Consider the following 72,089-nt stretch of genomic DNA (forward strand, 5'->3'; position numbering starts at 1 on the left):
CATGCCAGTTCAGTATTTGTCCAAGGTAAGGCTCATCATGCTTTTGAGCATACTCTCTCATCTGATGCAGATAAATGATTAAAGTAAGGGTTTATCTATGCAACCAAGAGCCTTTTATCTGCAATCTAATTTTGTGAAAATAATTGGCATTATTTGCCATGTAATTTTTGTCTTAACCTTTAGTTTGCAGAACCTTTTATCTGCAATCTAATTTTGAGAAAATCAATCGCTTTTATTTATAATTTTAAGAGTCATTTATCAAAATTTAGCCCATATAATCAATGGGATCGTGATGTTCAGTGATGAAAGCAGTAGAATACGAAGCGAGAACCCACCAAGGTTCGATTCCACTTTTTGGGGTTGGGGTTAGGGGATTTTGAGGGAAGAGTGTGTAATAATCAGTAATATCACATGTTTCGGTCATACCATGTTGTGAAATAGCATCTTAGTTCCTCGCAGGTAATACTAGATTCTTTTTTTCTACCTTTAATTTCTTTTTGTGGTTTGATTGTTTGATTTTGTAACGACAGTTTGATAAAAAAGCATCTCTTCTAGATTCTGCATTGAACAAGTGGTGGCAGCCCTCTGAAGCAGAGACTGCAGAGTATTTCAGCCTCGGAGCTCTCTGGAGGATTCAAGCACTGATAGTGAAAGTGGACATGGTACTGAAAGATATTTAAGCTTCAAAAGTGAATCCTACAATTCCAGTGAAAGAGTAGGAGCATGGGATGCTGTCTCCGAAGATTCAGGGGCCTATCCTAATCATTTATGGAATCTACAAGATCGACTTGGGCACCTGTGTTTCCAGTATTTTGAGCGAGCGTTGCCTTATGGAAGAGTCCCTCTAATGGAAAAGGTAGATGCTCTGTTACCTGAGGCGAAAATCCTTCAATGAATTCTATGATTCCTTTGTTTATCTATTATAAAGCCTTCTGAAAACATTTCAGTGAATTTTCAAGGCAAGACAAGTGTGAAGAAAGATATTGAATTTATTGCTGAAGATCTTAGAAGTTAATGTTCGAGTAGATCTCTTAGTTGGATTCTTCTTCGGTTCCTTTCGGCATAAAATTCTTTTTATTCTCATTTAGTTGTACTTTGCTCCTGCAAGTCAATCAATTAACACGTGGATTTCCAGAATTGGTTTCTTTAAGAAGCGTTGATCTTTCTCCAACAAGTTGGATGTCAGTGGCATGGTAAATTTTCTGCATCTTATTGTGAAATCATTTAACGGTTACTTGTATCGCAGATTGCATCACATATGTTGAAAGCTTTGTTGGGTGTGGAGCCTAATTATCTTCTATATTCAAAGGTAACGCCACATAGGACCCCAGTTCGAAATGGGGGCGGCAACGCCACCCGTAAAATATTCGCTGCAGGGGGGGCGGCTGCGACCTTTGGGAGCCCCCCCCTGGCGGGGGGTTTTGGGGGCAGCACCCCCGAAGCTAAAAACAATTGTAAAATTGCCTTGTAAAAGTATAGTAATTTCTAGTCAATCTGGGTCGTTCATTAGGCGGATGATCTGACGGTAGAACTTATGTTTAGTTTAGGGTTTTTTGCCCTAGAAGACAACTCCTCTCTTTGTATGAGGGTATTGTATTTGAGGCTGTGTGATAGATGTGTATTCGGTGAGCGAGAAACAGAGAGGTGACACTGTGAGAGAAAACAGAGGATATTACAGCGGATTTGTTGTAGGTTGTGTCTCTTCATTTTGCTGGATAATAGAAAGGAAGGACTGGTTGTTCGGGGTGGACGTAGCCCAAACTGGGTGAACCACGTATATCTGTGTCTTTCTTGTTTTGTGCGTTTTCTGTGTTTATATTTCTACAATATTTTATGTGTTCCATTGCTCTGTAATATATAATTTTCTAACAAGCTTTGAATTTTCAACATTAGTGCTATGGTGAAATATAGCCCTCTAAGAAATTGGGATTTATGTTCTGGATTCTAGGTATCCTATTTATCATCTTCAAACTTTAGTTGAGGTTCACATCTCGAGTCTTTTTTTAGCAAAATTATTATTATAAAGTTGTACCTGCAAATTGTTTTGTTCCTTTTGTTCCTTTTGTGTTTTGGGTAAATCGATTGTCATTTAACCAAATTAGTAACCAAATTATCCATAAACCATTTCATATATACAAGCAAACAACAACAAGTAATCATGGCACCAGCTCAAACTTGATGATCACGAAAAAATCCCAGGATCATGTTCAGCAAGGAAACCTTCTTGATGGTCCCACCAATGGCAAGGTCATGGAGCCATCTTTAGAGACAGCACCAGCTCAGACTTGAAGATCAGAAGAAAAAAAAAGGCTTCAGCAAGGAAACCTTTCTGATGGTCCCACCAATGGCAAGTTCCTGGAGTCTGTGGACCATCTTTAGAGAGGGGGTCTACCAACATGTTCCTTTCTTTATATAGATGGAAAAAGAGACTCCTAGAGCCATGGGTAGACCATCTTTAGAGAGGGGATCTGCCAACATTTTCCTTTCTCTATATACATGAAAAAAGAGTCTTCATTAATAGCAGCTTTGAAATTCAATAGTATTTCATAAAAAGGCCTGAAGAGAAAATTTTCCATAGTACAAATCCAAGGACTGGTTTTTAGGAGGTTGACATTGTTGGGTTATTATCAGATTCCTAAGAGGTGTCTGTGAGAAAAAAAAAAACCTTTGAAATGACTGACAACATGGATATCGATGATGATTCTTTGAGGGGGATTATGTATGTGTTGCCCTGATGCAGTAGCGCAGCATATGCTCTCATTTGTCAAGAATGCTAGAGATGTGGCCATGTGTTGCTGTGTTAGTAAAAAATGGAGAAAGGCAATGAGAAACATTCGCAACCTTTATTTTTCGAGAAGTGTTTGTGACGAGAGATTGATTGTGTCAGATGTTTTTGTAAGCCGCATTGTCTTTTCAACATCTTCTTTGGAAGGGCTATTGGTTGTCACACATGCAATTCATTGAATCACTTGGAACTTCCACTAGATAATCTTGTAGTAAAAGGTCTTGTACCTAATTTTCCCACTAAGGTTGATTACATTTATTCCTTGCCTCGTCTTGAAAACCTCAGGTTACGGGGTGTTCATCTATCACAAGCACCAAATTGGAGCCCTTTCGCGAGCCTTCACACAATGGAAGTTGTTGGTATTTGTACACGTGATTTTTTTTAATCCAGTATCATTCATGCAGGTTCAATGCTAAAGTGTTTGGCTTTGCTAGGCTGTGATGGTGTCAAAGTTGTGATCATTGATTTACAGCTTCTAGTGCAGTGCAGATTGGATTTTTATGGTATAGGTGATTGCTTTGTCAACATAACTGCTCCCAAACTTCAATCCTTTGAAGTACAAAGAGTTGCTTGGATTTGTATAAAGGGAATTCACTCCTTAATGTGACTTTCAATAGCAAACAATGCAGGTTTATAGATTATGTTTTTAGATGCTCTTACATATTTTCTTTTGGTTCTTTTGTTTCATTTCGTTTTCTTTTAAATGCGTGTTTTTATTTTGATTTCTCACTTATTTTGCTTTTGTAATATTTCAAATTGTTTTATTTTCCAGGCAAAGTAAATGAGATGGACTTTTTTTATTTTTTCAATAGCCATTCAAGATTAACCAATTTTGAAGTACATGGTACCACGTTTTTTGGGCTATCACAAAGAAACAACTTGGCACAAGTAAGCTTCTTCATCTCTAAATTATAACATATTGTTTGGAATGTTGGTTGTTATCTTTGCATTTTATATTTTGATTAGTGTTTTTGTTGGAAAAATAGAAAGCTTAATGAAATATTTATATTAATTTTTTCTTCTAAAATAATTGTATTTTTTTATCTTGTAGTTGGACTCCTTGTTCAAGATACCTTGTCTGGAAAAGAATTTGATTACAGTGAGGTCTCCTTTGAATGTTGAACATAGAATGATGACATTAATGTCCTTGGTAAAATACAACCCAAACCTAAAAGAATTGATTTTACAAATTTCCGAAATGAAGAACTACCAAGAAACTACAGACATTCTTTGAGCGGGATATGAGGTTCAAGCTTAGCAATCAGGTTGTCAAAATTGAATAATTCAATTTAAGGTTTCGATGCTTGGTTCTTTTGGCTTACCTCTTATGGGAGGTTATGGAAGCAACACAATCCTATGGTTTAAAGAGTTATGATTTTTGTACATGGGGCATCAAAGATTAAGGTGCCTACCCTATTTTTGGGAATCAATTCAGGGTTTCAATGCTTGATGTTTTTGGCTTACCGCTTATGGGAGGTTCTAGAAGAAACACAATCCTATGGTTTAAAAAGTTATGATTTTTGTACATGGGGCATCAGAGATTAAGGTGCCTATCCTATTTTTGGGAAATACAGTTGATGTGCTCTATTACGTGAATATAAAATTGGAAATTATTTAAGAATCAGACTTTAGTTGCATCTTATTTACTTTTATTGTTGAAGTAGATTTAATGTGCTCTTATAATTATCAGTTTGATTGTCACATTTGAGTTTGAGATGGATATGGTAATATACAAAAGTTATACATTTTGGCACTTCTAAGGTGTCATTTTGCCTTCTCTTTGATATAGAGCTTCGGGATATTAGGAAATGATGTTTAGGTTTCATTTTTAGTTTCTATCTTCAATAGAGTTTTAAAGAGAGCACCTCTGTAAACAGTTTGACCACCATTGGATGGATTTCTGTTAGAGGCAAAACCACTACTATTTGGAAAATATTGGATACCATCATATTTGGAGGAGACACTATTTTTGCCTGTAATCACAGCCTGTGTATCACAGATGCCATCCTTATTGCATATGATCTCTCCACTACTTTTATTGATTCCTAATCATAAACCTAGTAATGGCAGGTTTTGGAATTATTAGTTGTTTTATTGGAAAAAAATTGTTGTTGGAAAGTGTGCTTGAACCTTTGTAACTCTCATCTTATTATCCAAAGCTTTGTCATTACCTTCTCCCATAACCATTAGACTCCAATCACCCTTGAGCCCTCTTTTATTGAAGAATTTTCTAGATGATTTATCTACAAGATCCTTTGAGAGCCATTTAGCTTAAAGTCGTAGTCATCTAACCTCTAAGCTTTGCCAAGGAAACCTCCCCTGTGAGGATAACATACAATCACAAAATAGAAAGAGAGACATCATTGAGACGACAATGGTGGTTAATCTATTTATTGTTACAAGAGATAAGTTGTCTAATAAGTTTTTGCACTAGGCTCATTACTTTTCTAAGCACCCCCATATTATCCTCCCTAAGTTCATTATAAATGAATTATTATATCTTCAATACCAATATTTACTTTTATGTTCACTATATCCTTTTTCACCTTTTGAATCTCAAATGTTTCATCCAAGGTAGTTTCATGAATATGACAATGAAAAATGATAAAATTGTGATGTTGAATTGTACTTATGCAATTTATATTGATTCAAACCCTACTTGTTTTCCATTTTCATTTTAGATGACTCTAATACTTAAATTGTTAAGATAATTCATTTATAACCAAATTTAATTTTAATTGTTGTTTTGAAATTATTATAACTAGTAATAAACCGAACTAAAAACTTAAAATACCTAGTAGGATTACTTTCAAAAATATATAAAAATAAGTTGCAAACCACATCATATTGTGCATTCATGAACTTAACAAATATAAAATTCTTGGTAGTTAAATTTGGACAAAAAAATATCTACATGTTTGGTGAAGTCATGAAGTTGACTTAATAAATCCTAAGAGCCTCATGTTAGCCTATGAGGTTGGTTATAATTTACAATGATAAAAAAATAGCCAAACATTGTTCATGCTCTATTGTAGATTAATGTGGAAGGTTTGGGAAGATTATGGATTAGTTAGCTCTTATCTAGGGATAAGAGATTAGATGAGAGATGTTAGGGATCATGAGAGATATTTTGGGAGTTAGTTTAGGTCTCTAGAACCTACTTGGGTTCTAATCCATTTGTATAAATTGAGGTGAGCCTATGAGGCATGAAAGCATGTATTGTGTGAGTGAGTGTGAGGAATGAAGAGGCCAATCATTGGGCCAATAGTTCTCCTATAATTATTTTGTTTAATAATTAATTATTTTTGAGTTTATATGCCTACCTACCATGTTTGGTTTTCAATTTGATGCGTGTGTTTGAAATATGGTTGTTTGTACCTCCATCGTGATCGCTTTAAAGGTGATAACAGATAGTTCCCCAATGTACGAGTGTTAGGAGCACACCGTATGACCAAAATACATTGTATATTCACATTCATCAAAACCAAAGGGGGAGTCAAATGGAGAAAGAATGAGAGAGCACTACAGCATAGGGAAGAAATATAACCGAAGGAAGCAAAACCTATTGGTCAGAGAAAAGTCTCATTTATTGTTTGTACATGACCTTAATGAGGTGGGGGAGGTATAGCCATACCCACTGAGATAACTCAGTACAAATAATAATAGTGCATCCAACAATTTGGGTGTGAGAAAAATAGTACATGATACATTATGTGCATGCATCAATGGGCTAGAAAGTAATACGATGATATAAAAGAGTCCCATATACATACATGCTTGAAATACGAAGGCCATGCCAAATATAATGATTGTTATTGAATGAAGTACATGGGACCAAATGTCCCCAAGTTGATGTCAGGGCGAGATCTCAACTAAAGAATACCTATTGAACTAGAAAGGGCTTTGAAGATATGAATGGGCCAACTAAAGAAGGGGCTCATGCAGTGGGTTCTGTGATCACCATACAACCTTTGATATTTGATGACGTCTAAAAATATAAAAATAGAGATAATATTTTATTTATTTATGGAAGTAAATTAATTAATTTGTATGATATATATATTTGATAACCAATTATTTTATTTATTTTAAAAATATCATCTTCGAGAAAAAAATCATATAATATCATTATATATTTTAAATTTATTTGTATGTCCACAATTATGTTTTATTTTTCATTTTTCTTTCCATAACAACTCTCTAAATCATGGAGAATATTTTTACTACATTAAGTTAAAACACCTCGACACATTGAAGTTATATTTTGCATTCAAATAAATAAAAATGCTATGATTACACAAAAAAATATGGACTGCGAAGACACATTTTTGTCCTAGATTTAACGATAAAAGTTAAATGTTACATTATACTATATTATTGCGGCTAGAATTAATCATAGTTATTTGCAATATTAGAGCCAACTGATTTAAATAATATCATCGTATTATTTTTCACCTATAATAATATTTTTTGGAACCACATCAATAAATGCATAAAGAATTTGGTGATCTAATTTAACTATATTTATAATTTATAAACGTAATCCTGGAATAAGCCAAAAATATCATGGTAAATGACACATTTTATATCTTTGACATGTTGCAACGATAATAGCCCCATGCTCTAGAAGTCAATTGGATGGTGCATATTATGGTGGTGGGAGTAAGGTTTGTATCAAACAACAATAAAACTTATTCATTCTCCCTTTAATGAAACAAGAAATAACTTATTTGCATAGAAGTTGTTCGATCACATGCCATTTACACTTTAATTGATAGCTTCCAAACCACTTGCAAAAAAAATTGTAACAAATTGGAGACTTGCTATGAAACCATTATCATTTATAGTACCATGTTAATATAATATGATGACATAGGAAAGTAGATATTATTGTATACCAAAGTTGTGTTGAACTTTTATATTTATTAAAAATAAAATTGAAATAATTAAAAAATTTATTGGTTCCATTAGTAAAAAAATAATAATTTATTGATCAACTTGATATAGAAAAATTGAATAATAAATTAGATATACATTTATTTGATATAAAATAAAATTAATTAATAAATTTTAAAAACAACTAAAACTACTTATAAACTGAAATGCCCAAAACAGATCTGTGCAAACATTGACATAGTGTTTGACTTTGACTTAAACTTATTGTTTTTCACTAGTAATAAATTAAATGTTAATATAAATAAGTTAATTTTTTTTAATAAAACTTATGGTAATAGATACGCAAAAGGAGGGTATAAAATCTAGACGAACCGGAAGTTATTTTATTTTTATATATAAAGAGGGAACAATCACTTTAATACACCAATGCATGTAAAGGTATAAATTAATTTTAATATGCAAAAATAGATTATAGATGCTTTTTTGGAATATAAAAGGTATTATTTATTTTTTTGTTTTAAATTGAAAAGTGGTTAATGTTATTTAAAAATAAACATTTAATCATTAAATTAATGGTTAATTTCAGTTTCGAAGTTTGTTTATATTTTCGCCCACTAAAAACTAATAATATTAAACTTAAATTGAAATTTAAAAAATTTAGATATATATTTATATATAATATTTTAATTTTAGCTTTAATTTTATATATATATATATATATATATATATATATATATATATATATATATATATATTATTTTAATAATAATTTAATAAATTACTAATATAATTTTAATTATCATAATATAAATAATAATAGTATATAAATCAATTATATTTAATTTAAGAAAATATTATTTTATGTAGAAATTTCACCGTAGATTAAACTGATTATGCAATGTACTAAAGCAAAATACTTAATCTATTTCTACAATCAGACTTGCGGAAGCTTAATCGATTTTGAGCAAGATCAAATAGAACACATATAACAGAGAAGAAGATTCAATCACACATAACACAGAAGAAATAACCCAGGGAAAGCCTCAACGTAAAACCCCAATCTCTATACTATCATACAAGTGGAAATATGTTCAGATTACAAAAAAAGTCAGCTCACAAGCTATCTTGCTGCAATCCAACTACTACTCATAGACAGTTAAAGGTTTCTTAGGAACCTTCTCCTCTGCCCTCCAAGCCTCTTATTTTCTTGCGCAATTTTCCTTGGGGTCCAGTGGTGCTACCTGTGTGAATTGGCCTCTTCACACACTCACTAACCTCTGATCTAACTGCGCAATCCTGAAGGAGATAATTCCTTCTACATGGATGAGTTTCCTATATAGGAAAAACCCTCCAACTAATAGTACATTGTCCCTTCCTCTAATCTCAACTGGGTCTCTCACTGAACTGACATGCATGTGTTATTTATGAGAGAATATTCAGTTATCTGGAGAGCAGCAGTTACATGCATGCAAGCATTAAGTAACTGAACTCATAATTAATTCCACAAACTGTTGGAACTAATCTAACTGGACTTAACTCAGTTAGCTGATCTAACTAATTACAACTCAAATTACAACTCATCCTTATATCTTTAACTGAGGGATAAATTCCTCAATCAATGGAGAAACTGTTGCATGTCCCCACGTAGACTTCATGTTTGATTTTCTACAGCTAATTAACTCAAGATGAATTAATTAATTATTTTACAAAGAGCTGCTAAGATCAAATTCGAATTTTACTTCTCTATTTTAGTTCAAGGACTAACTAAAATAGGAATCCATCCTGAAATTCTATTTATAGCAATGTTATTTTTAACATTTCTATTTTTTGCTATTTCCAAAAGAGTTGGAGTATATCCTGAAATGCTATTTATAGCAATGTTATTTTTAGCATTTCTTGTTTCTATTTTCAACACTCTTTCTCAACAAGAAAGGCATTCAACTCGAACCTGATCATGAACCTTTGGAATGTTTTGCATGCAACGCTTTTCTCCAGTGTTGTTACTCCAGCAACTCTAGAAACAAAAAATATCCAACCTAAATGAGAATGATGCCTCTGTCATCAAAGTCTCTGACTGTTATTGCCTCTGTCGACTGAAAACTCTGCACCTATGTGCCCTTCAGTATCCGACTGCTCTAGCCTCTATCGCTTTGATCTCTGACAACATCAATCACACTAATTCCTCCTGCTGCATCCGTGTTGTTGCTGGTCCTATCTCCTAGCACTGCATCTGCACTACACCTCCTCTCATCATGTTGCATCGTGCTGCCCACTGCTACACTGCAACTCAGTTACTGAGAAGTAAGTAAGCGATCTCCCAACTGACCTCCATGTTGGGCTAGAAACACCTTCTGATGCTGAAGCTTCCTCTGCTGCTGACAAATGCTCCCTCTCTTACCTCTGCGCTGCTGCAACAACTCGCTGCATCTCGCACCATTGCACACCTCTATGTGCCATTTTGCACTGGTGCAACACTCCTGTGCCTCTTGCATTACTGCAACCTGCTAGCTCTACACTGTCTTGGGACTCCTACACTATATCTCTCTCTGCCACTCCATCCGCATTCGTCTCTACCCAATCAGATAGTCCTGCTACTCCTCGTTGGGGCTCTCGTAAAAAGGTCTAATCAAAGAGGTTGGGTACCTCAATGATCCTGCCCCTATTCCAGCCTTTTTGGGACTGCCACTCCACATCACCCCACCTCCAACCTGAAGGTATGGATACATGCGATCCCTTTGCCCACTTGGCTTGAAATTTCCCCCTACTAGAGGTCTCTGCATGAGTAGATGCCTCCACTCGATCTCCTCTCAGCTTTTTTAGTTGTGACTACTCCATAACCTCCTAACGTTTCTTCACCAATTGTGGCACCTCCATAATTGTTTGAGACTTCTTCTGTAGTTACATGTTGAGAGGTAATTTACTCTCCCTCTCAACCACCAAGTCTCCAACAGTTGCCTTGCTCCTCAAGGCTTTGCATGCATCTTGAACCTCAAGAGCATACAATTTCTTGACTCGTGAACCGATCTGCTTCACCTGTCTAATGTTGATGTGTCGAAGGAAAACCTTTCCCTTACTGAAGACTACATCATAGACTTTGTCTTCTAGCATTGCGATCGACACCAAATTTCTCTTCAGTCCTGGTACATACTTAACATCGGTCAAGGTAATGCAAGCTCCATGCCCCCTCTGAAAAACAACCGTGTCTACACTTGAGACACTATACTTTTCATCATTACCCATCGCTATGAGTATCTGGAGATCTTTCTCCTCCAAGGTACTGAACAAAATCTTGTCATCGGTCATGTGGAAAGAAGCTCCATTGTCAAGAAACCAACCACATCCTACCATGGATGAAACCATGCATGCGAAGAGGGTGAAATCCAACTCGAACTGTGAGGTCAATGCCTCACCTTTAGATCCTTCCTTGGATCCCATCTTGGATTTCTTTAGTGGAAAATTTGTAGCAAAATGGCCCACTTCATGACAATGAAAGCTTCGCACTTTCAATTTGTCAAAATTCTTCCCACCATGGGAAGAACTGGATTTGGGATGGGATGCCCTCCCTTTTCCTTTCCTCACCTTACTCACTAAGGCTAGATTTTCCTCATCATCTTTCTTTGATGAGGATCCATCTCTGGTGCTTCTTCTTATCTCCTCCTACATCAGATCCGACCAAAGTCATTCCCAATTTGGTAGTTTTTCTCTTCCATTAACCGAGCCTTGGTAGCTATGCTAGCTCTTAGGAAGACCGAGGAGTGCAAGACTCACCATGTCATCATCAGCAGTCGTGATCCCTACGCTTCCAAGCTCATCCCTGCAGGCGGTGAGCTTTTTCAACTACGTAGAGATCGTGTCGCCCTTTTCACACTTGATTTTCCGAAGCTTTTCTTTCAGTGCCAACTTCCTCTTATCGCTACTATTTTGATATAGATCTTTCAATGTTTTCCACATCAAAAATGGTGTCTCCTTCCCATGGAGACTTGAGACTAATTGGTCTCGAACTCCCTCCAGAAGGATTCTCCTTGCTCTAGCCACACATTTCTTCCATTCCGCCAATTCAATAGCATCAGTCGACTTGGGGACTTTTTGATCAATGAAGTCCTTTAGATCGTTATCCTATAATACTACTTCCATGTGATCCTTCCAGGCTATATAATTCGAACTGCCATCAAGAGCATATTCGAGTCTTAAACCGTTGAATGCCATTGGTGAAATTGAGATGTGATAAGAACTCAATTTCTATATTCAAGAACCTCAAACTTCGAGCTTCTCCCTTCTTGTATATTGTTCTTCGCCTTGATCACCTTTGCTTTGATAACATGTAGAAATTTCACCATAGATTAAACTGATTATGAAATGTACTAAAGCAAAATACTTAATCTAATTCTACAATAAAAAATGTGGAAGCTTAATCGATTTTGAGCAAGACCAAATAAAACACATATAATAGAGAAGAAGATTCAATCACACATAACACAGAAGAAATAACCCAGGGAAAGCCTCAGCGTAAAACCCCAATCTCTATGTTATCATACAAGTGGAAATATGTCGGGGAAAATTTTAAGAACCCCCCCTAAATTTACATGTATAATAAATGGGCGAATCTCCATGGTATATAGGAAAAATGGAAGGCGATTTTATCAATAATATGATATGTATATGTAATTTTTTGGCGAATCTCTCACCAGGCATGGCGAATATTTTACTCAATTATAAAATCTTGTGTTTATTGAATACACAAATGAAATCACTGCATTTATTTAAAATATCTTTTGAAATCAAAATTACCGAAATTACATATCGATAACCTAGTAGGTGTAGGATAAAATTCACCCATGCCATTCACAGAAAGCATGAGAAAAAACCTAATACTATATATAAAACCAAGAAAAATTCAAATTCATCACTTCTAGGGAACTCGTAACCACCCTGCCAATACACAAGTATGTTCCTATTTGCAATTAGAAAAATTACCCAAATTACAATCTGTTTACTCCAGCATATGTTGGAAAGTTATAGAAGGATGACTAGTGTAATCAATCCATTCCTTTTAGCTCTGATTTGTTTCAGTTTAAAACAGAAGTATACAAATATACTTGTCCAATGTCTATGCTTTAACCATTCACCTTAAAATGTTTTTACAATATAATTTCCTAAGTCTATTTAATATCTTCATTATCATAAAAACCAACCTATATCCATCTTAACTCCACATCTACCACTCTTACAAGGATGAAATCTATTTATCCCTCTGAGCACTTGGTAGACCCAGAATTAAGATGGATCTAAGATGATAGAATTTCCCCTTTAAATAGTCTATGCTCACATGAATACCATGGTATTACCATGGGTCAATACCATGGGTTATCATAAACCTGGAGCTTAAAAATTACTAATAATAATTTATAAAAATTAATCAAATGAATAGTTGATTTTTATTTTATTTTTTAGTTTAACCAAGCTAAAATGTTTAACATACATTAAATTACAACATCCATTTTTACTCTTGATCGGATCAAATATTTTTTCACTCTATGCTAGTTTTCATATCACGATATTTTATACCTCTCGGGGGTTAGTAGATCCAAAGTAAAGATGGATCTATGTTGGTTTAATTCCCCCATTTAAATAGGATACATTCCAGGTGAATACCATGGGTCAATACCATGTGCCATTTTGGTGAATACCATGGGTCAATACCATGTGCCATTTTTATTTTTATTAATACTAATATTAGGGTTAATAATGTTTTTTTGCATGGTATTAATAACAATCTAGTCCATGGTATTTGTCCCATAGTATTTTGCCCATAGGTTTCACCTAAATATAACACATTTTTTGAGTGTTACGTAAATATAAGGTGACTTATGGAGTAAATATAAATGTTTTATTTGTTTACCATACCTCTCGTTTATTTATATTTTTATTAATTTACCATACCTCTTTTACAAATATGGTATTTGGCCCATAGGATTCACTTAAATAAAACCTCTTTCTTGAGCCTTCATAAATAGAACGAGGGTTATGGACTAAATATAAAAGGAGGTTTTATTTATTTACCATGCGTCTAGTTTATTTATATTTTTATTTATTTACCATACCTTTTGAGTAAGTATAAAAAAACGTTTAATTTATTTACCATACCTCCACTTTACTTATATTTTTATTTGTTTAGACCCTTGCATGTATATAAGGTGACTTATGGAGTAAATATAAAAAATGTTTTATTTATTTACCATACTTCTCATTTATTTATATTTTTATTAATTTACCATACCTCTTTTATAAATATGGTATTTGGGCCTTTGGCCCATAGGATTCACTTAAATAAAACCTATTCTAGAAAATGGGCGAATGGATTCACTTAAATAAAACATATTCTTGAAAATGGGCGAATGGAAGGTTGTAACTCCTAATTTCAAGGGCTAAATCTACCTTTTTTACCCTCTCCCTTAAAAGAAGGTGGGCTATTTGAGGTGATTTGTAAAAATGTACTATGATACAAAATAATCGCCCACTAAAAATTTAAAACTCCTTAATTTCGTCAAAGGGCCAACATTCGCCCCCAAAATCACCCCTAAAATATGTTCAGATTACAAAAAGAATCAACTCACAAGCTATCCTGCTCTCTCTGCAATCCAACTGCTGCTCATAGACAGTCAAAGACTTCTCAAAAACCTTCTCCTTTACCCTCCAAGCCTCCTATTTCCTTCCGCAGTTTTCCTTGGTGTCCAATGCTGCCACCTGTGTGAATTGGCCTCTTCACACGCTCACTAACCTCTGATCTAACTGCGCAATCCTAAAGGAGATAGTTCCTTCTGCATGGCTGAGTTTCCTATATAGGAAAAATCCTCCAACGGATAGTACATTGTCCCTTCCTCTGATCTCAGTTGAGTCTCTGACTGAATTGACATGCATGAGTTACTTATGAGAGAATATTCAGTTATCTGGAGAGCACCAGTTACATGCATGCAAGCATTGACTAACTGAACTCACAATTAATTCCACAAATTGTTGGACTTAACTCAGTTAACTGATCTAACTAATTACAACTCATCCTTATCTCTTTAACTAAGGGATAAATTCCTCAATCAATGGAGAAATTGTTGCATGTCCCCACATAGACTTCATGTTTGATTTTCTACAACTAACTAACTCAAGATGAATTAATTAATTATTTCACAAACAGTTGCTAATATAAAATTCAAATTTTACTTCTCTATTTTAGTTCAGGGACTAACTAAAATAGGAATCCATCCTGAAATGCTATTTATAGCAATGTTATTTTTAGAATTTCTATTTTTTGCTAATTCAAACAAAGTTAGAGTATATCCTGAAATGTTATTTTTAGCATTTCTTGTTGTAATTTTAACATTTATTGTAGTATTAAAATATCTTGCTTTCTCATATAAATATTTTTTTATTGAATCAAAAATTTAAAATATCTATTTAAAATAATGCAACTTAACATATTAATTTGGTAAAATAAAAGTCATAATCATTTCAAAGAGATTTTTTCTTTCTGAGAGATCACATCAAATAATTTTTTGGAGCCAATGTTTCGAACCCTCTACTGTGGTTGATAATAAAGGCAAAAGTGGAGTACCTGATCTAACATTAACAATATATATATATATATAGGTGTAAATACTTCAGAGAAAACAAATTCATCCATGAGAAAGTCAAAAAAATAAAAAATTATTTACTTTTTTTTTATATATATTTAAAGTCAAAGTAAAAAGAAATCAAATGCTCAAAACAATCCTCATGTATTGAAGAGAAAAATAAAATAAAATGTTTCGAACCCTCTACTATGGTTGATAATAAAGGCAAAAGTGGAGTACCTGATCTAACATTAGCAATATATATATATATATATATATATATATATATATATATATATATATATATATATAGGTGTAAATACTTCAGAGAAAACAAATTCATCCATGAGAAAGTCAAAAAAATCAAAAATTATTTACTTTTTTTTTTTATATATATTTAAAGTCAAAGTAAAAAGAAATCAAATGCTCAAAACAATCCTCATGTATTGAAGAAAAAAATAAAATAAAATAAATAAAAATATAAAATATAAAAAATAAAAATAAAAATATATGGAGAAAATAAAGGAAGTCAAAAGCAAGATCAATACAGATTACTAAAAACAGGATCAATGAAAAAAAATTAATAATATAAATAAATACAAATAAATTATAACAATACAAATAAATGAATAAATAATCAAATTAAATATAAAGGAGACTAAAGAAATAGGCAATTTCGAAAACAAAAAAAAACTAGGAATGGAGAGCAGGGATCCAGTTGCTGCTAATTTTCCAACCTTCATACCTATTCAAATTGTTATCCATCTTCTCAATACATATGTGGTGTTTATTATTTATTCATTTATTTGTATTATTATAATTTGTTTTTATTTATTTATTTATTTATATTATTTTTCTTTATTTTTTTCATTGATCCCATTTTTAGTAATTTGTATTGATCCTACTTTTGACTTCCTTTATTTTCTCCATATAATTTTTTTTTTTCAACACATAAAGATTGTTTTGAAGTAGAGGGTTCGAAACATTGGCTCCAAGAAATTATTCGATGTGATCTCTCCAAAAGAAAAAATCTCTTCTAAACATTATGAATCATAGAAGTCTAAACTCAGAAAAAATCATAATCGTTTTAATAAAAAATATAAAAATGTTCTCACAATTAGAAAAAGTGGACACGAAAAAAGATATAATAAGTGGCATGTTTTGAGTTCTAAATTAGGAAAAACGCAGACTAAAAAAATTAATAATAGAAAAGTGCACACAAAAACAAGCTCTAAGAAGTGGAAGTGGAAGTCTTCAATTCTAAATTAGGCCAAAACTAACAAAACAAAATTATCTTAGTAAAAAATATAAAAACGTTTTATTGTTATAAAAGTGAACACTTAGAAGTTATACTAAGCAATAAGTCTTGAATTCTAAATTAGACAAACAATAAACAAATATAATTGTGAAGAGAGATTTATAAATTTTGCACACAAAGGAAGTGTAAAAAGATTCTGAGAAAAGGAGTAAGATAACTCTATTGGTAGCAAGGGTGTGATAGCTACAAGGAGCCAAGGAAGGTGCATGAGAGGTTATAACACACGAGGGTTCAGGTGAGTGCGCTCCTTGAAAACCTGTGATAGCACGCAGTTAAGAAGGGAACACACAAGCAAAGATACATCACAACATGGAAGGAAAGTTAGCAAGCAATCCAAAGTGATGGTTAAACTAACAACACATTACAGAAAGATTCATACGTACATACACAGATAGTTATACATTCATGCGTAAGAAAACCAATACATGTTTCATTTAGAGTAAACTAGATAGGATAGAATACAATACAACATATGCATGAAACATGTTGGCTCTTGTTATATTAAGAAGTGTAAGTTCTAGTCATATAATACATCCATGTCCAACCACTAATTTTGATAGCGGAATGTTACAGCCACAGCCGCTTACTCCTCCAAAGACATGTACTAGCTCTATGAAGTGCAGAAGCCAAGGCTCACTACAATACTGTCCAAGCTATCTCCAAGATAGTCTTATTAGAATCTTGGCTGACCAAAAACCTCTATAATGAGTTATGAGGGACTATTTATAGCAAAGGGTGTGGTGACCCTTAACATTCCCCTTTGTGACAGTTCAACTACCCTCATGACTCTTCATCTACTCTATGATTGTAACATCCTACTATCGACACTTGACTTACACTTGACAAGACATTACATTACAATGCACATGTACCCATGTGAGAGAAATGGCTTGAGCAAGCCATGCTAGACATCACTATGACTTAGACAACCATGGAAGTCAAACTCCTCAACATCCTCGCTGTGATCAACAGTAACATATTGATTCCGAGATTGATAGTCTGCGACCATGTCCATGTGCTCCAAGGTGACATCTTTCTAGAACCTGAATCTTGCCTCCATAGCATCCTAGTACACTACTCGAGCTCCTCTGTCCAACTCGCCTGTAAGCATGTGCATCATTGTCTTCAATCCAGTCAGACCAGCAACATACTTCTGCATGATGTCTACACTTATGGGCAAGTCTGGACTGGTAGAAATGTGCATCAACTCGTCGAGGAATGAGTCAAGCTCTAGTCAGACCTATGCCTTTGTCTTTTCTTGGGTGAGAGTCCCAACTGATGGGATCGCATGTGCAACACTAGAACATCCATACTCTTGAACACACGTGCATGGGAAGCCTGTATACTAGTGATGAGTTGCGGGAGCTCTTCATAGTTCCGGATCAAACTCCAGATACATGCCTTTAGCTTGACTGCATTGGCCTTTATCATCTTAGGCAAGTGAAGTGGGGCTCCCTTGTATCTCATCGTACATGTTTACATGTAATCAATAGCAGCATGCAAGTTTGTCAAGATACGTGCTCTTCTAGCACATCATTGTTGCCATCCATTGAGATGGATGACTTCCTTATGCACAGTGCTAAACTTGGAGTACAATGCTCGTATAACTGTGTCAAGGGACAATACTTCATCTAGTATTGCCTTCTTCAGTTCAGCTCACGTGGACATTCTCACCAATTCTCCTCCTTGCTTGGACATTTGAAGTTCTTTAGCCATTCGCTCATTTTCAGCTATCAGAAAGTGGACACTTGAGCTAGTGGCTTCAGCGTACACTCTAGTTCCATCGGCCAAGGCCGTTGGATGTTTGCACACGTTAAACATTATCACTCGTTCCTAAACTTGCTCATGAGATCTATGATCCTCTAGAGTTGACACTCTGTGAGACTACACAACCCTATGTTGAGACTCATCGAATGATACGTTGTGCATCTCTCTTTCCCAATGATCTCCAAGGATCTCAGTGCCTCCTTGGTCACTTGAGACTTGCTCATCATCTGAATGCGGTGAAGCGGGTAAGTCGACCTCTTAGTGGTGAGGAATGAGGTCGATGTCTTGTTCTAATTCCCATTGCTCCATATCTGTATCTAATTGTTGAAGTGCTTCTTCTATCTCATGGGTGAAGTCCTGCTCCTACGATGGTTCATCATGTCTGCCTAATGCCAGTTGTTTTGATGAATCCACTACCTGTATGGGTGTTGTTTCATATGTTTGCACATGTTGCGCCCCTTGTTGTACTTGTTGTTCCTGAGCTTCTCACTCCTCTTTACAAAGCTCTTGTTCCTTCCAGAGTTGATCCTTCAACTCATGCAACTCCTTCTTTGCTTCTTCCATTCTTCTATTATCCCTCTACCTTTGCGTGATTCACTTGTCGCGTTGTTGCCTCTTCGCCTCTATAGCCATAGCTTCTTTCTCCACAAGTGGATCTGCTCGGAACTTGCAGCTTTGCTCTTCCTCCATGTGATCGACAATCTTCCTCTTGCCCTTGTCGTGCACTGGTATGCTTGTCTCTGATGCTAGTGCTGCTGGTGCTAGTGCTCTCTAAGATGTTGCCTCATGTTACTTCGCTAACTGCTCCACAGTGAAGCCAACCTGTTCACTGGGTCTGGAGAAACTGTAGCAATATCTCCATGTTCCTCCTTGACCCAATGAAATGCCCTGTGGATCCAGTTGAATTGTACTCTCGTGCAGTGATCTTTCACAATACAATGTGCATCATACGGATTATAGCTTCAGAGGTCGAATGGATACTTCTTCATTAGTTCTCCTTTGACATTTGCTTGCTTGATACTCCAAATCTCGTATAACCCAATCCGCAACGGAAGAGCGGGCCAAGGTGCCTTCTTCTTCCAGTGCAATTTGGCTATCAATCCCATCGAGATGTGATATGTTATTTCCTACATGATGACTATGTCCAAGGAAAACTTCAATAGAACATGCGGAGGCTTCTCCATGCTGAACATTCGTATGAAGATGTTGAACGGTGACACAAACCAATCAGCAATGTCTATCAGTGCCTCCATTGCTTCCTTCGACATGCAGGGCGCATCCTGTTCGAATATCATCTTGTAAAATGGGGTAACAAAATGATCAGACAGCCGTGTGATTACCCCTCTGACACTGCAATCGGACAACAACTTACAATATGTGTTCGTAGTAGTCTCCATCAGTGACCATGCCTACTCCAAGCCCGAGAACTCTTGTTGGGCACAGATTGCATCTAACATGTAGGAGGACATGTAAAAAAAAATTGCATACCTCTGGGTGACTATCGATCTTTTGATACATGTTCCTTCAGCTAATGAGCCAACATGTTGGACCAGTTACATGGTTTACCCTCTCTGGCCAGTTGGTCCAGCGCGATCACCCAAGTCTGCAGGAAGGTTTTCGTGCTTTCTTGGCCACATAGTCGACATGCAAATATGACCAAGTATTGATACACCTTCCGCAGTATCTTCGTCTTATAGATCTGGTTGGGTGTCATCCTGTATCTAGTCGGCTCGTTTACCCAGTTTTTCATAATGTCCCTGGAATTGGAATTGCTGCTGGGTAAGCTGAAAGGAGTCTCCATGATAGTCATAGGTTTCAACATCTGATACATCTCATCATAATCATGTGCCCAGAAGGTGGCAAGCTTCGTCTCACTGGCACTGCTTAGAGTCATCATCTCAGGATCAGTATGTGAGACTACCCAGTGTATCATGTTCGCGCATGGGAATGTGGGGTATCCGCATGCAATCCGATACAAGCCAAACTTGTGAATGTTCACATACACCCAACCATATTTGAGGTCTTATGCAAAAGTGCCTGCAAATGCTTCATTGACCTCTTTCCATTTCAGCTTGATGTCCTTCTCTAGAACAACTTTGTATCTTCATATATTGGTAGACATGTGACTACTACTCTAGTTGCACTTTCGTCTGTGTCCTTTGATCATGCTCTCTTGGAGGCCATTGATCATGTGCTACTAAGAGGTATATGAACACCTAAAATGTCTAGAGACAAAGCAACATGCATGGTAAGAAATCTGTCAGCGAAAACCAAATCAAATTCAAGGAATGGCTTAACACATACCTGGGGAATGACATGCAAAGATTGTGAAATTTCTTCTAGGAGGCTAGGTAAATAACTGCCATAACTACACAAAAGAAATTCTGAGCTTTTCTGGGAGGCAAGACTGGCTGTTGGATTTGTGCAATATGAAATCCAGGCTGACTGCTGCGATTGTGCAATGCATAATTCCAGCTAGCAATGACTGCAGGCTCAGGGACTACATTGCAAAAATTTTTGGGCCATAAGTCATTATCCTTCATAAATGCGCAAAAAATTCCTGGAGAACAGTGTCTATGCAAAAATGCGCAATTCTGGAGAGGAAGACAGAGCTTTCCTTCTCCAGATTACGCGATGTTGTCTGGTGAGGTAGAGTCCGGGCCAAGGCTGCCCAAACCTGCCGATGGGCAACTTAAAGAAAATCTAAAAGTGAATGCATGGAAAAACTAAGTGAAAGTAGAAGTGATTGGTCGTGCATGCAAACATTGAGTGAAATATTTAGTAAAAAGATCAACATGTGTGTGGGTGAAGCAAGTCGCCGAATCAGCGACCGTTCATGCAAAACAGTCTCATGCATGTGACAACAGTGAGATAGCAACAAAACATGAAATATTGCTAGTACAAGATAGTATGCTTGTAAACGACAGAAAGTGTTCAAAGAAATCAAGCAAACAACACTCACCCAAGCCAAAACACAAAAAGCGACAAAAATGTTGAGAAAGACAAGTTGAGACCACTTACCCGTGAATAGATGAGCAAGATGTGTCGAAGAGTCTTGGATGTGTTGTGGGATGTTAGAGCTCTAAGATCGATGTGAAAGAATGATATTTGATGCGGTGAATAAATAATTTTGATCTCATGACACGCCTGCCACAAATCTAGGAAAAAGAGACACTTTGAGGAAAGTTTCTAAAACGAACTTTGCATGTAACCTCTAGCTACTAAAAATAGCTCCCTAAATCAAGGGATGCTTTTTGCATGTTGCCTTTTGCTATTCTCGGAAAAATCAAGCCATGCATGCAAGTCAAGTTTCCTTGGTCCGGGGTGGAACTGGTCAACCCAACTGCTCATGCATGAGGCTGCTCAATTGCTGGGAGAAATGCAAATTTTAGAGTGGGAGTTGGGTTGGCTGCCGAGGAGATTTGCACAATTTCTAGGCAAAGCAGTTGACTGCTACCCAGGATTGCATAATTCCTGGGCTGAGTAGGCCTGCTAGGAAGGATTGCACAGTTTTCTGGGTGAAGCCTGACTGGAAGGATTGCGTAATTCTAGAGCCGAGTAGGCTGCCAGACAAAATTGCGCAATTTCTGGAGGGAAGGTTGGTTGCCCTCCAGAATTTTAGAATTTCTTGGGGGAGCTACTCAGTCTGCAGTTGGACCAAGTCTAGATGAAAAGCTGTGACGGGAATGCATCAAGCTTTAATCGACATGCTATCTTTGTACCAGAAAAACATTAAAGCTTGTGTACTTTATGAATCAAGACAAGGTCCTGTGAAACGTTTGAAGGGAGGCTCCAAAACAAAGTTAAGGCAAAATTCTCGAGGGTGGTTGTAGCCACTACAACACTTGGTGACACACTAGCAGAACTCCAACTCTCTGAATGGACCTTGTTCGTGAAAAGCAAGTCTAACACGTTCGGAAGTATTGTTCAGTTCTCAGTTCATCTTGGTTTCACACTAGCTTGATTGTAAGATGTAGCATCTATCAAGCTCTTGGTCGATTGACACACATTCCAAGCTAAGGCAACATAGCTGTTTCGATTGGGGTTAAGGGGTATATTAGTGCACAAGCAATATAGTCGTCGGAGTCCTAGTTTCATCTTTGGTGTTGCTCCGCTACCAGTAGTCCTGGACAGTACCCCGGTGGAGTCACATAGGAACATAAGCATGGCTCCGCTATCAGCGAGACTAGTCAGTACCCGGACAGAGTTACTTGCATCACCACTCTATGCAAGAATCCTTTCTCTTATTTGCCTTATTCATTTTTTATTTTGATTTTTTTCACTTTTCATTTTTCATATTTTCAATTGTGCATAGCACTTATTCATTTCAGAGGCAGGAGAGGGATCCTGAATTATTAAGAGCAGAAGATATTGTTCCAACAGAGAATTAGTTTATTATATCTTTGACGTGCATGTTAAGTTTTTCCCCCTCACCTTACTCTACTTGACTGAGTTGACAAAGGTTAACCCAAAAACAACCGACTAGAGTAGGTGACACTAATTAGCGCGCAAGTGTTGTGTTTTCACCAAGGTTCACTTCGAATAGTATGTATTTTCCATCAACGTATCATGGACTAAGAGTAACAAGTTCTTCATACAGAGGCAGGATGACAGATAACCAAGTATTGATAGTTGTACAAGGCCTCTTGCACTTTACCCAGCTTGTTTCAAGAGTCATACATGGTTTCATGTGAAACTAACCTACGAACGAGACAAGCAAACAATAAACAACAAAGAAAAGAAGAAGTAGAAGTGAAAGCGAAAACAAAGCAAGTAAGAAAACAAGCAAGGAGATAAACCAACAAACAAAGCAAGTAAGAAAACAAGCATGAAAGAAAACCAGCTGAAAGCAAACACTACTCGTACTCCTAAACTAACGGTGCATGGGCCTGATCACTTGAAGTGATATTTCCAATGTTTCCACTGGCGCATTGGTTGAGCCATGTTGGTGAAGGCTTGGTTCGCGAGCAACCCAGTTGTGTGAACCAACAAGAAAGAAATATATAACAATGAAGACAAACACACTTCATGTTTCAAAGTGCCCACAGGACATAAGTGAGTGCAAGCGCATGAGAAGCAATCTGTGGACTTATCATGGTGCTATGTGACACTACGTGCAACTTTGAGGCATATTCACACTCTTGACTGTGTCATGCAAGCAAACGAAATAAACAAAGACAACTAGCATCGTGAACGTGTTCTTACAATGTAGGATTCCTCCAATGCATGAGGGATAGGATCGTGTGATCTGTGTGTGAGATTGATCTTCAATGCATACAAATGAGTGATGAGGAGTCGTGGGTGGTTGAACAGTTTCCTGATCGGAAGTAAGACTAACCTCAAGAGAGCGAGGGCCTGACATAACCATTAGCTTGTGTTGAAGTGCCTCAAAAGTCTTGGGTGTTTCAACTTCATCGTCAGATAGATCATCATAGACTGGTGGCTTCGAAAAATCAACTGCGATAGGATCATGATCGTGATCGAATATAGGGGTAAATGGATCATGACAACCATTATCAGGATAATCAACAATTTCATTGGCATGCTCATGATCTAATGAATCAAACAGAGGGGTAGATGAAAAGCAGACAAAATCATCCTCTGTGTTTCCGAAAAAGACAGATGAAAGATCAAGTGGATTTTCGATGAATAACTTATCCTCTCCATTGTCGAATGATGGAATAACATCCAATGTGTCTTGTGACTGATCAACAATGGGTACATCCATGGATGAAGATACACATGTGAAATCATGGATGGCAGGTTCACCAAAGATGTCAGGAAATAATGGAGGGGGCTCAGACAGAAGGGAGTCATCCTTCACCGAGTGTTGATGCTCAAGCTCCCACTCACATTCTTCATGAACGACAACGCATGTTGGTTATGCAACACCAACTACGTTAGTGGCTTGTTCCTCGTTCACAACAAGTGTAGAGTCCGGAATGGAAGAAGACAAGACAATATCATCTAGAGGAACAGCTGAGTGCGAAGACAGAGGTTTTGGAACAAAATGCATGTGACAACTCGATGGAATCACAACCAAATCTTCGCAAAAATTAAGCGAAGTGATGTTGGGAGGATGTGACAACTGAACAAGTGTGTGAGCATGATCCTCAACATCACTTTGCAGTGGTGGAGCTGTTTGATGAGGGGATGGAAAACAGTCACTTGTGAAAGTGACCATCTCTGTCTGGGATTGCCCAACTCCATCACTAAAGAATGTTGAATGAGGCTTGATTTCAAACTTATTCTTGGGATGAGCAGATTTCTTAACATAATACTCGAACGAGTCACAAAGATAGAAAAATTTCAGCTGGCTCTTTGGAGCTTGAAACTCCAAGTCACGGAAGCATTGCCAAAAATCCATAGTTAATTCATGAGGAGCCTTCCGTTGTTGTAATGGTTTTTGGTCAAGATGGTCTAGATCAAAATGATAGAAAGTTTCTTCAATAAGATCACATAAATTCTCAAGTGAGTGCACGTTGTCAGCCGATAGGCTGCACAACCATCGAAGTGGAGATTCGTGAAGTGTGTATGCAAGCAGCAAGCTGGCCTATTCGTCAGAACACCCATCTTCCTCATGAAGCATGGAAAGAAAGTCATTTAAGAACTCGAGCCAGGCCACTTCACCTTCACCATCATACGTGTAAGTGGACAAGAGATCAAAGAACTCTCTCGTAATGGTGACATCTTCATGATTCAAAAAACAACATGGAGGGAGAAGAGTGAAAGAATCCATGATAGAAAGGCAAAGGTTCAAAACAAGATGAGAGGACACATCTTATCATCTCGCCCTCCTTCTAGCACTAGAAATGTTGACAGTGCTAGACCTTCCAACATGTCAAGGGATCTCCCTGGTAAGAAGTCCCAATTTGACCTCAGACTGTTTGGTGTAGGAGTCCCAGCAGTGGGTCGTATTGTAATGCCTTGACCATGATTTCACATAGAGGTAAGTAAGATAACTCTGTTGGTAGCAAGGGTGTGACAATTATAGCGAGCCAAGGAAGGTGCATGAGAGGTTCTAACACACGAGGTTGAGGTTAGTGCACCCCTTGGAAACCTGTGATAGCATGCAATTAAGAAGGGAACACACAAGCAAAGATACATCACAACATGGAAGGATAGTTAGCAAGCAATCCAAAGTGATGGTTAAACCAACAACACATTTTAGAATGATTCGTACATACATACATACATACATAGATAGATATACATGCATGTGTAAGAAAACCAATACATATATCACTTAGAGTAAACCAGATAGCATAGAATGCAATACAACATATGCATGAAATGTGTTGGCTCTTGTTATATTAAGAAGTGTAAGTTCCGGTCATACAATACATCCATGTCCAACCACTAGTTCCGATAGCAGAACGTTACAGCCACAACCGCATGCTCCTCCAAAGAGATGTACTAGCTCTACACAGTGGAGAAGCCAAGGCTCATTACAATATTGTCCAAGCTCTCTCCAAGATAGTCTTATCGGAAGCTTGTCTAACCAAAAGCCTCTACAATGAGTTATGAGAGACTATTTATAGCAAAGGGTCGGGTGACCCTTAACATTCCCCTTTGTGACAATTCAACTACCCTCATGACTCTTCATATACTTTATCACTGTTACATCCCACTATCGACACTTGACTTACATTTCCCAAGACATTACATTATAATTCACATGTACCCATGTGAGAGAAATGGCTTGAGCAAGCCATGCTAGACATCACTATGACTTAGAAAACCATGGAAGTCCAACTCCTCAACATCCTCGCGCTGATCAACAGTAACATACTGATGCCAATATCAGTAGTCCACGATGCTATCCGTGTGCTCCAAGGTGACATCTTTCTAGAACCTGACTCTTGCCTCCATAGCATCCGGGTACATTGATTAGGCTCCTCTGTCCAACTCGTCTGTAAGCATGCGCATCATTGTCTTCAATGCAGCCGGACCAGCAACATACTTGTGCATGATGTCTGCATTGATGGGAAAGTCTGGGCTGGTAGCAATGCGCATCAACTCGTTGAAGTACGAGTCAAGCTCTATTTAGACCTGTGCCTTTATGTTAGGTCCCTATACTACTAGTGTAACCCCTTATTGTTATTAGTACAACCCCCTTATTATATTGTTGTGCCCATGTAGTCCCTATATTGTTATTATTGTGCCCCATAGAAGCCCACTATTGTTATTAGTATGCCCTTATATTATTATTGTTATGTCGGCTCTAATTATATTATGACCCCTTAGACTCCTACATATAGAAAGGAGGCCTTGTCATTTGTATCATCCAATAATTTTTCATTTGTGTAATGTAAAGGAGGTTTCCCTCTCGAAGAGGCTTATTTCTAAGGTGTTCATCTATCTTTCATATCTTTTTTTGAGTTGGTTTCATAACATTTGGTATCATAGCTTTGGATTCTATGGTTTCGCTGATCCAAACAGGTCATCGTGGCCTTTTCACTATAACTGTTTTTTTTGTAATGTTTCAAAAGCTAAAGAAAACCCATTTGAGGTGAAATCGCGCTGAACCTTGGGTCCAAATTTCAGATCTTGTCTCGCTATAGTTTTGGAGATATGATCTGAGGAATTTAGGGTTTTCCAAGTTCCAAAATTTCATCTAAAACAAGTCATCGTTGAATTTGTGCTATAAATTTGTTGATACGAAGTTTCAGAAGCTAAAAAATAAACCCATTTGAGAAGACATCGATTTGAATCTCGGGCCTAAATTTCACATCTTGTCTCACTATATTTCTGGATATATGATCTAAGGAAGTTAGGCTTTTGGAAGACGCCCGAATTACATCCTAAACAGGTGACCTAGGGAAAATTGTCATAACTATCTCTCTGAGCATCAGATTGAAATTTCGTAAGAAGTTATAGAAATAGGACGGACTGTAGTTTTTTGTGTATATTTTTCATATCCGAAGGTCAAAATAGTGACACATGGAACTCATACAAGTTCACTCTTTCGAAAAAGTATATAATCAGGTCATCTTGGGAGATTGTGTATAACTCTTTCTTGGAGAATTCAATTTCGATTAGACTGGTGGCATTGGAAGGAGGACGCAGAGGGCTACTGCAGGGCATGAATTTAGAACTAGAAGATTAGATATTACAAAGTTACAATCGTTTCAAGATCGAGCTCCCAAAATCAAGAAAAATCGAGATGAGGAAGTTCGATGGCAAGGATCCAGTAAATTGGATACTACAGATGGAGAACTATTTTGATCAACATGGTGTACCACTGTTACAAAAGGTATGTATTGCATCTCATTATTTAGATCCAAATCAATTTTTATGGTATAAAGGGCTTTTTTATCGTAAACCACTTGTCATGTGGTCAATTTTCATGGAGGAAATGACAGCACATTATTAGGATACAAAGAGAAACAACTTCTTTAGCCTATTGATAAATCTCAAACAAAAGGTTTCAATGGAAAAGCACATTGAGGACTTTCAAAAATTGAATGTAAGGGTAAACTATATTCCAGAGAAGCAAAGGATTGATGTCTTCATAGGGACTTTAAAGGATAACATTCAACATGAGGTTCTTCTTTGGAACCTGATTCATTGGAGAAGGCATTCAGGTAACTTGGCGAGAAAAATTGAAAGAGAAATTATGGAAACAAGGAATTCTACCCCTCACAACTATAAAGATGGAAGTGTTGTTTCTCCTAGCCTTCCACAACCTACAAGGGTGACACCACAACAATTGGAAGAAAAAAGAGCAAAAGGACTTTGTTACAATTGTGATAACAAATACATTAAAGGTCATAAGTGTGCTGAGAAGAAATTATTTTACATTGATTGTGAAGAGGAGGAAGAAAAGGATCGAGAAACATCAAAAAAAGAGGATATACACTAGAAACCAACCCCAGAGAAAGAAGAAATGAATCCGACCATACCTTGTAAAGCATTGGAAATATTTACCACTCCTCAAACTATCAAGATAGAAGGACATATCAAGAAGAAAAAGGTTCAAGAAGTGAAAGATCACATTGAGAAAGAAGAAATGAATCCGACCATATCTTGTAATGCATTGTCCAAAATTACCACTCCTCAAACTATCAATATAGAAGGACATACCAAGAAGAAAAATTTTCAAGAAGTGAAAGATCCCATCCGTCATCAAGAAATGAATCCGACCATATCTTGTAATGCATTGGAAAAATTATCACTCCTCAAACTCTCAAGATAGAAGGACATATCAAGAAGAAAAAGATTCAAGCAGTGAAAGATCACATCAAGCATCAACAACGAGTTCTCCAACTTTTAAAGGATAACGCTACTTTGGTGCAGAATCAAATGAAACAACAGCAAATCAAGATTGCAATGGAAGAAGTTTTGATGTAGGCGATTGGGTATTTACCGCTACATCTTAAGCAAGTTATTTATGAGAAGGAAATGTTGGCAATATTACATGCACTTAAGAAATGGTGACCTTGCCTAATGGGAAGACACTTCAAGGTAAAAATGGATCATGATAGTCTTAAATACTTTTTAGAACAAAAATTATCTTTAGAGGAATAAAAAAAATGGGTCACAAATATGTTGGGTTATGACTTGGAAATCATCTACAAAAAAGGGAAGAAAAATGTTATTGCATATGCACTCTCAAGAATGGATGAGGACATGGAAGCATTATTTTGTGTTATTTCTATTATCCAACCAGATTGGATAAACGAAGCAAGGGATGAATGGAAGAAGGACGAAGAAGTGTGGCCACTCATTCAAAAGTTGCAAAAGATCCCAATTCAAACAATATTGTCAGAACTTGACGAGTAACGAAAAATCATATTGGAACTTGGAGCAGTCACAGGAACAAGAACCCGACAGCTACAAAATCAATCAATTTCAGAGTATCTCATAAAGTGGAAGAACTTATCCACTGAATATTCCACATGGGAGGACAAGAATTTTATACAGAAGCATCAAGAACTACTCAAGCATTGAGGACAACACTTTTAGAAGGAGAGGGGCATGTTAGGTCCCTATAATACTAGTGTAACCCCTTATTGTTATTAGTACAACCCCCTTATTATATTGTTCTGCCCATGCAGTCCCCGTATTATTATTATTATGTCCCATAGAAGCCCACTATTATTATTATTGTGCCCTTACACTATTATTGTTTTGTTGGCTCTGATTATATTATGACCCCTTAGACTCCTACATATAGAAAGGAGGCCTTGTCATTTGTATCATCCAATAATTGTTCATTTGTGTAATGTAAAGGAGGTTGCCCCCTCGAAGAGGCTTATTTCTAAGGCGTTCATCTATCTTTTCTATCTTTTTGTGAGTTCGTTTCATAACACTTTATCTTTGCCTGGGTGAGAGTCCCAACAGATGGGATTGCATGTGCGCGTACCACAACATCCATACTCTTAAACACACATGCATGGGAAACCTGTATACTAGTTATGAGCGGTGAGAGCTCTTCATAGTTCCAGATTTGACTCCGAATCTGTGCCTTCAGCTTGACCGCATTGGCCTTCATCATCTTAGCCAAGTGAAGCGAGGCTCCCTTGTATCTCATCATCCATGTTTGCACATAATCAACAACAGCATGCAAGTTTTTCAAGATATGTGCTCTTCTAACACATCATTGTTGCCATTCGTTGAGATGGAAGACTGCCTTATGCAAGATGCCAAACTTGGATTACAACGCTCACATAATTGTGTCAAGGGACAATACTTCATCTAGTATTTCCTTCTTCAGTTCAGTTCAGGCGGATGCTATCATCAACTCTCCTCCTTGCTTGGTCATCTGAAGTTCTTTACCCATTCACTCATTTTTAGCTATCAGAAAGTGAACACTTGAGCTAGTGGCTTCAGCATACACTCTAGTTGCATCGGCCAATGTTGTTGGATGTTTGTGCACATCAGACATGATCACTTGTTCCTCAACTTGCACAGGAGATGTATGATCCTCTGAAGTTGACACTCTGTGAGACTGCACAACTCTATCTTGAGACTCATCGAATTAGATGTTGTGCATCTCTCTTTCCGGCTAATATCCAAGGAGCTCAGTGCCTCCTTGGTCACTTGAGACTTGCTCATCATCTGGATGCGGTGAAGCGGGTAAGTCGACCTCTTGGTGGTGAGGCATGAGGTCGATGTCCTATTCCAATTCTCGTTGCTCCATATCTGTATCCAACTGTTGAAGTGCTTGTTCTATCTCATGGGTGAAGTCCTGCTCCTGCGATGGTTCACCATGTCTGCCTGATGCCAGTTGTTCTGATGAATCCACTACCTGTACAAGTGTTGTTTCATTTGTTTGCACATGTTTCGCCCCTTGTTGTACCTATTGCTGTTGTGCTTCCCTCTCCTGCTTGTGCAACTCTTGCTCTTTTTAGAGTTGCTCCTTCAACTCATGCAACTCCTTCTCTACTTCTTCTATTCTTCTCTTGTCCCTCTGCCTTTGTGCGATTCACTTGTTGTGATGTTGCCTCTTAGCCTCTATAGCCATAGTTGCTTTCTCCACAAGTGGATCTGCTTAGAACTTGCAACTTTTCTCTTCCTCCATGCGATCGACAATCTTCCTCTTGCCCTTTTTGCACATTGGTATGCTTGCCTCTGCTGCTACTACTGCTAGTGTTGATGCTCTCTAGTATGTTGCTTCGCTAACCACTCCACAGCGAAGCCAACTTGTTCATTGGGTCTTGAGAAACTGTAGCAATATGTCCATGGGGCCTCCTTGGCCCAATGAAATGCCCCTGTGGATCCAATTGAATAGCACTCTCGTGCAATGATCTTTGACAATACAATGTGGGTCATACGAATTGTAGCTTCGGAGGTCGAATGGATACTTCTTCATCAGTTCTGATTTGACATCCACTTGCTTGATACTTCAGATCTCGTATAACCCAATCTGCAACAAAAGAGCGGGCTAAGGTGCCTTCTTCTTCTGGTGCAGTCTAGCTGTCGATCTTGTCGAGGTGTCATATGTTACTTCCTGCATGACGAGTATGTCCAAGGCAAACTTTGGTAGCACATGCGGAGGCTTCTCTGCGCTGAACATTCGTATGAAGGTGTTGGACGGTGAGGAAAACCAATTAGCAATGTCTATCAGTGCCTCCATTGCTTCCTTTAACATGCAGGGTGGATACTGTTTGAATATCATCTTGTAAACTAGGGTAAAATAATGATCGGACAGTTGTGTGATTATTCCTCTGAAGTTGCATTCAGACAACAACTCACAATATGTGTTCACAGCAATCTCCATCGGTGACCATGTCCACTCCAAGCCCGGGAACTCCTGTCGAGCACAGATTGCATCTAAGATGTAGGCGAAGACGTAGATCTCTGCTTTCATTCCTCCAGGTGACTGTTGAGCCTTCAGTACCTATTCCTTCAACTGATGAGCCAACATGTCAGGCCAGTTACATGGTTTACCCTCTCTGGTTAGTTGGTCCAGCGCGATCACCCAAGTCTGCGGAAAGCTTTTCCTGCTTTCTTGGCCACATAGTCGACATGAAAATATGACCAAGTATTAATACGCTTTCCGCAGTATCTTCGACTTATAGATTTGGTTGGGTGTCGTCCTGAATCTAGCCGACTCCTTTAGCTAGTTCTTCAGAATGTCCCTAGAATTGGCACTGTTGCTAGGTAATATGAAAGGAGTCTCCATGTTAGTCATGGCTTTGAAATTCGATACATCTCATCATAATCATGTGCCCATAAGGTGGCAAGCTTCATCCCGCTGACTCTTCTTAGAGTCATCGTCTCGGGATCAGTGTACGAGACAATCTAGTGTATCATGTCCGCGCATGGGAACGCGGGGTATCTGCATGCAATCCGGTACAAGGCAGACTTGTGAATGTTCACATACACTTGACCATCTTCGAGGTCTTCTGCAAAAGTGCCTACAAATGCTTCATTGACCTCTTGCCATTTTAGCTTGATGTCCTTGTCTAGAAATAGCTTGGTATCTTCATAGATTGGTAGACACGCGGATACCTGCTCAACTACTACACCAGTTGCACTTTTGTCTGTATCCTTTTATCATGCTCTCTTGGAGGCCGTTAATCATGTCCTGTTAAGAGGTGGATGAGCACTTGAAAGATCTGGATATAAAGCAACATGCATGGTAATAAATTAGTGAGCGAAAACTAAAGTGAATTTGGGGATTGACTTAACACATACTTGGGGAATGACAGGCAAAGATTGCACAATTTCTTATGGGAGGTTGGGTGACTGGATGCCATAACTATGCAAAAGGAAGTATTCAATAAACAGATCAACATGCATGTGGGTGAAGCAAGTCGCCGAATTGGCGACCATTCGTGCAAAATAGTTTCATGCATGTGAAAATAGTGAGATAGCAACGAAAATTGAAACAGTGCTAGTACAAGCTAGTATGCATGTAAATGACAACAAGCATTCAAAGAAATCAAGAAAACAACACTCACACAAGCAAAAACACAAAAAGCGATAGAAATGCTGAAAAAGACAAGTTGAGACCACTTACCCGTGAATAGTTGAGTCAGATGTGTTGAAGAGTCTTGGATGTGTTTTGGGATGTCAGAGCTCCAAGATCGATGTGAAAGAATGAGCTCTGATGTGTCGAATAAATAATTTTGAGCTCATGACGCGCATGCCACAAATCTAGGAAAAAGTGACACTTGGAGGAAAGTTTCTAAAATGAACTTTGCATGTAACCTTCGGCTGCTAAAAATAGCTCCCTGAATCAAGGGATGCATTTTGCATGTTGCCTTTTGCTATTCCAATAAAAAGAAAGCCATGCATGCAAGTCAAGTTTCCTTGGTCCCGAGTGGAGCTGGTCAACCCAACTGCTCATGCATGAGGTTGCTCAACTGCTGGGAGAAAATGTGCATTTCTGGATGGGAGCTGGGCTAGCTTCCTAGGAGATTTGCACAATTTCTAGGCAGAGCATATGACTGTTACCTAGGATTGTGCAATTCCTGGGCTGAGCAGGCATGCTGGGAAGGATTGCGTAGTTTTCTGGGTGAAGCGTGACTAGTAGGATTGTGCAATTCTGGAGCCCAATAGGCTGCCAGACAGAATTGCGCAATTTCTGGAGGGAAGGCTTGTTTCCCTCCAGAATTGCGCAATTTCTTGGGGGAGTTGCTCAGCCTTCAGCTGGACCAAGTCCGGATGAACAACCTATGAGGGGAATACATCAAGCTTTGATCGACAGGTTCTCTTTGTACTAGAAAAACTCTGAAGCTTATGTGTTTGTCGAATCAAGACAAGGTACTGTAAAAGGTTGGTAGGGAGGCTCCAAAACGAAGCTAAGGAAAAATTTTGGAGGGTGGTTGTTGCCGCTACGAAACAATGACAACCCCATTGAGCTCTGGAAGGGCATTGAACGAGTGTGGGATGAAGGAGGGCTAGTAATGGCCATGCGTTTATAGTATTATGAAGGTATTAAGAGTGGCGTTGTAGCAAATCTCAATGGCTGAATGGAGAAGAAATGGAGGGATGATTTTCTAAAAGAATTGTTTGGGGAGAGAGTCACAATGGTCTGGTAAGAATTCAAGAAGATTATAAAAAATAAAATAAAGCTGAAGATCAACAATCCCTTTCAATTAATGAAACGACCTATGTTTCAAGTACAAACCTCTCTCTATTTTCTTCAATGCGGCAATTCATTCATCTTTATCTAATGTTATAATGTAGTTCTTTCAAGTAATTTTAACAATTATTTTGTCGCTTATATTGCATATATATATATATATATATATATATATATATATATATATATATATATATATATATATATATATATATATATATATATATAATTGTATGTTGGGGTTTACATAATGTTGTAATGCATTTTTCTCAAGTAATTTGGAAAATGATTTTGTCGTGCCTTATATTGTGCATATATATATGTGTGTGTGTAGGCAGCCGAGGGGGTCCTCCTTAAGGAGGATTTCATGAGATTCTTCTCCCCAAACAAGAAAGATGACATAGAAAGAGGATTGCAGACTATTAATGCCTTTCCAAGTACACAAACCACATATGTTATAAGAACCTGATATTCTATGTTACAAGGCATTCGAGCCCATTCTTCTATTGGGACGTCATCGCTTCACTAGTGTGGATATGAAAATGAGAGTGAAATGAGGAGGGCACACTTGTAGATCTACGCCATTACGCAGAGCATTGTGAAGGCCGTCGTTTCCTTCTACCAGAAATACATGGACGAGCAGCCGAAGAAGGATATAAAGGATACCCTTATCAGGTATGACAATACTATGTTGGTGGCTGATCCAAGGCACTATGATCCCAAGAAGTTCAGAGGTCGCGGTGCTCATGCTCCTTCCATAAGTCCTACCATTTAAGTCCTATATGTCATGGTATTTTTTTTAGTGTTGTTGAGTCAATTTTTCATATTATGGAATTCAACTTGATTATTTTCATTTAAGGTCATCATAAAGTTTAGGGTTTTGGGATATTTGCATGTTTTCTACAACTTTTGCAAGCATAACAAGTTTTGAACTTATGAGAGCCGAAAGAAATGCTTAGCTTTGTTTAAAAAAAATCTCGATGTCATTTTCATGACCTTAAAAGGGATTTGTGGATCTGGAAGAAAATGGGGAGATAGATGGGTTCCGGGCAGGGGTATGTTGATTATCAATGGAGAAAAATGCAAGGTTAAATTTTGGCCTAATGTTGTAACCATGTATCTAGACTATTTTACTCACAAAAATGCCCTTGAAATTGAAGGGGTAACCAGTCCCATAAGCATTCATGATCTTGTTGTAGGCTTCAGTAGGAACCACAAATTAAGTAAAGTCTTTCGGTAGAAATCACATAAGAAATTTTCTTTTTTTTGGCCAATGCATTTCAAACCAAGACTTTGCTTAATTCATTAGGGATCACATAAACTTGAATACAGAAAGGAACCACAAATGTTAAAACTAATTAATTGATTTGTGTGAAACTTAATTTTATTATTAAAATAATTTTAGTTTCGACATAATTTAATTTTTAAAACAGATATTAAAATAATACTAAAATAAAATTTATATTTGATTATAATTTTTTTTTTATTTGAAGACTTGGAACAAGGCTATGATCATTTCTAGTAGCATGATAATATAACATGTTAAGTTATGAGAAAATAGATATTATTATACACCAAAATTGTATTGAGATTTTTATATTAATGTAAAATAAAATTGAAACAAATAACAAGAAAATAATTATTAATTTCATTAAGAAAAAATAATAATTTAGTGATCCAACAAATTTAATATACATTTATTTAATATAAAATAAAATTTAATAATAAAATTAAAAAATAATTTAAACTTCCTATAAACTAAAATGCCAAAAACAAAATTTAATAATAAAATTAAAAAACAACTTAATCTTCTTATAAACTAAAATGCCATAAACACATGCCTTAACATAGGGTTAGACTTCTTGTTTTCCACTAGAATAAAAATTAATATAAATAGGTTAAATAAATTTAATATTTTTCCATTGAAATGTAAGATAACTATATTAAATAAAATAAATATGAATTTTGTATTTTTCACATAAAAATAAATTTTCAAATAAATGATAAATATATTATTATTTTTTTTAATATGAAGTTTACTTGGTTTAATATATATAAAACATTCTAGTTTTTCATTTTATCAATATATATATATATATATATATATATTTTTACAACATGGTGAATGGGTAATGCCTGGCCTAATCTAAGGGAGACCCTGCCTGACCTAATCTAAGTCCTGGCCTAATCTAAGGGAGACCCTGCCTGGCCTAATCTAAGGGAGACCCTGCCTGGCCTAATCTAAGGGAGACCCTGCCTGGCCTAATCTAAGGGAGACCCAGGATCAAACCTCAAGGCTGCCACTATAACACCAAGAGCATAACCAACATAACTAACCAACCACCTGCAAGGCATGTATACTAAGTCTCTATGATTTTAGCAAGAGCAAAAGCTCTATATATATATTTACAACATGGTGAATGGGTAATGCCTGGCCTAATCTAAGGGAGACCCTGCCTGACCTAATCTAAGTCCTGGCCTAATCTAAGGGAGACCCTGCCTGGCCTAATCTAAGGGAGACCCAGGATCAAACCTCAAGGCTGCCACTATAACACCAAGAGCATAACCAACATAACTAACCAACCACCTGCAAGGCAGGTATACTAAGTCTCTATGATTTTAGCAAGAGCAAAAGCAGGTCAATGTACTCAATGAGAATTGAACTTCGGTCTGCCTAGGCATAACCCAAGTGACTTACCATTAAACCACACATCATTGTACAAAGGTAGTGGGCTTGGCCCGGTTTGGTTACTACTCACACGACGAGCTACGACCTTGCTCGGGATCGAACACAAGACCCCTCCATCATGACGAGGCTGACTTTACCAATACGCCGCTTCCACGACCTGAATATTAAATTGATGAATGGATAATTAAAACAATGATAGAGACATTCCGTTAGTGGTAGTCTTTGATACAGAAAAGCCAGGCATAAAATCTGAACTAGCTAGAAGTTATTTTATATTTTTATATGGAGAAGGGATAATAATCATTCTATGTAAAGGTATAAATTAATTTAAAGGTTTAAAAATAAATTATAGATGATTTTTAAAGTATAAAATTTATTTGATATATTTTTTGAATTAAAAAATGTTAGAATATTTAAAAATAAAAAATCAAATAAAAAGCTAATTTACTATAGTATTAAATGATTTCACTTTTCTCTTATAAATATATTTTTATCTAATAAAAAATTTAAAATATAAAATATAGCTCTTAAAATAATGCAACTAATTTATTGGTAAAATGAAAATGACACTACAGTTTTTTTATTAAAAAAATATAAAAACTTTCCTAACAATAGAAAAGTGTATACAGAAAAGTTATAATAAGTGGTAAGTGTTAGAATTCTAAATTAAGTAAACACTCAACACAATTAAAAAAAAAAATTCTAATAATAGAAAAGTGTACGCGAAAAATCTATAATAAGTTTTGAATTCTAAATTAGGTAAACACAAAAAAATACCCTGGTATTCCACATATAAACTATGTGCACAAAAGAAGGTGTGAATAAAGATTTGTACACTAAAAAGTATGGAAAATATGTGGGCTAAACATCATTGGGATGTTCAATTTATGGTTCTCGAATTACTTTTTCCACGGATTTCTCAGGCTCCAATTTTCATGTAACTATTTTAGTTCTCTGCTTTCAAACTTAGAGTTTGTGACTGAGTACGAGAAAAATTTCCTGAACTTTGGATCTTTATCACTTACAATTACTTTAACTTTGGATCTTTATCACTTACAATTACTTTAGGAAAGCCATGAAGGCTATGGCTTTATTTTATCTATATATCAAAATTGCATATATAACGTCCAATGGAAAGGAATTTTTTATTAATAATATTCACCTAAGAAGAATGTAGACATGGGTCTCTAAAGCCCTCATCCACCATAGGGTTCTTTTGATATCCCTACACTTTATTGGGCTATTTTTCTCTCTTGATTATAGAAAAAGACAATGGACATTGAACATGACAGCTAGAAAGTAAAAATATTAGATTAACGATGATGATAATGAATGGTCATATGTAAAGAGTGAAAGAAAACTTTTCTATTTATAATAAAATGCTAGGGTGGGTCTAGATTTATTCAAATAATAAAATATTATTAAACCAAATTAAGGTCTATCAGGGATGAGTATTTTATTATATTTAGGATAGAAAAGATTGATGAAATGGTAAAAAACTTTTATTTAGTGAACAAACTAAAAAAATATTGATTAATTAAGTTAATTAAGAAAAGTTGTTAAACTAACTAATAAATAAAAATGACTTATTAATTACTTTCAGAAGATATGGTCAAAGCAAGTTAGAAATAATTATTATATAATGATTTGATAATTATTTCACGAAGAAATGCGTAAACATTAAGGAATAATAAATAAGTAATAGTTTATTTAATTATTTCTGGGTAATGCGGTCAAAATGTGTTAGAAATAGTCAATCAATCTGAATATTGATATATCATATCGGACCTAGCTCCCTCGAGCTACTGCGTTGCGCTAGCATTGCGCATGCCCGCAGTTGAGCAGCTGTGCGCCCTCCCAAGCAGCCATGACCAACGACGGGGGCTCGGAGCCCCCCTCCCCCCCTCCTGAAGTCCTCGATTTCCAGAAGATGGTGGCTGCATGCGGCAAACGGCCCCCTTCAGCACAGCAACAGAAATTTGTAAAAAAGAAGGACTGCATTCCCACGGTGGCCCTCCCTGTGGAAGAAACTTGCCACTCAGCACTGAATCTTGCTGATAGGGTAGTTTACTGGCCTCTGGCCCTCGCCCAAATCAGTTGAAGACTGGATCAAGAGAAACTGGTCCCCGTTGATTAAGGAAGGTATCAAATCTTATTTTGTAGGCAAGGGCTTCTTCGTGTTCGTGTTTGAATCTGCCAAGGATTGGAGCCTCATCTTCAGGAATGGGCCCTATTTCATGGGGCCACAAGGCTTATATCTAAACAAGTTGTCTCCAGACTTTGATCTGACCTAGGATGTTCCCACTGCGGTCCAGTACGAGTGTGACTTCCCCACCTTCCCCTGCACTGTTGGAATCAGAAATCTCTCCAGATCATTGGCAACTCCCTTGGTAAATACATCGATTAGGCTGCCAGGAAAGACCAGTACTCCTGTGCCCGAATATGCGTGGAAGTAGATCTGGAAGAAGGACTACCAGAAGCAATAAAACTCATGGTCGTCGGATGGTCTCACATTCAAGAGCTGGACTACGAGCAGATTCCTTTTAAATGTAGACACTGCCATGGCTATGGACACTTTGCGTGATACTGCAAGAAAAAAGTTGAAGAACAGAGTGATAAATCAAAGGGAGAATAGTGGACCTCAGTTCAGAAAAATGGACATGCAAAAGCAGCTGGGAAAGGACCCAACAAGGGGAACAACTCGAAAGAACATGGAAATTAAAAAAGGAACCCCCCCGATGAGAACCCAAATCCCAAAGGAAGCTCTTCACCAGATCCTCTAGAAGCAGATCTGATTACTCCGGCTCAGATTGAAGATCCTCAAGCTAACAAAGATGGAGGTGGAGCTGCCTCGCCTGGTGCCTCTCAAGGTAGCCCCTCCATCCCCTCGTATGCAGATATAACAAAGAAAAAAGTGGCAGAACCCTCTGACTCCTCAGAGGAAGAGATCTATGAGAGGCCCTCGAAGAGAGTAGGCAGGAAGCCTCACAAAGTAGTCAGGGAAGAGGAGGCAAAATGCCTAAAAATGCAAGGCAACCAATCCACAATAGAAATGACAATCGGGAGAAACACTAGAGCAAGACCTTCCAAGGGAGGAATCCCAAATCCCTTTCCAGGTAAATAAAGTGTATAGTCTCGTAGAACTACAGAGGTTTGGGGACCCAACCAAAAATCGAAGCCGTCAAAGATCTGCTGAAAATAGAGCCCTCAGATATCCTCCTGCTCCAAGAGACTAAAATCGAAGGGCAAGCCCTTATGGATATCAGCAAGTCTAAATGGAAGAAGAATGCAGGCAAAGCAGTCAGCTCGAGGGGAACTTTAGGAGGTGTTGCAACTCTCTAGTCTGAAGATCATTTCCACCTGCTTAACTCTCATGAGTCCTAGCATTGGATCTTTACCGAGCTCAAGCATCTAGAAAGTAAGTTAACTATAGCCATATTCAATCTCTATGTTCCTATCATTTATGTCGAAAACCGAGAATGTTGGAACTCTCTCTCCAAATTTTTAGACCTCCACTCCCCCAACAACATCATCTTTGGTGGAGATCTCAACATAGTCATGAAGCCAAAAGAAAAAAGGGGGAAACAACACCAGAGACCAACTGCTGCCTTTGGTGGAAGATTTAATGCAGTAAAGGGACCTTCTATATTTCTCCCCGATAAGAGGCAAATATACTTGGACCAATAACATAACTGGGATTGACCACATATCTGCCCAGTTGGATAGATTCCTGCTACAAAGCTCCTTGTTACTGGAAAATCTTCTTATCTCTACAAAAATTCTTCCCAAACTCACCTCGGACCATCAGCCAATTCTACTCCTCATGGCTCTTGAGGATGATCTTGGACCAATCCCCTTTAAATTTAGTCCTCTTTGGATTGAAAAAGAAGGCTTTCTAGGCATAGTTCAATCTGCATGGGACACCCCTATCAATGGATCCCCAAGCTATGTTTGGGAGCAAAAACTAAAAGCCACCAAAAAAGCCTTAAAAGAGTGGCTAAGAAACCTCCCCAAATCCCTCTCCCATTAGAGAAATGAAGAAGTTCAGCTATTGGAAACTACGCAAATGGGAATGGAAGGTCTTTACATCACCCCTGAAATTCTAAATAAAGAGGTTGCTCACCAAAGAAATACCCACCACTCATTCAGACGGGAAGAAGAGTTCTGGAGACTCAAATCCCGTAGTCTGTGGCTCAAGGCAGGAGATCGAAACACTTCGTTCTTCCATCGCCAGTACAAAGCCCGCCTATCTCGAAACCATATCTCTGAGATCAAGAATGAAGAAGGACAGATCTGCAATAAGATTGACCAAATTAAAACAGCAGCTGAAAATCATTTCAAAAATCTTTATGGGCTTGGGAATGAAGGCAGTTTAGAAGACACCGAAGATCTCCTCTCCAACATCCCCCATCTCATCAATCAAGAGGACAATCAAACTCTCTTGAAACCTCTATCTGAAGAAGAAATCATCAAAGTTATATGGGCAATGGAATCAGACAAGGCACCCGGGCCAGATGGCTTCACAATTCACTTCTACAAAGTCTGCTGGAAGATCATCAAAATAGATCTGCTGAAAATGATACATGGATTTTTCAGCAAAGCTAAGGTTGGGGGAGGCATCAACTCAACCTTCCTAGCATTAATCCCAAAAGAGGTCAATCCAGAAACTTTTGGTAGGTTCAAGCCTATCTCCCTATGTAATGCCTCCTACAAAATCTTAGCCAAAATCCTTGCAAACAGAATCAAACCCCTGCTAGACAAATTAATATCCAGTCCCCAAGGGGGGTTCGTCAAAGGCAAACACATCTTGGATAACGTCATTCAAGTTCCGGAAGCTATTCATTCTAGTAAACAAAGGAAAGAAAATGGGATGTTGATCAAGCTCAACATGGCCAATGCCTTCGACGGGGTCAATCACTCCTTCCTCCTCCAAGTTCTCTAATCCTTCGGCTTCCCTTCTCAATTTATCAATCTCATCAAAGCCTGCATCACAAATCCTTGGATTTCTCCCTTGGTCAATGGTTGCCCAGCATCCTTCTTCCAAGTCTATCGTGGCTTGAGGCAAGGTTGTTCGTTATCCCCATTCCTGAATATTCTTATGGAGGATTCTCTCAACAGGAAGCTTGTTGCAGAAATGAACACTGGTGGACTCCACAGAATTCGAACTTCGAATGTTCTAAAGCCTATAAACCATGCACTCTTTGCAGATGACTCTCTTCTATTAGGTGAAGCCTCTATCAAAATAGCTACCTCCTTTGACACGGTTCTAAAAATTTTCTTCAGATCCTCGGGAGCACTGATAAATGATAGAAAGAGTTCGATCTACGGATGGAATGTGAACCAACATAGTCTTAACAACATAGACCAGATTCTTGTCTTTGAGTGTTTTGCTCATTGGGACAGCATCAAATATCTTGGCTTACCTATCACATCTGGAGTCAACAATAGAACTCTGTGGCATGGCATCATCAACAAGATTAAAGCCAAGATCATCTCCTGGGGAGGTTATTGGCTTACCAAGGAAGGGAAAACTATCTTATTAAAATCAGTTTTATCTGCCCTCCCCATCTACCAAGCCTTATTCCTTCTTGCACCAAAACATATCATGGAACAAATTTCTGGTCTTTTGAGAGATTTTCTTTGGAAAGGAGGCAAAGGAAATCACAGAAAACTCCATTTGGCAAATTGGGATCTTGTTAAGTGCCCAACAGTGGACGGAGGACTCTAGATCAGAGACTCGGCCCTCTCTAATTTCGCACTTGGCTACAAGATCCTTTGGAAATCTACTCTGACCCTTCACATCCTGTCAGCGAAACGCTCAGGACCAAATATGCGCAAGGGATCTCTCTCAGGAATTTATCAGTGGACAATACTCCCATAGGCACTCAAACATGGAATCTTTGCAGAAATAGTATCAGCAGCTTCAGGAATCATCTGTACTGCATACCTCGTAATGGCAAAAAAAAATTATTGTGGGAACACCGCATAATGAATTGTGTTCCTCTCAATTCCCATGACGAGAACTTAGAGCTAAGTGGCTAGCTCCTCAGTGCGGGCTTTCATAAGCTGTTTGACATCTCTGCGTGGGACAGCAGTGGGAATTGGTTTGACTGGGACTTCCCAATCATGCTAGGGAATCTACACAGTCAACTTGAATTGCTCAAACCGCTTCTCATCAACTTTTCCCCTATTCATCGTGACAGCCAAGATAGATGGGGATGGGGTGGCTCCGACTCTTACACCTCAGCAATGGGATATATTTCCCTACAGCTAAAAAAAGACAGACTTTGCTCTCCCACCATTTGGAAACAGGTTTGGAACATCACTAGGCTTCCCAAAGAAAAAAAAAATGGATCCTCATGCACAACAAATAGCTAAAAGGAGATAATTTGTTAAAAGGAAATATAATAGGACCACATAGATGCGTGATGTGCAGAAATGTTGGAGAAACAACCTCTCATTTGTTCATAGATTGTGATTTTGCCAAAGAGATTTGGAATTTAATTCTTCTTGGATTGCAGGTTCACCCTCCCCAGCATAGCTCCGTGGCTGATCTTTACTCCTCTTGGTTCCAAAGCTATCCTCATACTATCCCCATCAATTCACTCTGGTACCACATTTGGCTCTCCATCCCCAAATTTGTGTGTTTGGAAATCTGGCTCGCTCGAAACGACTTGACCTTCAACAACTCTCCTTGGAATCCTACAAAATCAGATACCAAGGCAAAAGCACTTCTCCTTGAATCTGTTCTACTGCAATCTCATAAATTAGACTCCTCTCTCCCCCCCTTGAAAGGAACTGGCTGAATCTCCATAGCTCTGACCCTAAAGGCAATGCCTAGATCCTTCCCCTTCCCAAAATAAAACTACTATCTTCTTTGACGGCACCTCCAAGGGTAACACTGGGGCTATGGGGGCTGGTCGAGTCATCTACTCCCCAGACAAATCTAGAAAATACTACTTCTGTTGGGGGCTTGTTCCTCATACAAACAACCAAGCAGAACTTCTTTGATTCACAAAAGCCTGCCAAATTGTCTGTGATAGAGGCATTAAAGAATGTCCAGTGTTCGGAGATTCAGAAATTCTCATCAAGAAGGTCAACTCGAAGGACCAATTCAACAACGCCATCCTTGAAAAGGTTAAAGATCATTCTGTAGGACTTCACTTCCTTCAAAATGTTCCACATTCTCAGAAGCTTGAATAGTGAAGTTGATGTAATGGCAAACAAAGGATACCTCCTAGCACCGGGAGATCTCAATATTAACGACAATAGCCCTATCTTATCATGCATTCTTTAGTTCAAGTTAAAGAGCAGATCAAGTTGAATGAAGATGTATGGAAATGTTGTGTAACGTTAGTTGTTTAGGCTCTGGCCCAACCAAACCCCTTATAATAAAATATACCCATTTCAGTAAAAAAAAAAAAATGTGTTAGAAATAATTAATAAATAATAATTTAATAATTATTTCAAGGGATAAAGGTTAAATGATTAAGGAATAATAAATAAATATTGGTTTATTTAATCATTTCTATGGATATCCACAAGGTCTTAGATAGACAGTGATCGGGTGCATTGTTAAGACACTCCTAGATGTTAAATCACTGGTTCAATTCCCCCACCCTATTCGCGTGTTATTCTTGGACATGGACATAATGTAGCCTCATGAATGCCAAACATAAAATAAAATAAATCCTTTGGATGGATGAAAATATGTTAATTATTTTCACAAAAATAGGTAAATATGAGAATAACATGAAATTAATTAAATGGGTTCCTCTGTTATTTTCAAGTGGTTAAGCAAAAATAATTTAGGAAAAGTGGTTCTCTAAATTATTTATGACAGTGAAAGTGGGTTTTAATGTGTAAAACCCATACTACATGGCGTATTTCGATCATCCTAGTGGAAAATGGCTAGCTGATCACTTTAAAGGTGATAACAGATAGTTCCCCAGTGTACGAGTGTTAGGAGCACATCATATGACCAAAATACATTGTACATTCACATTCACAAGAAACCAAAGGGGTAGTCAAATGGAGAAAGAATGAGAGAGCCACTGCAGCATAGGGAAGAAATATAACCAGAGGAGGAAAAACCTATTGGCCAGAGAAAGTCTCATTTATTATTTGTACATGACCTCAATGAGGCGGGGGAGGCATACTCATACCCACTGAGATAACTCAGTACAAATAATAATAGCGCGTCCAAAAATGTGTGTGAGAGAAATATAGTACATGATACATTATGTGCATGCATCAATGAGCTAGAAAGTAATGCAATGATACAAACGAGTCCCATATACATACGTGCTTGAAATACGAAGTCCATGGCTAATAGAATGAGTGTTATTAAACGGAGTACATGGGACCAAATGTCCCCAAGTTGATCTCAAGGGGAGATCTCAACTAAAGAAGCCCTACTGAACTAGAAAGGCTCTGAAGATATGAATGGGCCAACTGAAGGAGGGGCTCGTGCAGTGGGCTCTGCGATTGGCATACAACCTTTGATATTTCATGACATCTGAAAATATTTTTTTTTTGTAAGCTTGGGAGTACCTTTATATTAATAATATGTAAAGGATGTTACAAAGTATATGCCCAATGGCCTCAATCTGCCCAAAGGAAACTAGGTTTTTTGGCCACCGATCAGCATCATAAGCCATCCAAAACATAAACAATTTTAGTATGTCCATCCAATATTTATAAGCTACCATATCTATCACCCATCTATATTTACTACTGACAATGTAAATGTTATTTGACCAAATCATAAAAACAAAAGACATAAGAAACTTTAAGAAATATCATGACTTCCTGGTATTCAATCATCAGACGATGCTACCAGGGCACGGTCCTTTGCACTCATCCCTGGAATTTCATTTTTTTGCAGACTTTGTAGCTGTTTTTCCATGCGGCCAAGGCGAACATTCTGATGGTACAATTGGACCTGTACTTACTGTATTTCCCATTGAATTTCCTTGAGACTTGGCTCAACTTGTTGGGTTTGGTGGGGGCCTTCCAAGTTCTGGGTTTCCAATATGGCTCTCATTAGTAAGCTCTTCATTACCCAATATAGTTGGAATGATTGTTTGAATAGAGTCAGCCTTCCGCGGGTGTGTCCAAGGTCCATTACCAAAAGTGTCCATTCTTCTGTTGGAATCGATTATTCTGTCGCCTTGGCATTCAATTCTGCCTACCATTTCGAAATTTCGAACTTCACTTGCATCGGGGATCCAACACTGTAAGCATGAAAGAGATTTTCCATGTTCTCCTCCCCTATTTTCCTGCCTCTTCTATGTTGGGGTTTACTAGATGAAGCCAACGATGCTTTCCCTTTCCTACTATTCTGATTGTTGTCGCGACAACGCCCATGCACCAGGCTCTACCTTCACCATGTTGTCTTAGATTGGGTCTCCCAATGACTGCAGTACCTCCTGCGCCCTCACCTTAGAGAGGACCAACAGTGTAGTAGTTGGAGGAGTTTGAAGTTTAGGTAGACCTGAAATGGTGGTGCACACAGATGGTTGATTCAAATATTTCAGCCAAATGCAAACTTTACTGTCCATATATTTCTTGTGGGTGACAATTTTGGTTCCACATTTCCTATTATGAGGAATGAAAGCACTTAGAACCCCGCCACCCTCGGCCTTTGCCTTTGGGCTGGCAGAAGACTCGACTTTCACCATATCATTGAAATGGCTGAGATACATTACACTGCCCAGACTCTCTAATCGACCCCAGACCCATCCAAGCCTCAAACACCAAGAATTAAATCAAGCATTTATAGAATTAACAGATCGGATGCTAGTTGTTGACCCTGACTCCCCATACATGCCCCTCTAGGCCGGAATATTTCCAAAAAACATCAGACTCTCTAATCGACCCTAGACCCATCCAAGCCTCAAACGCCTAGAGTTAAATGATTCATTAACAGAATTTACAAACAGAGTACTAGTTACAGACCCCGACTCCCCATACATGCCCATCTGGGCCAGTAGATTTCCATAAAAGACTAAAATCGGCATACCATATGTTAACAATGACAGACTTAACCCAATCCCAATTAGCCCATGCAATAACATCACCAAACCCTACCATTATGGCTTCATTCCTTGCAGCAAGACTACCATTTCATGAACTAAGAAGGCCTGAGATACATACATGTAGCCATGCCTTGTCATCGTGTCATTAATGTCGCCTTGGGTGCTCAGGCTGTGTCCCAGGTTTCCAATCCCATGAGAAACCTTTACCACCACTCAATAGCTCCAGAGGTGAAACCACAATAACGTTTGCATGCAAAAATCCAAACTCACCACTTGTAAAACTAATGTTACCATGCCCGAGGTTTGATCTTCCACTTGGTTACGGGACGTCAGGTCCTTTAATGCCTTGAGTGTGTGGAGGCATTGGGTGGGTCGCCTAGTTTCCCTGCCCCACAACCATTCAATTATTACTTCGATCCTTGGGAGGGTCTTCCCTCCCGTCACACCCTAATCGGGGACCCTGATTGTCACTCATGTCTCTTTTTAGAATCTCCAACAAGGTCGCCATCCTTTCATCTTGGGTTTCCCTGTCCCCGGAGACATCTAGATCCTTTCTAGAGTTGTTGCACCCCCAATTAGCCAGAAAATCAACAGCTACATTAACTGAGCATCGTACATGTACAAGAATGATGTATTCTACGTCTAAGATAATGTCTCCTATTTCCTGGATTAACCTCATTGTTCTCCAACTCTTACTTATCTTTTCCTAGTGTGGTCCTTGATGAAGCTTTTTTATGGTGTCTATCACTAGGGTGGAATCTCCTTCAATGACCAGTTTTTGTATTTGTTCCCTTCTTGCGATTAATAATCCATGTTTAATTGCATTGAATTCTGCCTCATTGTTAATCACAATGCCATAGTTTGATGCAAACAGTCAGACTACCTGGCCCTGGTAGTCTCTAAAGATGCCTCTGAATCCCACATCTCGAGGGTTACCTTTGGATACGCCATCAAAGTTCATTTTTATGAACTCCTCTGAGGGGCATATAAATTTCGAAGGTGAATGGATGACATCTAAAAATATAAAAATAAAGATAAGATTTTATTTATTTATTGGTGTAAATTAATTAATTTGTATGAAAAAAATAATATAGATATATATATATATATATATATATATATATATATATATATATATATATATATAACATTAAAAAAAATTATATTTGATAAGCAATTATTTTATTTATTTTTAAAATATCATTTTCATTAAATAATTTGAGAAAAATTCATATAATATCATTATTATTTTAAATTTATTTGTATGTCCAAGTACGTTTTACTTTTCATTTCTCTTTCCATAACAACTCTCTAAATCATGGAGATTTTGTACTCCATTATGTTAACATGTCTCAATACATTGAGGTTATATTTTGCATTCAAATAAATAAAAACACTATGATTACACAAAAATTATGGAATGTGAAGAAACATTTTTGTTATGGATTTGGCAATAAAAGTTAAATGTTACATTATACTATATTATTGTGGCTAATACTAATAATAGTTACTTGTAATATTATAGCCAATTGATTTGAATAATATTATCATATTATTTTTCACCTATAACAATATATTTTAGAACGGACGAAAGAGCTCTGTAAGGCGTTTAGGGTTCCTCTGAAACCCGTGACGGCGCTTCCAGACAGAGAAGCCTCCTGCAAACCCTGACCTATTCCAGGCACTGAGATCACATCGCATCAGCTCTGCGCCAGCCAGGCGCTATGGAAACACCGCAGGGGGGGGCGACAGGGCCCTCCCCAATGCAGCAGGAGAAGGACTCTGACCTCTTCTTCGGATCGATTAGCAGAGAAATACTGAACAATGACGGCTCAACAAGGCAAGAGAACAGCAATCTGGAAAATCCGCAAGGTCAGGACAACGGACCACAGGACAAAGGGAAAAACGACAAAGAGGAGACGCCAAAAGTCACCTCAGCGACCTGCAAACCTGTAGCTGCAAAAAGGCCCAGAATCGAACTACAAGGTCACCTGGTAAATGCTAGAATAGAGTTTATGAAAGAGCATGCAATCATAGGGAAATTCATAGGCTTCTGGCCAACGGAAAAAGCTCTCTATGGTTGGATAGCTGCCAAATGGAAACCGAAGGGAGATGTCCTGCTTCAACTAGGACCGAAGGGCTTCTTTACAGTCATCTTCTACTGCGTGGAAGACAAACTCAGGGTGCTAGGTACAGGCCCACATTTCTTCAATGCTGCAGGGCTGTACATGCGAGACTGGAAACCCAGATTTAACCCAGATAAAGAAGATCTAACCTGGGCACCAGTATGGATCCGACTATATGGACTCCCTGATGAATACTGGGACGAAGATTCACTCAGAAGAATTGGAAATGGTGTGGGAGAATACATCAGGACGGCTGAAGAAACCAAATCCCGCAGATTCATTTCATATGCTCGCATATGTGTCTTCATAAGGTTGAATGAAGCGCTACCAGAGTCGATAACACTCTCCCACTGGGATGAGGAATGGACCCAGCCCTTGGATTATGAGCATGTGCCCTTCCGATGTAGACGATGCCATGCTCTGGGGCACTTATTCAGGGATTGTCCTCTAAATGTCCCAGATCTGTCTCAGAACCCCTCCGCCAAGCCCAATCAAGATGGATTCACCAAAGTAACAAGCAGAAGGCGCTCGCACCGGAAAAATGCCAGCGGGCAAAAGTCTCAGCAGAATAATCACAAAGATCAAGCATCCAAGAACAGTTTTGTGATCCTCAATAACATTCCGGAAGAACGACCCATGGAAAATCCCAGCAAAACCGATCTCCCATCCTCCTCAAGCCGCCCCCCCCCCCCCCTCCAGCCCCCCCCCCAACTCGAAACCCCCTATCATAATACCAACCATTTTATCCAGGAATCAGGAGGATCCGTTGAATACCCCCAAGAAAATGGAGATAGACGGGAAACAGAAGTCCGCCCAGACCTCAGAGCCTGCACAGGAAGACACCAGTGTCATAGAAATAATGGAGGAAGAAGCTGAAAATGTGGACCTTCACGGACTAGACATTAATGAACTAGAGTTGGCATGCAGGAAAAAGGCGTTTGAATCCATCGCTGAAACTGACCTAGAAAAATTGGAAATGGTCATCTCCAAAGTCTACCAACAACATCAGTTAGGGATTCAAGCGGGAAGCACCTGGGATGGTAGACTGCGTCCAAAAGATTTCAAAAAAAGAGGAAGGAAGACATTTCTTCAAAGAACAATAGAGCTTGGAGAAGTCCTGGTGGATTCAGGCCACTATGCGAAGCTTACGAAATACTTCAGCCCCTCTCAACCCAGTTATCAATGAAGCTCATCTCTTGGAATCTTAGAGGCCTCAACGGCCCTGCAAAATACAGAATACTCAAAAACATGATAAAGATGGAGAAACCGCACATATGCTTTTTTCAAGAAACCAAATGCAATAGTGCAACTCTGGGTCGAATACTCTCCAAGGCCTGGCCGGGCTGCCAATCAGTGGCTATGGATGCGACTGGAGCCTCGGGAGGACTCGCCATAGCCTGGAACACTCATGCCATAACTCTCACTGATTTCCATGCAGCCCACCATCTCATTCAAGCGGCCTTTCACATTATAGGCACAAAGGTTCATGGGAACTTATCGAATGTTTACTTCCCACAGGATGGAGGCAGTAAAAAAATACTCCTTGACACCATCGAGGCCCTCAGCATCAACAGACAACATCCTCTCTGGATTGTGGCGGGGGATTTTAATATGATCACCAAACTAGAGGACAAAACAGGGGGTAGAACCAGATTGGAACCTGAAGTGGAACACTTCAAGGATTTCATCCTTAATGCCTCCCTTATTGATATGCCCTTCTGTAATGGAATCTACACTTGGAGCAATCACAGAAAAGGGAAGCATCAGATTGCCTCCAAGCTGGACCGATTTCTGATATCGGACAACGCAGTGCACATCGGGGGCGATTTCAGTGCGGAGATTCTGGCTCACTCAGGATCAGATCATTGGCCCATAGCCCTGCAATGGCAAAGACCAGGGAGCAGCACCAGGAAGCCATTTCGATTTGAAAGATTCTGGTTAACCCACCCGGCATTCAAGGACTTCGTCAAATCTACTTGGGCCTCTTTTGTTCCTCCAGAAGGCACCAAAATGTTCAAACTCCAACAGAAATTAAGGCACCTGAAAAGCCACCTCAAACACTGGAATAAGGAGATCTTTGGGAACATCTTCGAAGCCCAACAGCAACTCAATCAGGAGCTCAAGCTACTCCACCAAACAGTCATCAATTCAGGGCATACAGAGGCTACCCTAGAAAAAGAAAAGCACATCTACAATCAACTTGAAGCAAGAAGAAAGCAAGAAGAAATTTATTGGAGACAGAAATCAAGGGTTAGATGGCTTAAAGAAGGAGAGCGTAACACCAAATTCTTCCACAATACAACAGTGCAACGAAGAATGCACAACAAGATCTCATTCATCCAGAACCAGGAAGGAGGTAAAGAGGAGGAGCATGAGAAAATAGAGGAAACCCTCCTCAATCACTTCAAACAAGTCCACCAAGAACAATCAGGGGATCGGAAGGCAGCTATCGAGAAAATCACAAACAACATTCCCATGATAATAACGGAGGAGCAAAACAATCTGCTCATGAGCCCGATTCTCAGCCAAGAGGTGGATGAAGCAATGGCGCAGCTTAAAGAAGGTAAGGCTCCTGGCCCTGATGGCTTTACCACTGATTTTTTTCATGCTTTCTGGGATATGATTAAGGTAGAGGTTTGGCAAATTGTAGAAGAATCTCGAGCCCTTCGATGGATGCTGCCCTCTCTAAACTCTACCTTCATCACTCTCATTCCCAAAGAAGAGAACTCCACTACCCCTGACAAATTCAGGCCCATAGCTCTATGCAATGTTCTCTATAAAGTCATTACCAAAGTCATAGCCAACAGACTCAAGCCCCTTCTCCCTCAGATTATCTCACCTGAGCAATCAGGCTATGTGGAAGGCAGACAAATAATGGATGGTATAATACTCTCCCATGAGATCATTCACTCGCTCAAGCTCTCCAAAAAAGCGGGCATGTTACTCAAGCTTGACTTATCCAAGGCATTCGACAAACTCAGCTGGGCCTATATTCAGAACATGCTGAGAGCCTTTGGCTTCTGTGCCACTTGGGTAAGATGGATAATGAGCCTCATCTCCTCCTCCCACTTCTCCATTCTTGTCAATGGGCTGCCTTCTAAACCCTTCAAGCCCTCCAGGGGCATCAGGCAAGGGGATCCTCTATCCCCCTTCTTATTTGTAATAATGGAGGAGGGCCTAGGCCGGCACATCAAGCAAGCTAGGCAAGCCAACCAAATTCAGGGAATCTCACTCCACAACTCCCCTGCCTCCTCCCACCAGCAGTTTGTGGACGACACCATGCTGTATGGCCATCCCTCTGCTCAGGAAGCCTCATGCCTGAAATCTCTGCTCAACGACTTCTCAAAAGCTTCAGGAACCCAAATCAATAACACCAAATCCCAAATTTTCTTCTTCCACACCCCTCCCTCTGTCAAACATGCTGTCTCCCGCATTCTGGGTTTTCAATCTGCCTCTCTCCCCTCCACTTACCTGGGAGCGCCTCTCACTGCCTCCGCCATAAAGCAACCAGCTTGGAGACGACTTATTGAGAAAATGGAATTTAAACTGAACCTCTGGACACACCGCTCCCTCAATTTAGCAAGTAGAGCGGTGCTCCTTAAAGCCATCCTTCAAGCCATGCCCCTCTACTTGTTCTCCATCCTAGCCGCTCCAAAATGGGTCCTGAAAAGGTTGAGAAATTTACAGCGCAATTTTCTTTGGGGAAGTTCAGCTACCAACCATAAATGGGCGCTTGTAAAATGGGATACCACTAGCAAGCCCAAGCACAAAGGTGGAATTGGCCTCCGAGACCCAGAGCACAGTAATATCATCATGACCGCCAAAATCTGGTGGCAATGGTTAACAAATAAGGACAAACCATGGGCCAGAATTTGGATTGCCAAATACACCAACAATATGCCGCATGCAGAGCTTGTTAGATTCACGCCCACAAGCACAGGTTCACTCATTTGGAATGCGGCCAAGCAGCATCACCAATTGATTCAGAAACATAGCTTTTGGGAAATAAGGAATGGTCAACATGCCAGATTCTGGTACGATACATGGAACCAACTTCCCAAACTATCCAATGTATTACCAGCGGCCATTATTCCAGGTGGGCAAGAGCAACAGCATGCCAAGGTCCACCAATACTGGAATCCGGAAACGGGAAGAGGCTTCAGGAAATGGCTCTCTAGCAACCAAATAATCACCACCAACAGAACGCAGGAAGCAGCGGCCCTTGACACTGAATTGGCAAAAAGAAGAATTAGGCACAACAACAATGACGATATTCTCAGGTGGGGCTACCTCCCCAAGGGCTCTTACTCCACCTCTGAAGCCTACAATCTTTTAGAAGATCCTCCCGTCAACCCTGATCCTCTCTGGTCTAGAATTTGGAGTTTCAAAATATGGCCCAAAATCACTCACTTCCTTTGGTTGGTGGGACACAAAAAGATTCTTACATGGGACAAATTGCAGAAACGCAACTTCCATGGGCCCTCGGTTTGCCACAACTGCTTTCAGAATGAAGAAACCTTGCAGCATCTTCTAGACTCATGTCCGCTTGCTACTCAACTATGGGAGAAGATAGAATTTAGAAGTCAAAGGCGCTGCAGAGAAATGGGAGGCATAATAAATACCATTAGACAATGGCCAAAAAGCCCTTACAAAAGTGGTCTGCTTAACCACTTATGGAACATAATTCCAGGTTTTCTCCTATGGAATATTTGGAAGGAACGGAATAGGCGCATATTCAAAAACTGTAGCCTGAATAAGGAGGACATATGGAACAGGATGCACGCCAACATCCAAGAAACCATGCTACTGAAGCCCTGGACCCAACAAGATCTCCCAACTGAAGACAATGAGAAAAACATCTTATCAAACTGGGGACTGCAGATGACACAAGAACCAACCACACAGCAAGCAGCAAATAGCAATGGCAAGGAGAAGGAAAGCTGGGAGGCCCCACCTATTCATTCATACAAACTCAACTTTGATGGCGCATCCAAGGGCAATCCAGGACCTGCAGGATTTGGAGGAATCATCAGAGATCACCACGGAACTCTGCAACAGATCTATTTTGGCAACCTTGGTTGGGACACCAACAATTCAGCAGAGCTGGAGGGCATGTGGCAAGGACTTCTCACTGCAAGGAGACACAATCTTCAACCATTGATAGTGGAGGGGGACTCCCAAATTCTCATAAACATGGCCATTCGAATCCAGAATGGATCGCAGGCCAGGAAAATAGCCAATAGTTGGAGACTAGAGGCCAGACTCAACAGCATGGCAGAGGAAATTGGCAACTACAATGCCATCTCTTTTCATCACACTAAAAGAGAAGGTAATAAGGTGGCTGATCTTCTTGCCAACATAGGGGTTGACTCAGATCAGCCCTTCCTTGAGGGATACCTGAACATCATTCCAAATAATCAAAGAAAACAAGAATGTGAGAGTCTCATCCATAGGGACAATGAGACCCCGGATGCGGGTGGCGGGACGGAAGAGATGGGCACGCCACATGCCACGCATGGGCTGCCCCGTGTAAACGATACGGCCACCAGGGGAAGGCCGTCAACCTTAACATGAACCCCCAAGCTGCGTTAATGCAGTTAATGGCAAGGGTGGTAGGTTTATGGATCTGCAGAAGGCACTTAATGCGCGCCTGGTTCGAGGGCATAAGGCAGAGTTTATCAGGCGCGATGGAGGGCGCAAGGAATTATTGTCTGAAGAATTTTGGAAGAAGGGACATTACAGAGAGCCGAGGCGGTGGCAGCTTCTTTCACCTCGACGCCTGGTTTCCCGTGGTCACTGTCACTGCCATTGCCACTCTGGTTGCTGGTCAGGCAGACGGTGGCAATTGGCTCAATTGCAGGGTAAGAACTGGAATTGGTCTACCTTGCTACCAAGGGTTGGGTCTCAGAGAGGAAATTGGGCACCAGAGAGAGATCTGGGAAGCAATTGGCTCTGTCTTCGACTCCAAGCTCACCTGCAAACACACAAGAGAAGATTCAGACTCACCATGGTTAAACTTCGACAACGACAGCCATGCAGGAGAGGTCCAGCAAGAGGTTCCTCCTCGCGAGCCCCAGTAGCGGATGAGCATCACCACTGCTGCTGCTGCTATTGCCATAGGAGAGCCAGAGCTACCCCACTCCCAATCAGTCAGTTCTTGGAGGTTGGGAGCGCTAATGAAGAAAAATCAGAGCTTCCCTCCTTTGGCTCAGTGGTTTTCACATTGCAAAGTTCTGAGAGCAACCCCGGGCTCAGTGCCCACATCTCAGTCATGTTCTCAAAAATTCTGGAAGGAAATGGGGAGAACACCCCTCAGAACTTGCAGGAGAAGCAAGTGGAAGGCAAAGGCAAAGAAATTGAGAAAGGAGAACATGAAGCAGGGGAACAAAAATCAGCTATGGAGCCACCAGCGTCTGAGGCTGGACCGCATGACACCTTTCCTCCAGTGGGACCAGCTCCTTCAGATATTGATGAAGAGACATGGAGAAAGATGTGGGAGGGACGACCAGAGGGTGATGGCTGGGCGTATGTTGTGGAGGACAAAAGCCTTGCTGAAGAAGCTGATGCCTATTTCGCGACCCTTCCTTCATCTTCAACTCATCTCAAGGATTAACGCAGACGCGGGTACTTCTCTCTTGCATTTTCGTTTTGCTTGCTGGCAGCTGATGCTTGCATCTTCGCCATATGTAATTTTGCCTTGTCTCTGGTCTGGTCTTAATTTCAATTGGTCCAAGTCGAGCGCTTCTGTCTTGCTCACCTCTGTCTGGTCGTTGAGTCAGTCCCTTTTGGCAGTTAGCCCCTGCGTGGGCAGTAATGTGTTGGGTCCTCTCTCTGTGGCTCTGCTGGGAGTCCGTTGATCTCCAGAACTGTTTTTGCAATTTTGATCCAGTGCTGCCCCTGCGTGGGAGCTTGTAGTGTCGTGCATGGTCTGAATGGTTTTGATAAGGCTTCCCCTGCGTGGGAGCCTTCAGGATTTTGGTCAAGGCTCCCAGGGTGCTACCAGAGGCCCTGGAAAACTCGTCTTACAGTCTGTAATTTATACTTGTACAGTTAATATATGACTTAGCTAGTCTTTACGGAGAAAAAAAAAAAAAACAATATATTTTAGAACCAAACCAGCAAATACATAAAGAATTTGGTGATCTAATTTAACTATATTTATAATATATAAGCATAATTCATTCATTGTTAAGAATTCGTTGTTACCAATTAGTCGTTAAAAATTAGTTGAATATATTTATTATTATTTTGTTATGTTATATTTTAGTTTATTAATATTTTTAATTAAAATAATATTGAATTTAAATTAGTTAGATTAATATAATAAAAATTGAATATTTGTAAATATATAATTAAAAATAAATTTAATACGATTATTAAAAAGATAAATAATATTCAACAATTATATTTTCTCGGTAAAAGCTAATTCTATTAAAAAAGTAAAAAATATGTACATAGAGGTTACATTTCGAGAGGAGGCCTCAGCCAATCCTCAGCTATAAAATCATGGATTTCTAGACCTACATTAACAACCAGTAGCAAAAAATCTCCGATGTTGCCAAAATCAAATGACATAGTATACCAGTCATTAACTTTTAACTTCCTACCCAGGGCCTTAAGAGCAAAAAAACAAAAGATAAGAGCAGGACGGCCACGCGGCCAGAAATTACTGTGCTGAACCGGCATGATTCGGGGACGGTGGCGCTTCCTCCCTTTCCGGACTGGGTGAAGCTACCCAGGTGACGAAGCCTTCTTCATCCAACACTGGCTCGCCGTTGGGATGAGTGACCAGGTGCAGGACTCCAGAGTGTCTGTGAGAGGGACCACAAGGTGGAGCATTAACCTGAGCTGGGGTTGAAATCGGAATCTGATCCTGAAACAGGGCGCTTTCCTAAACTGGATTCAGAGGCAGAGGTTGTTCAGGAGCTGGAGGATCTTCTTGCTGACGGTCTGCACGATAAACACGTCCGGACAAATCCCCAAGCAGAATACCTTCATCTTGAGAAGGTTCATTATCAGAGGGAACAGAGCTGGAGGGGCTACCTTCCTCTTCTGCAACAGAAACAGTGAAATTGATAGTAATAATAGGCCTGTTGACCTGTTGACCTCACTCTGAAAAGAAAAACTGGAAGTCTGAAACGAGCTATTCGGACGAGCCCTCTCAGAATCTAACGACAGAGAAGATGGCGGAATTGAAGAAATAGGATTGACAATCGGGGGTGCAGGATGAGCTCGACCTCCCCTATTACCATAATTGCTACCCCGCCGAGGAATTCCACGCCTACGCATTTTGCAAGCGGGCACAGCGAACTGATGAAGGTAAATGGAGTGCCAATGAACTAGAATAGAGGGAACTTTGTAAACCTCTCGACGTCTCCCGCTCCAAACACATATGACAATGCTCCAAGACAGGAACGTCTCCCGCTCCAAACACATATAACAATGCTCCAAGACAGGAACATTAATGCCATGACCCGGTTGCATTACCCAGAACCCAAGCGCCGTCATGGTTGCCATGCTTGGGATTAACTCTAACCAGTTTCGAGACAGCTCCAAAGTAAATGCTACCACCTTGAGCCTATAAATCCCATCTACCTCCTGTACTAAACAGTACGCCCTGATGCCAACAATGAAGCCAGCTGTCAGATCAGTGTGGCTTGACATTGTTACCAAGCCATTGTTACCTAGAAAAAGCACCCGGATCCAGGTATATTCAACAATTATATTTAAATATTAAATAATATTTTAATAGAAAATTCAAAAAAATATATTACAATATAAAAAAAATAATAAATTATATATAAAAATCCCCGTTAAAAGAAACATTATATTACAATATATACAATATCTGTAAATCTGATATCCGTACAATCCGTTAAGTCACACTTACCGCAATCCAACAAGCCTTACAAGTCTTACATATGTTGAGCGCGGCACTCAACATGTTCCGCGTGAATACAATTTACTAAAACATTCGAGTTTGTTATTTTATCCATAATTAAAAACAATTATGGAGTCATGGTTTAAACTTTGAAACCAGCGCGTTTCAGTTTGTGTAGTCCTTCCATTGGTAAGTATTAATCTGTTTCGCACATCACATGAGCAATGTAATTTATACCTAATATGCTCACGTTTGGGATTAGCGATCGGTCCTCGATAGTGTTTCTTCTTTAAAGAAAGGCATCTTGGCGTAGTTCTGGATTCTAATGGGTTTCATTATTTCTTTTATGTTCTCTATTTTTATCATCCCCTCCAATGAGGGACCCACAATAGTTTGAAAAAATGTGTTTTGATATATATAATGACTCAACTTAGGATAGTCTTCTGATATGTTTATAGCAGTGCCATATCAACCATATAGGTGGTTATTTCCACAAATATTACCCTATAAGGATCAAAACCTTGAAGACTTTGGTGACTTTTGATGAAATGTTTGACATGAAATAATATCTATTAATAAACCCTTTGACATCTTTATATGGATTACAGCAACCACAATAGTGTTAATGGCATATGGAGTATGGAGGTGTAATTTTTTGTTTACTAATAATAAAATTATTAGATTTTTTAAAAATATATAAATCAGCATAGTTATTAAAGTAATTTATTTATAATTTTTCTTTATATTATTTAATATTGTATATTAAAATATTTTATTTAGAGTGCTTTTTTATTACGTAAAGAAGATGTATTTGAAATGTTTTATATTTAAAAAAAATTAATTGATATAAAATTATTTCATTTGAGATGGATATTAAAATATTCTATTTATAGTATAATATATATTTATATATCTCTTTAATATCAAATTGAAAATATAATTTTTGAGATGGATATTGAAATATTCTATTTATAGTATAATATATATTTATATATCTCTTTAATATCAAATTGAAAATGTAATTTTTTTTCTTACTTTTTTTTCTTATTTTTATATAAAATTATATTACTTAATATTAGCATTTAAATATTTATCTTTAAGTGAGAATGAAATATCTTTATTATTATTATTTAATATAAATATTGATTTTTTATCCTTTAAAAATTACACACTAAACTAAAAATATAAGATTTGTATTTTTTCCATTACACTCACAACTATCTTATTTTTATATAAAAAAAAAAATCATATTGTTTAATATAAATATTGAAATATTTTATTATTTATAAAACTACATATTTCTTTTTTTTATTAAAAAATATATTTTATTTAAAAAAACACATATATTTATAAACTAAAGTAATTATTATACATCTCCCTTATATTAAAATTAAAATACACCTCTCCATACAATACATTAAATAAATATTTTAAAGAATCAAATAAATATTATACTACCTTAATGTAATATACCCCGGTAACCTCGCATGTAAAAGTAGGGAGTTAGAATTTTTTTTATACAATTACCACAAGTAATTAACCAATTCACATCTCCACAAATCATCATTAACCATTAGATATAATATTCATTAGTACATCAAGTAAATTGCCATCAAAGACAGTAAGTTGCATAACCATTGCATAACCGTTAACCACCACTGTAATAACACAAATTGTCTCATGAATCCTTGCATCCATTTCTTGATATCCTTAACCATATTAAATAATCATGTACTAAGACATTATGGTTGTCACATCAAATAAATAACCATCAACATCAAGGACTCATCATTATCAAACTAACACATAAGGCAATCACACCATTCGAACACCAATTTACCCTGGAAACCCCGTAGGGTGAAAACCAGCAAACATTTAATCTTATTATTAAACGCTCGTGAGGGTTTTCACCCCTCACTCAATGGCTTATAAGGGATTCCATCCCTTAACCATTTTTATTAAAATAATTACAATGAATTATCATTAAGCTATCGCATAACTAGCTAAAAGCTAATACAGTTTTCATATAATCTTTTATTTACATACCGCCACATACAACATCCCTTGTGGCATGATTGTTCTAGCAATGTACGATCCTACAACTTGAACTCATCTGCATGGACCAATAATCCTTTTCCTGTCATAACCCCGTAGGGTGAAAACCAGCAAACGTTTAATCTTATTATTAAACGCTCGTGAGGGTTTTCACCCCTCACTCAATGGCTTATAAGGGATTCCATCCCTTAACCATTGTTATTAAAATCATTACAATGAATTATCATTAAGCTATCGCATAACTAGCTAAAAGCTAATACAGTTTTCATATAATCTTTTATTTACATACTGCCACATACAACATCCCTTGTGGCATGATTGTTCTAGCAATGTACGATCCTACAACTTGAACTCATCTGCATGGACCAATAATCCTTTTCCTGTCATAATGTTAGACATCACTTCCCTTAGGCACCAACCGCCATCGTTTCCTGTCAATGTAATTGTCAACAAGCTTTGGCAACAACATTAGATACAGTATTAATCATTCATTAAGCAACCTCTAAAAGTGATCATTTAACATCTACTCATCTGCATGAGCAAGCATAACATACTAATTAACTAGTACATATATTCAAGTAAATTCTTGTTCTACTTTTCACAATGCTTATTCACACTAATGCATATTTCTCTCGAAGAGATCTAACCATTAGTTTTTTTTTACAAGTCCATGTTATCATTATCAACATTGACATCATGATTTCATTTATAAATAATCATATTATTTACCATTTTCCCTTGGCTCAAGCACATATTCGTAGAGGACAAAACATTAAGGGATACCCTTGAAGGGACTAACTACAACATCAGTTATAATCTACTTACATGAAAATTTACATAAACTTTTACCAAAAGAGCTAGTCATTTAGCCATTACTTTTGTTGCCTGCAAACATGTAAAGCAAACTAACACAACCTGCATGCATATGTATACCCTTTCTAATGAAAGCTAGCACAAATCTCATGTGCTTACACATCTGGTTCAACAAGAAACTAAGATAATAGTTTAGCATAAGGTATTCACATATCATTTTCCTAAAGGAACATGACTCAATAGCTCTGTCCATACAAGAACATACCTCTATAACACGATGGCTAATCCTTAGTGCATCCCTTAACTTATCATAATCATCCTTCTTTGATGTGTGTAACACATATCCCCTTTCTTGGTATTCTACCATATAGTTTAGGATCCACATGCATTGTGACTAACTAGATAACACTCAATGCACCTAAGCGAGCTGCAACCACGGTATAACATATTTCTATATAAACTTGAGCATTTGATAATATGAATCAAATAGGCTCACTTCATATATTAATTACCTAGCATTGAACTCAACTCTCGCTGGAAAAATAATGCAAAATAGTAAAACGTGTCTACATGGAAGAATTTGCGTTTTCCACTAGTCAACTACGCACATACATATTTTTCCTAGCAGAAAAAGAGAGCAAGAGCAAGATACTTATCTTTTTCAGTTGTACCATCGACTGAAAAACAAACGCAGTATTCCTTTGGTCGGAGAGAAGCAACTGGGAGCCCGGTTACCACATCTTGACGTTCTGACTTCGTTGGAGCAGCAAACTGCCTGGCTATCAATCTCTCGTCGGTGACTTTAACAATGATTCGTGTCAATATACGACTCTCTACCGCGGCACTAACGAGCAATCATGGGTTCTTGAGTTTTTACATCTACAATGTCTCCACGGTTTCCACACAACACAATGTTCAACAAACAGGTTTCCGTGGCAAATCTTCCTGCAACAACATTTCTTCTTCATGTAGCTGCCTTGACATGTCAACTAAATACCTTAGCGATGCGCATTGGCATGGCTTAGAACCTTCCAACAGGCGTGTAGAGAGGCAGCGATACAGTCATAAGAGTTTCTGCCAAACTTGATGCTATTCAAATACCATACTTCATATCGGTAAGCTTCCATCGATCCAAGACTGGCCTGCCAAATAAAATCCGGTGTTTAACAAAATCAAGATTCCATCCCTCAAATCCGCAAGCTTATTTGAATAAAAACTGGGCATGCAATTCTATATTGGAATGCCATTACTTCACAGCCAAATCAGTCAGCGTAGAATACGTGACCATCACTCTGCTACCCCACGCGTAATAATTCCCCAGGCCACGTTAACTCCTCGTTTCCTTCATTTTCGTTCAGTTCCACAACAGCCAAGAATCAGTTAATAACTGATTCTTAAATTGAAATTACTTTTACGTGGGGTTAATCACAATAGGGATATTACATACTCCCCCCCTAAACAGGACACCGTCCTCGGTGTTCATCTTTCATTGGAACTTTAGACTTTACTTATGGTATTACCATCTAAACCACACAAAATGTGATCCTTTCTCTTTGAAATCAACGATTCCATTCCAAGAAAAGACGACAAACAAAATAGTAATGATATAGTCATAAGAAATATCATTGGTTGTAAGAATATATAGTTGTAAAAATATGCAACTTCTAATCGCCACCACTTGGCCCTTATTCATTCATAATAAACAATTCTCTATGTCAACTTACCATTACTTACCATCTATTCTTGGAAATCATGAATACTTCCATGTAAGCCTTTAATAATGGTTGGACAATTCTTCAACCCTCCATGGTAAGCAATTCCTGTAATATATGACTACAAATTCAATCGCATTAGTCACTATATTTTGAGTCAATGAAATACTTTTGACTATCAATCAATTGTGCAGTGCTAAATGATTTCTAAATCATAGTACTTTTACAAGTACTTAAAGAGCACTAACACTAATCAACAAATGATAAATCACTGCTCGTGCACACTGAATGAAATCTTACTTAAAGACATCTGCAAAGTACTTCTAAAAGTACCAAAAGAGCACCTAGCTCTCTAATCATCAAAACAGTCAATCACTGCATCAAGCAAAAATTGTCTTAGCTCCCACTAAGATGTTCACAAAATTAATAATACAATAAAGGAATTAAAATTTCCAATTACTCCTTATTGAGCACTAAGCTCATTTCTTGTTAAATGTGCATAACATATTTTACACAACTATATGTAAAATTCATTTTTAACATAACATATAGCTGATTAGTTAATTCATTTAGCCATGAGACCACAATGGACTAAAGAATTCCCAACCCATGGGAACTGGTTTCCACAACCAAATCGAGTCATTTTCACATCCAGACAGTTTCTTTGATAGAGACCTTACCAGGTCTAACATGGAATTCCACTGGCCAACCAGCTCAAGAATTCCAGGAAGAGGAAATCTGGGCAGACAAGTACCATCAACCCCTCCGGGCAGGTAGCTGCCATCAACCCAACTCCGGGCAGACAAGTACCATCAACCCCGCCAGGTAGGTAATTGCCATCAACCCAATGCATTCTAGCCTTTCACAATCCGGGCAAACAAGTACCATCAGCCCCTCCTGGCAGGTAACTGCCATCAACCCAAGGCATATCCGGGCAGACAAGTACCATCAACCCCTCCGGGCAGGTAACTGTCATCAACCCAACTATCTGCAACTGTCTGGCATGTTAAATTCCTCTTTTATTACTCTTTCTCAAAGTAATTTAAGTAATGAACCCTTTGAACATTATCATTAACAAAGTAAGCATGCATGTACACGATGCATTTACACTTATCCCTCATCATGGGTCCACAACATCTAGATTTATGGGAAACATATCTATCATACATGTTGTATGCATGAAAATTTCCCAAATAACATAATTCATGCATATCATATAACATCATTCTTTCTCATTTATGATTGTAATATCATACATGTTGTATGCATGCAAATTTTCCAAATAACATAATTCATGCATATCATATAACATCATTCTTTCTCATTTATGATTGCAATTCACATTGCAGCAATTTACGTGATGAGTTTTATTTTTGCCATTAAGCTCCCACTACTTAATCCCATCAGCAACGTTAGTTATAAATATGCATCAGTTCACATATTCAATTTCCAAAAATTCTCATGCATACAATATTGTCATGTATAAAAGCATATGCAAATATTCATCAATGTATAAATGTCGACAACAGTTGAGTTAATAATCGAAACATTTCCAATTTTGCCATAGTCTGTTGTCTTAATCCAAATCGTCATTACTGGAGTATTATCTTACGTTTACTATGGCTAGCTTTAGTCATGCATCATTAGTGTAATTAAACATAATTTCTCTAACATACACACAGACTCATAATTCCAAAGTCACAATAGCTACCAATATGCAACATGTGTTCTCCTAACACAATTACTTTACTTCAATGCACATAGTTCTTTTCATGAAACCAGTAAGGATTTTGGTTCTTGTATGAACACTATTCTAATGTGTCTTTAAGGAAAGAACCTCTATTTTTATTTTCAAGAAAATTCTCATAAAATCCTTCATCTTCATACATGAAGTATGCACACTCTTCTAGGATGAGACTATATTTAAGTATATATATAATACACTCTTTCTTCAAGAAAGTTAGAAATGAATATCTATGTGCCTAGAAGCACATCTTTAGCTATCTTTATCATGCATGTAATGCATAATCATTTCACTAGAACTTAGAAACTAACTAGAATCATAATGCAATTAGCATATATATATATATATATATATATATATATATATATATATATATATATATATATATATATATATATATATATATATTTTCCAAGAAGCCTTTATCAAATAAAGATACATATTTTAATTCAAGAAAACTCACCTTCCATGCTATGTCCTCAAGACATTTATATACCTCATCCTCTTTTCTCAAGAAGATACTTTGGCTATATTTAGCAAGGATTTTATTCCAAGAAAAAATGACAAGAGACAAACATTTCTCACACAAGACTCACATGTAGTCTTTCTAGGAGGAACTACCTATTTCCTTTACCAAGAAAACATACAAAATAATCAATCTTTAACTGCATGCCTTAACACATTTCCTTTACCAAGAAAATCTATAAAAGAACCATTCTTTTATTGCATGCATTCAAATACTTTCTCTACTAAGAAATCATATAAAACATTCATACGTGTTCTTCAAGAAGGTGAGCAAGATACTTATCTTATCCTTGGATCAACATGCATAACTAACAAATTAAACCACCCTTACCGGAAGCAATTACTCTACTTATGCAATTAAAACCATAATCTCCTGAGTGTCACACATGCACCAAAGCTACCACTTGGTGCTGTATGCAACAACTATCATAACACTACTATGTGACCATTCCAGAATAATGACTTCAAGGAGCAATTACGAAAATCATTATTATCAACACACTATAGTTATCATTTTCCAACTCCTTAAGCATGGTCAAAGGAATACTCACATGCACATCGAGTGCTATCTGGTCATCACCAGATTTAGTGATTCTTTTCCCTTCTCCTTGCTTCGTTTTTCCTTTGCAAGCATTTATATTTGGGGAAGGTAATTAGAGTTTACTGACAACTGTATTAACCGGGTGCAAGCCCCGGAAGTGATGATTGATGCCATGTGATTCATTTCACTAGTTTCAATCCCACTTCTTCACCCCTGTGAGCATCACCCGATGCAATGAGTGCTAAGTGAACTATTAAAAAATCATGAGAAATTAGTCAGTTACGACTACCTCTCATGGAAATGGTCATACGTTAATGACTTACCTAACGCAGTTGAATCCCAAAATGATATCTAACTGTATTAACACAGGTAGTCTATTTATGAATAATTATCACATGTAATCATACCATGAATGGGTCCTAAAAATTTTACCCACTGAACATGCCTCTACAATTAACTTCACCCTGGAATGCAACATGCATAAGAAATCCATCATTCCCATAGTAGAGATAAATTCAACCATCGTTAAATCGAGGCCCCAATGGTTTTTATCTCCTGACAAGTAATGATTAACATAAACACATACCATGCTAATGGATTTCAATTAATTAGAGGGTAACATCATTAAATCTATTAAGACATAAGAATATACTATTCATCATGCATTCTCATGGTGAATAGGATTAAGAACTCTTCTCATAAACAACCGGAACTATAGCACCGAGAGAGTAAGAATCTTTATATACACATTCCATGCATGTGACATCAATCAACCTTCACTTATTTTTGAATTGTAATAATCTTAAGTCCAATTCAATTAATGCATATAAGTTCTATGGGTTAGTCATACAACACTAACCAATCTCAACTACCAATCGTCTTCATGCATTCATGACAAGACTGAGTCAAAAGTTAGTTATGACAATCAAGTCTCGTTGCTTGACTCATTGCATGTTTTCAATATCTAAGGGGTTCTTCTAATGTCCTTTTTAAAAAACTTTTCATCCTATTCAAGGATGTTCCCCATAATTTATATTCATGCATTGAATCATTAAGTTTCGTTCATTGTAACTTCAATTTTGTTTAATGAATTTATCATTGTTATTACCATATTTGCAAATCAAAAGCTAGTAGTTCGTTGTCACTTTCCTCAATGACTGTTCAATATTGTTCTTACGTGTAATGAGTGTTTAATATTGTTCGTAAGTGCGACAAAAGTTTCATTGTCTTTTCCCTCATCAGGAATCCAATGTTATGAATGTAATTATCCAACAACTCTATTACTTACTACTCAAAGCAGTTATAAACACGAATCACACTTATCATACCAAAAATAGTGTACTATGTAAATCAACATGTGAGTGATTAAACTCATACCTGAGTTAATGCTCACTGGTGGCATACCTCAATTAATTTTCCGCTTACCAATTCCCAAAGGTGCCAGTGCTACAACCTGGCTCTGATACCACTTGTAATATACCCCGGTAACCTCGCATGTAAAAGTAGGGAGTTAGAATTTTTTTTATACAATTACCACAAGTAATTAACCAATTCACATCTCCACAAATAATCATTAACCATTAGATATAATATTCATTAGTACATCAAGTAAATTGCCATCAAAGACAGTAAGTTGCATAACCGTTAACCACCACTGTAATAACATAAACTGTCTCATGAATCCTTGCATCCATTTCTTGATATCCTTAACCATATTAAATAATCATGTACTAAGACATTATGGTTGTCACATCAAATAAAGAACCATCAACATCAAGGACTCATCATTATCAAACTAACACATAAGGCAAGCACACCATTCGAACACCAATTTACCTTGGAAACCCCGTAGGGTGAAAACCAGCAAACGTTTAATCTTATTATTAAATGCTTGTGAGGGTTTTCACCCCTCACTCAATGGCTTATAAGGGATTCCATCCCTTAACCATTGTTATTAAAATCATTACAATGAATTATCATTAAGCTATCGCATAACTAGCTAAAAGCTAATACAGTTTTCATATAATCTTTTATTTACATACCGCCACATACAACATCCCTTGTGGCATGATTGTTCTAGCAATGTACGATCCTACAACTTGAACTCATCTGCATGGACCAATAATCCTTTTCCTGTCATAATGTTAGACATCACTTCCCTTAGGCACCAATCGCCATCGTTTCCTGTCAATGTAATTGTCAACAAGCTTTGGCAACAACATTAGATACAGTATTAATCATTCATTAAGCAACCTCTAAAAGTGATATTTTAACATCTACTCATCTGCATGAGCAAGCATAACATACTAATTAACTAGTACATACATTCAAGTAAATTCTTGTTCTACTTTTCACAATGCTTATTCACACTAATGCATATTTCTCTCGAAGAGATCTAACCATTAGTTTTTTTTTACAAGTCCATGTTACCATTATCAACATTGACATCATGATTTCATTTATAGATAATCATATTATTTAGCATTTTCCTTGGCTCAAGCACATATTCGTAGAGGAAAAAACATTAAGGGATACCCTTGAATGGACTAACTACAACATCAGTTATAATCTACTTACATGAAAATTTACATAAACTTTTACCAAAAGAGCTAGTCATTTAGCCATTACTTTTGTTGCCTGCAAACATGTAAAGCAAACTAACACAACCTGCATGCATATGTATACCCTTTCTAATGAAAGCTAGCACAAATCTCATGTGCTTACACATCTGGTTCAACAAGAAACTAAGATAATAGTTTAGCATAAGGTATTCACATATCATTTTCCTAAAGGAACATGACTCAATAGCTCTGTCCATACAAGAACATACCTCTATAACACGATGGCTAATCCTTAGTGCATCCCTTAACTTATCATAATCATCCTTCTTTGATGTGTGTAACACATATCCCCTTTCTTGGTATTCTACCATATAGTTTAGGATCCGCATGCATTGTGACTAACTAGATAACACTCAATGCACCTAAGCGAGCTGCAGCCACGGTATAACATATTTCTATATAAACTTGAGCATTTGATAATATGAATCAAATAGGCTCGCTTCATATATTAATTACCTAGCATTGAACTCAACTCTCGCTGGAAAAATAATGCAAAACAGTAAAACGTGTCTACATGGAAGAATTTGCGTTTTCCATTAGTCAACTACGCACATACATATTTTTCCTAGCAGAAAAAGAGAGCAAGAGCAAGATACTTATCTTTTTCAGTTGTACCATCGACTGAAAAACAAACACATTATTCCTTTGGTTGGAGAGAAGCAACTGGGATCCCGGTTACCACATCTTGACGTTCTGACTTCGTTGGAGCAGCAAACTGCCTGGCTATCAATCTCTCGTCGGTGACTTTAACAACGATTCGTGTCAATATACGAATCTCTACTGCGGCACTAACGAGCAATCATGGGTTCTTGAGTTTTGACATCTACAATGTCTCCACGGTTTCCACACAACATAGTGTTCAACAAACAGGGTTCCGTGGCAAATCTTCCCGCAACAACATTTCTTCTTCATGTAGCTGCCTTGACATTTCAACGAAATACCTTAGCGATGCGCATTGGCATGGCTTAGAACCTTCCAACAGGCGTGTAGAGAGGCATCGATACAGTCATAAGAGTTTCTGCCAAACTTAATGCTATTGAAATACCATACTTTATATCGGTAAGCTTCCATCGATCCAAGACTGGCCTGCCAAATAAAATCCGGTGTTTAACAAAATCAAGATACCATCCCTCAAATCCGCAAGCTTATTCGAATAAAAACTGGGCATGGAATCCTATACTGGAATGCCATTACTTCACCGCCAAATCAGTCAGCGTAGAATACGTGACCATCACTCTGCTACCCCACGCGTAATAATTCCCCAGGCCACGTTAACTCCTCGTTTCCTTCATTTTCGTTCAGTTCCACAACAACCAAGAATCGGTTAATAACTGATTCGTAAATTGAAATTACTTTTACGTGGGGTTAATCACGATAGGGATATTACACTTAAAATATAGATTGTAATAAAAAATTCAATATTACTAAACAAAACAGGATTTGGAGCCTCAGGGTGGGGTGGTGGCATTGACTACTAGTTAAAGAGGCAGGGAGTGGTGGTACCCAAGTGAAAAGGCATTGTGTATGGTTGACGAAATGCTTCGTCCTCATAAAATAGTTTGGATTTATTAAAACCAGTAGAATTGTCCCGCGTACAACCATATTAGATCTCAATTTCATAATCTTTGTTCCAATACTTATCTTTCTAGCCTTTTACGATGTCAAAATTAAATTATAGTGAGCTCGGGAGGCTTCTCTCGAAGCTTTTTGAGTATACGAATAAAAATCTTAAATCAAACTAAATAATTCGTTTCTTAGGTCCGATAGACCAAAGTTTGGTCTCAGTGGATGTTAACCATCATCACCATCATCATCAATAATTTATTTATTTTTATATTCTTCATATATTTTTCTATATCAATATATAAATTTTAATGGCTAATGGTTAAAAATGGAGGTTAAAAATATCATAAGTATTATATTTTTTCTAAATTTTAATAATCAAAATTTGAAAATTAATATTTAAAAAATCTTATATAAAAATTTAAATAATAATTTTAATTTTAATTTTTAAATAATACATTTCCTCAATGACCTATCTACTAAGAATCAACAACTAAGAAGAATCAACAATGAATATTTAATTGTGGGACCCCTCTCGTAACTGTGCCTGTGACTTCAGTTTAGGTGTTGTCATACCCGTCATGTAGCCTCCTCTAAGTGTGTGCCTTTGTCACTCATTTTTGTCCTAGTTGGTGATTTCAAATGGTCAAATTTGGGTGCCATGTGTTACGCAAAAATAACATCACGTCAACCTTTGGTCCACACCATTACCATGTTGGTTGTGGACTCAATCATTGGCTTAACCCACACAATTTAGTTTTTCCCCATTTTAATTATTTCGAAGTAATCCAACATTCCTACGCACCTAGGGAATTCAATAGTTGTCATCAAAATGCGGACCCCTCCCATTGTTGACCTAGAGATGGGAGTCTGTTATCACTATTTCTACTCCAAGTTCCACAGTATCCCATCAATGGCCACTGTGCTCTTCATGATTCCAATGATTGTGATTGAAACGTGAACTCCCTCCCCCCACCTCTTGCTAACTTGGCAGGGGGTCTTCCTCTATTGGATCTTCATTTTTCAATAAGAGAGAACCCTCCACCATTTATTCATTTAAGGGTCCACTCCTGGTACTCATGCATCCACTCCTTGACCCTAGTCATAGTGTGAAGTCATATGGCTTAACGAGGGTTAAGCCCTTTTCCTCCATAGCCATAGAATCTTATCCCTGTGGAATTATATATGTGTGTGTATAAATTTAGAGTTAGGGCTCTGCCCTTAGCACTTAACTATAGTGCTTAACCACATGGGTTATGGGATTAACTCTCGTCCTTCAACTCTCAAGGATTTCAGCCTAACAAAATATATATATATATATATATATATATATATATATATATATATTCTTCTATGTCCATATACATGCCTATGCATGTATATGAACATAGTGTGAATTTATTCTAAGCTTTCGAACATGTTGACATGTACAATAAATTAAAATTAACAGGTCCGTAGCTCAGCCTTGGTCATCATTCCAAAGCTCTTACACATGATACCAACACCTAGAATCAATGTATTCATGGTAGATTCTGATAGTTATTTATATTCAAACAGGGATTTAATGACCCTTTCAAATTCAGACCATTTAGGCCATCTATTAGCACATAACAATAAAAAATTAATATGCTATTCAGAACAAGAAATTAGCATAAAAAATCTCAGTATTATTTACTAGCATTCACCCATTATTTCATTAAAACATAAGTAAAGACCCTCGCTAATACCTTCTTATTTTTTAATAACAAATACATTTTCATTTACCTATGTATATTAATGTAATAGAATTCAACTCCTAGATGCGGGTGTTTAGGCACGCAAGTACTATGCAGCGACCTTGGGTTGGCATGTGGCAAGGCCACCTAGCCACCCATGCTTCCACTCAAAAGCATATACAGAAAGCCACCGCTGATATTAATGGCACATTAATGAACTATGCGGGTCGAGGCTTCATCAATTTGGTTTTTAAGATGGCCTCTTCAAATCGTCTTCCCCCTGCTTCGCCTCCTCTGAACTGCAATTGTCTCCCTACTGCTGCAGAGCTGAGCTCGCGCATGACAACAGGGAGACACTGCTAATTCCTGTGCCGCATTGAGATGGTGGATGGTGCACATTTATCCCAGAGTCTTCTATGTTGTCTACGGGAAAATCTCTACTCTGAACTGCTAATTACAGGTCCTTCTGTTCCCATTGACCACACATTCTTTGGCACTGCTCCTTCTCGTCCTCATCCGCTCAATTTTGCCCAAGTGAGCATGCCTCATCTACATCATCGAATGCATTGCAGGAGGGGTAGTAGCAGAGGAAGATCACCCCCCTCCTTGTCCCTCTCTGACTCGTCCCCCTCTAACTCATCCTCCCCTTCAACGGCTCATTTCTCTAGATGCTACCCAGCCACTTGCAGCAGTCAGGGGCGGGCTCAGACTGCAGGTCCTCAGCCTGTTGATGTTGCTCCCCAGCCTCCTGCTGCCTCTGTATCATCTCTGCAACCTGCACAAATTTCAATTTCACTACACGTTGGAACATCCCTGCATAATAGCGACTATCTCGGTGGCATTTAGAGAGGAGCCACAAAACTCTGAAGACCCAGCCCACAATACTCAGGCGCGGAACACCACCAGCAAGAGAAAAGCCCCTGGAAGCAGCTCAGGGATGCACAGAAGCAGCGAAGCAGCTCAGGGACGCACAGAAACAGCAAAGGGACACACCAATCCAGGCCGCTTCAAGAACATGGAAGAAACTCTGAGAGACAAACATGATGTAGAAGATGACATGGAGGCGTACAGGTGTCTGATAGTGGAAGAACCTTCTCCTCCTGATGATACCTAGCTGGTCAATGTTTTTCAGGTTTTGGGTTCCCGGCTCCTAATA

Source organism: Pinus tabuliformis, chromosome 1_1, assembly GCF_031772625.1.
Source record: "Pinus tabuliformis cultivar Carrire ecotype Pingquan chromosome 1_1, CPIR1, whole genome shotgun sequence".
In the NCBI taxonomy this organism is placed as follows: Eukaryota; Viridiplantae; Streptophyta; class Pinopsida; order Pinales; family Pinaceae; genus Pinus; species Pinus tabuliformis.